The 56,293-nt window shown below is 38.6% G+C and overlaps 1 long non-coding RNA gene across 1 annotated transcript; it reads left to right on the forward strand.

Moving 5' to 3' along the window:
- Window positions 1-11,418: 11,418 nt before the first annotated feature.
- Window positions 11,419-31,429, forward strand: LOC124270517. Its single transcript, XR_006896814.1, has 3 exons — window positions 11,419-11,432; window positions 23,302-23,306; window positions 31,112-31,429. It is a non-coding gene; the product is annotated as an uncharacterized LOC124270517 (long non-coding RNA).
- Window positions 31,430-56,293: the final 24,864 nt, after the last annotated feature.

A 56,293-nucleotide genomic window follows, 5' to 3' on the forward strand; every position in this document is an offset into this window, starting at 1 on the left:
TGGTAAATGCAAACAGAGAGAAAACGGACAGCAGACTGTCAATTAGTGCCTAGGAATGATTGTCGGCAACAAATGTCAACAGCACGAAACGATCTGTCATATATTGCAGGTACAAATATAGGAAATACAGGTGGTTATACATTGTCCTCTATATCGTAAAAGCCAGGCATTTCTACCATAGAATGCAGGAAAATACCAGATAATGAATATGTGGCTTTGATATAAAACGGACATCGAATTTATAATTAGTCCACTCAGCCTAACGTAAATGTTGTTGACAGGTCACCGTAACCCGAGAAATGTCAAACAGATCAAATTCGTTATTCCGTTCATCATCAAGTGTAATTTTCATTAGTATCCATCATGGAATACACTTTAAAACACTTCTGAGCAAAGAAAGTTATCAGAAAATCGTCATTAACAAAGTGAAATAAGTCATTGTTTATCTGGGTCAAAAGTCACACTTACTTTCTATAAATAGCCACGAAGCAGGAGTGTACACAAGAAATAGTCCCTGACAAACATCGGTGTTAACACTCAAAAATACGCAATGATTCAAGCCCAGTGAATAAATATATCATTTGGAGACATGAAATACAAGTCTGTACAATAATAGTACACAATGACATCAGTAGTAGAATCCTTCATGGATGTAAATAGCGTAGTGACACACAGTGGTAATTAGGTCATGTCTGACAAGTGCTGCTACCGCGAACGTTCAGTGTGATAAAACAACTATCAACAGTGAATATGCCCCTTAAAGATGCCTCAGATCTTCGAACTTCAGAACCAGGTAACTGTCTATGATGTTGTTAGGTTGTTATTTACTTTAATGTTAAAAATATGGATGGACATTTGCAGATGAATCGTGATATAACGAAAATATAGGTGACACTTGTGATTGACAAAGTTTATATGATGTTTTTAATACTTATACTTTAGGATTCTATTACACTTCCCCTTCCACTAAAATCCGAAATACTCCTGTATTTATAATGGCTGTCTATGCTTCCGAAGGCGCAGCGGCACATCGTCTAGTTGTTTGAGAACAGGATCCAGGTCGTGGTCCCTCATGGTGGCAAGACTTGCCATCATCTGGACTTTGTCTGGCAGCAGTTGGGGGCAGGTCGCTCTTTTCTGCTCGGGCCACCATCACCAAGAACTTATATTGGTACAGTCTCATCTTGTGCAGTTCGCTCAACTCAACTTCTTTGGCGTCTCCAGTGCCAGGAAGTCCTAGGAAATTATACTTGTCAAGAAGGTCCTGTCTACTGGATGTCGGCATGCAACCTCTGAGCTCTTCCTCAAACTTCATAGCTGCGAACTCCCAGCTCAACAGCTTCTTGTCTGCTGTCATGGCCGTCCATCCCTTGGGTGGCCAGGAGGATGGAGGTCCCACCACCAAGGCGAAGAGGACTTCCCCGCCTGGTCCATTCCCTCCGGGCTGGGGAAACTGGGGCATCGCTCCTGTTTTTAAAAGGTTATTGTGCTTGCTTCATGGTACTTCGATGCGCTGAGGTCAGGTCTGTGAGGCACTGTTTCTTGGAGCTTGTAGCAGGCTTCTCTCCTTGTGAGCTACGCTTTGGCGGATGGATGGTCGATGGCCAAGAGAATGCGTTTCACCTCGGACATTGGGACTTCAAAGCCTAGTTGTCGGTTACAACCTTCGAGAATCCTAGGCAGGTGGGCAAGATCCACTGGTGTTGACGAGTTTGATGGCCGCTCAGGAGTTTCTCTTCCCACTAATGGAAAAAGGTTTCTTGCAAGGACTTCTCCAATGATTGTGTTCTTTAAGATGTTGGGAGATAGATCGAGCTGAACCCAGCTGAAAAGACCACCTGTAATCTTGAAATCGAGAGTTATATCCCTTTTCCTACCTTGACAGCATTCAGATGATAATTTGGGTCTTGAATCCTTGGTGTTTCCGGATCATATGCCTCTAAAGGATTGGAGCTGGTGAGGTCATCATCAAGAGTTTGTTCTGCTGGTGGAATGTCCAATGATAATACCTCTTCAGGAGAAGTCAAGCTCCACCCAGCCTCCCATTCCTTCCTGGTTCTGTGTATGAGTGAGTCGGTATTGCCATCTTCCAACCACTGGAGCACAAGCTCCCTCGGCTTCTGATGGCTGGTTCATTCGATGCCGGTGTGTAGTCAAGAGCCCGAGCATAGTCCTTAGGGCGCAGCGAAAACCAGAAACCGTTTGCTTCAGTTAGCAAAGACCCATCAATAGCCTCGTCTTGGTGCTCAGCTTGTACGTGCATCTTTAAGTCACGCTAGCTCGACGAAATGTTCTCCCTTCATCGCACCACGCAGAGGACCTGTAGCTACCGCACCATGATCATCACGTGCTACATGGTTTTCAACTCCCTCTTGGAGGCACAGACAGCAGGACACATCCAGCAGGTGAATTTCCCCATTGCTGAAATAATATTGTAAATATTAGCACTGATACGACCATCATATATGGTATTAATGGAGACGAGAGCCCTGTCAAGTATGTTCAGTTTGTTTTTTCTTCACTCATTAGTTCCTAATGCTATCCCTGACAAAAAAAAAGGATGTACCATGCAGAAGCTCCAAGATATAAAACCGGTATCCATTCTTATTTCCAAATAAGTATAACCCTGGTAGGTGCCCTCTCACATATTTGGGTATAAAAGTACAAGTGTATATGTGTCCCAGTGAGTTGCACTCGCCATTTTGCCATAATGTCCAAAAGTTAGACAACAGAAAAGTTGCTTCTCCAATTCAGTCAAGGATAACATCATCATCTCGGACAGGAACATGTGAACATTAGATATTCAGCACATAATAGGGCTGACAAACATCTTCCAGATATGTTAACAACCAGATCATCCAGGGAGCATCGGGTAAGGGACTTGAGAATTTCATCAGGCGGAAGTAATGTTTAGTGTTAATTATCATGTTTATTGTTGAACAAATATTTACAGCGAACAGTCATCAGGAAAATCATGGGCCTAGTCTCTTGTTTTGCATCTGCTGATCCATCTGGGCACATTCCGTCCCAAGTATGGAAGTAGTCTGTCAATGTGGATTGCCTTAGCCATCTGATGTTTGCGACTTCTTCACCAAGTAAGTGAGATCATCTAATTTTCTCAGTATGACATATGGACCTTCCAGGGCGAGGTAAGTTTGCTGCAGACGCCAACCTTCCTGGACTGGATTTAGAAGCCAAACAGGTTGCCCGGTGGTGAGAACACGCTTCTTTGCTCTAAGGTCATAGTGACGCTTCTGGTAAGTTGTTCTCTTCTTCAGACATTGTCTGCTTATGTTGTGGATGTTGACCAGCTTTTTCCTTCAGATGACTGATGTACGTGTCAGGAGTTATATTTTCCTGGTCCTTATCTTTAGGACGTATTATCAGAGCTTGCACTGGGAGGGTAATCTCTGCCTAGGACCATCATGTTTGATTGGTTTTACCTGTGGTTGCATGCTCTGAAGCTCGATATGCCATCATGATCTGAGGTAGGAATTCATCCCAAGACCGTTGGTCTGATTCTGCATACATGGTCAGCATCTGTTTTAAGGTGCGGTTAAACCGCTCAACACAACCATTAGACTGTGGATGCAGACTTGTTGTCCTTTTGTTTTATCAATGTGGAACAGGTCACACATTTCCTTGAATACAGCAGACTCGAAGTTTGAGCCTTGATCAGAGTGAAGCTGCAGTGGTACACCAAAACGACAAATAAAAGATGTCAATGAAAGCCTTAGCAACTGTCTTTGCCTCCTGATCAGGTAATGCAACACCTTCTACCCACTTGGTAAACTGGTCTACCATCACCAGAATGTATCTGTTACCATTCTTAGACTTGGGAGGGGCCCAACAATGTCAATAGCTACCCGTTCCATTGGTTCACCAACCTGATAGGATCCCAGTGGAGACCTCTGGAGGGTAGGAGACTTTCTAGCAGAGCATCGATCACACAGAGAACAGTATGTCGATATGTCATCTTTCATGGCTGGCCAATAAAAGATTGTCTGACTTTTGCCTAAAGTCTTTTTCAGAACCCAAGTGACCAGAGGAAGGAACATCATGACAGTATCTCAAGACGTCATCCTTCTTTAGTCTCAGGTACTATGAGCTGCAGAACTTCCTGGTCCTCGTCTTCACTTATCCATCTACGATACAGTAGCCCCATGTGAGCCTCAAGTCTTTCCCACTGTCTCCACAGAGTTTTCAGGGAAGAGGTAAGATGGGAAATGGTATCCCACTTGGGTCTTGACAAGCCGTCTTCTTTTAGCGGTAAGAAGAATGCCAATGTTTTTGTCCTCTAGCTGCTCTTGTCTTAGTTGTGTGCTATTTCCCATCCATCGAGCAGACGAAGTCCAGATTTGGTGAGGCAACCATTCTCAGAAGATTTTGTCTTGTGATAGCTCGTGAAGCTAAAACATTACTGCTTAATTCTGGAGAACCATTTTCATCAACAAATTTGATGCTACCTTGTGCAGACTCTGCTTCATCGTCACTGAGACTCGGATTAGAACTCTGCCTTACACATGTGGCACATGGAGATCTCGAGAGTGCATCAGCATTCCCATGTTGTCTGCCTGGGCATGAGTGACCAACAGGTTATAATTCCCCAGCTCTTGAAGCCATCTTGCTACCTGTCCAGTTGGATTCTTGAGGTTCTTCATCCATGAAACTGCAGCATTGTTGTCAGTCCTCAGCAGCACTTCTTGTCCATACAGGTAAGTGTGAAAGTGTTTTAGTGCTGTAACAACTGCAAAGAAGTTCTTTTCCGCGTGATGCAGTAAGACCCTCCTCATGGCTGTTCATTGCTTTGCTCATATAGGCAATCACTTTTTCTGACCCATCTTGTTCCTGAGATAGTACTGCCCCCATTGCATTGTCACTGGCATCTGTGTCCAGTATGAACTTCTTGCCTAGAATGGGATATGACAGAATGGGAGATGAAATCAAAGCAAGCTTCAGGGTTTCAAAAGCTCTTTGACACTCATCAGTCCACTTGAACTGTGCTTTCTTGTCAGTCAACCTGTGAAGTGGTCTGGCAATGTCAGCAAATCAACTTTGACAAAACCTCCGATAATAGGAAGACAGTCCCAGGAAGCTCCTCACCTCTTTGACACACGTGTTGGTGCAGGCCAGTCTTTTACTGCTTCAGTCTTTTTTGGATCAGTTTCCACTCCCTGAGCTGACACAATATGGCCCAGAAACTTTATTCTTTTCTGGAAGAAAGAACACTTAGAGGGTTTTAGTTTCAACCCTGCTTGTAACAGCCTCTGGAATACATGTTCTAACTTCTGAAGGCACTGGAATACACCATTTCCAGGAACAATTACATCATCCATGTAAATTAAGCATTCAACCCACTGCATGCCAACAAAGACATTTTCCATCAATCTTTGAAATGTTGATGGAGCATTTACGAGACCAAAAAGGCATAACTGTAAACTGGTACAGACCAATGCTGGTGGCAAATGCAGTTTTGTGTTTGTCACTTTCCTCAACACCCAGCTGCCAGAAGCCAGAGTTAAGATCCATGCAATTGAACCATGATGAGCCAGCGAGAGCATCAAGACATTCATCTATCCTCGGTAAAGGATATGCATCCTTCAACGTGACTTCATTCAAACGCCTGTAGTCAATGCAAAATCTCCAGCTATCGTCAGACTTCTTCACTAAGACTATAGGGCTTGCCCAAGGACTGTTTGAAGGTTCGATGACTCCACGGTCCAACATCTTGTAGATTTCAACTTTTTCAGCTTCCCGTTTGCCAAATGGCAGACGCCTCTCGGAGGCTGTTTGATAGGCCTTGCATTGCCTGTGTCAATATGGTGTTCAACTAGATTGGTCCGTCCCAGGTCCTCAGGTGACTTTGAAAAGACATCTTGGTACTTGGTAAGTAACCCTGATAAGGCATCTGATTCATTGGGGATAGGTGTATAGTACTTCTTCCCACAATTCCTTTTAAGTGCTCAGGAAGGGTAGGTGAATGCTGTTGTTGAATTTCATCAACAGATGGGGTAACAGAATTATCTAAGCTAGATTCCCTTGTCTCAGGCAGCACAGCTTCACATATTCCTAAGTTCATTTTAGGGTGTAAGATGACCTCCTTCTCTCCCATGTTAACTACATTAACAGCAATAGTGGAAGCCTTTGTATCAATAATTCCTCTGGTTAAACATATCCCTTGTTTTTCATATATAGGTCCTCAGAGGCTTCGATGATACCATTTTAGCCATGCCAAGACCATGAGGAAGAACAACAGGGAACCAATGACCCGGAGTGAGGTGGAAGCGTGACTGCCTCTTTAACTTGTACTCTACAAGACAGTATAGCCTCCCCTCCAGCACTACAGACCAATAGTGAACCTTGGTTTGTCTTAAGCATCATGTTTTTGTAGTCAATGCTACTAATGTATTTGGTAAGAAAATCTTGACCAATGAGCCCTTCGGGAGTTATGTCACACACCACAACCTCATGAAGATAGGTAACATCCCCGAAGTCAAGAGGAACAAGGGCTGTCCCAGAAACATTCAGTGTAGAGCCATTGACACCTTGGATATCTGATGTCCATGGTACAAGTTCTGGCTTACATGTAAAGGGTATCATACTTTCCTTTAGACAGAAGAGTCACTGTGGAACCAGAATCAACCAGAAATCTCACCTCCATGGTGTCTACTATTCCAGTGACATAGAAACCATTGTCACATTTGTGGATAGATTCGCCAACCTGTCCTATTCTAGGAATGTCTCTGTTACTGAGCCTTTGTTCCTCTGTCAAGATTCGGCCCTCTACCTTGACAGATTGAAGTTTCCCTGTCCCTTAGAGTTTTCCTGCCTGTGACTCTGTTGTGGCATCTGAGTCCCACAATTAGAGTTTGGGGGCATCTGAGGCATCGTTTGCGTCCTCGGCATTTGGGCATACGTTAGCTGAGATTGCTTGAAGCTCTGGCACATCTGATTATAGATGGGACAGTTCCTGAGGAGATGCCCATTTTCGTTGCAGACAAGGCAACGTCGTGCAGGCCTCTGAGACTGAGCAGTGTAATATCTACCCTCAGGTATAGGCACAGTGCGCCGTTCTCTATTGGACACATACCCTTTGTTTTCAAGCCTAGATATGCTCGAGGCAATGTCCTTGAGGTACTTCTCAAGACCTTTATCATCTGGTAATTCAGCAGATGGTGGACCAACATAACGTACAGATGGCCTCTTTCTGTCCTTAGAATCATCCATTATTGCCTCATAGCGTTCAATAACATCAACAGCTTCAGAGACAGAGCGACAGTCACGATCCATGCATCTACATTTCATTTCTAGAGGTATTGCTTTATACAGCTGGTTTAGGGCTAGGGCTTCCTGAGCTCTAGCATCAAGGTTAGAATAGGCTCGCTGTGCCATCTGCCTCAGATCATCACCTAAAGTAGCAATTGTTTCATTGGGTCGTCTTTGCCTCATCTCTAACCGTGAGAGCCAACGACTTTGCTGACGTGAACTGCCAAATCTATCACCAATTTTCCTGACAAGGTAAGTGTAGTTACGCCTCTCATCTGGAGACAGACCTATATAGAAGGTACGTGCTGAACCTCTTAAACTAGCTGCAGGGCCAAAACCTTGTCCTGGTCATCCCATCTGCCAAGCTCAGCACATGCCTCAAAGTGACACAGGTATTCTTCCCAATCACCATGACCATCATATGAGTCAGGATGGAAATTAAGACCAGCCTTGGGTTTAAAATGTGTGTTTGCCTTAGTAATAGGCCTTAGCCGTGTTTGGTTGGGTCTCGGGAAGGGTAAGTAATCATCAGTACCCTCAGCATGGGGTAACTCAGATGAGCCTGGCATGAGTCCCTCTACCGGAGGAGCAAACATTCGCCCATGGCTGTGAACATAGGTAGCAGCACCATCAGCTATTGCACAATTATTCCTAGGACCTCTCCTCGGAGAAGAATTGGGACACCCATAAAGTACATCACCCTCGGAGCGACTATGTTGTACCAATGGATGTGGAGTTCCCGGCCTCATTGGTAGCCTATCATCAGAAACAGATCTAATACTTGAGCCACAACTGACCCTGGAGATTTGAGACATCTGATCATCATCTGGTTCATCATCAGGAGAATTCCTTGCAACATCAATAGTTTTGAATAAGACATCTGGGTCTGGTGACTCTGCCATCGTCTCCAGAATCTACCAACCCTAATGGATTCGGACCACTGGATACTAATTATGAAAATCAGTATCCACTTCTGACACCAAAATTGTAACACCCTTTGGGGTGCACGTTGGAAAACAAATAACACAAGGAGACGATGAAGTAGAGAGCAAAGTTTGCCGTGATATATGCAAACTTTGTTTTAATTTTGTTTCAATGGCAAGAATGTAGATGGGATTTTGTTAGCAATGCACTAAAATAAATGATGCCAATAAATATCACACACTACTCGGCCTGTATATATATATATATCTAATGACAAGGCTCTGTCTCCAAAGGAAATAGTTATTTTGTTATTTCAACTCAAATATCTTGCAGAAATGTTACTGAGTATGTAATATAGTTATTAAATTGATTGTAATTTGACTTAAAATATATACCTAGAAGCAGTTATGGTGATAAATCTAAGTCAGTAGAGGTGCCAGGTAAAAATATGAGCAGGAGCCTTTAATCAGACTGAAAGTCTTATTGTATCTAAATCGAGTGACCCGAGTGAATCGAATCCGAATCGAGTCCGAGTCGAGTGTGTGAATCGAGTGTCAGGCCTTGACCAGTGATCGTATTTATAGGCATCATCAGGAGGTCATGTGACCTTTCTCAACCAATCAGAACACAGGTTTGATGGCTTGCATACAAGAAACGCTGCCTAGGCAGTTTCATTTCTAACACAAGTAAGTGACTACTAATTGTCCTTATGTTGTCCTTCTTGTCCGAATACAATTAGGACACAGTAGAAATAATCAGGACATCGAGACAGTTTGTTATAATAAAACGGACAATATCTTTCCGTCAACGTAGCGTCAGTGGCCGCCATCTTGGTTTGTGGTCGGCTCTATGACAAGTGAAATTTACAAAGCATCAGTTTCCTTTATCATATGGTATTGTCCTTATGTTAAATAAAGTGTCGAAAAGATCAACCATGATGGACAAGTGAGATTTGTGTAAACATGTTGTATAACAAGAATAAGGACAACGATTATATTCAGGCCAAGCGGCGGGACGACATTTTGACAGACGTCAAATGTATACTAAGACCATTGACAACTTTGGCCCAGTGTAGCATCAATATGCCCTGTATCCAGGAATTTATGTTGTCCTATGTGTCCTTTAACAATTCGGACACTAACAAGATTGCTAAAATATTTGGTAAATGCAAACAGAAAACGGACAGCAGACTGTCAATTAGTGCCTAGAATGATTGTCGGCAACAAATGTCAACACACGAAACGACTGTCATATTGCAGGTACAAATGTAGGAAATACAGGTGGTTATACATTGTCCTCTATATCGTAAAGCAAGGCATTTCTACCATAGAATGCAGGAAAATACCAGATAATGAATATGTGGCTTTGATATAAAAACGGACATCGAATTTATAATTAGTCACTCGGCCTAACGTAAATGTTGTTGACAGGTCACCGTAACCCGAGAAATGTCAAACAGATCAAATTCGTTATTCCGTTCAATCAAGTGTAATTTTCATTAGTATCCATCATGGAATACACTTTAAAACACTTCTGAGCAAGAAAGTTATCAGAAAATCGTCATTAACAAGTGAAATAAGTCATTGTTTATCTGGGTCAAAAGTCACACTTACTTTCTATAAATAGCCACGAAGCAGGAGTGTACACAAGAAATAGTCCCTGACAAACATCGGTGTTAACACTCAAAATACACAATGATTCAAGACAGTGAATAAATATATCATTTGGAGACATGGAATACATAAGTCTGTACAATAATAGTACACAATGACATCAGTAGTAGAATCCTTCATGGATGTAAATAGCGTAGTGACACACAGTGGTAATTAGGTCATGTCTGACAAGTGCTGCTACCGCGAACGTTCAGTGCTTGATAAAACAACTATCAACAGTGAATATGCCCCCTTAAAGATGCCTCAGATCTGTGAACTTCAGAACCAGGTAACTGTCTATGATGTTGTTAGGTTGTTATTTACTTTAATGTTAAAAATATGGATGGACATTTGCAGATAGATCGTGATATAACGAAAATAGGTGACACTTGTGATTGACAAAGTTTATATGATGTTTTTAATACTTATACTTTAGATTCTATTACAATATCATAATTTAATTTGTTTCGAATTAGATATGGTGAACTATCAAAATACTTAACTAATTTCACTAACCCTCTGTGATACCTTAATATGTTAATTAATATTGATTTGATATGGTTATTGTTTCAAACTGGGTTAACATGTAATTGGAAATTTTTATTTTAATAATTATTGTTTCAAATTTTCAGGGTACTGATGCTCAAAAAAGCATCCAACTGTTCCGGGATTTTGAGAAGCTTGTTTCCAAGCAAAAGGGCAAGGGTTTGAAGTCAAAGACCTGCATTACCATAGTCAATGTAAGATTGTTTGAAAATGATGTACTACTGTAAGTATTGTTACACTTGAAAACTGGTTTACTTCATTCCTGAAGTAAGTGCTTGTGATCAGCTTTGTGACAAATGGAAATGCAGTAGACTGCAAGGACAGGTGATACCTTTATGATAAAGATATATTTAAAATATTTTATATTTACAAATAGCAGTATAGTTATGAATAGATGTTTCATTTACTTAATACTGTTGTGAGATCAACTTGTAAACTGACAATATTCAGCCCTAACAAAAATGTTATTTTATGTTAACAGGATGTGAAGAGTGTGGAAACAGTTCCTCGGAAACATCTGCACAGCCAAGTGGAAGAGGCTCCTCATCTTGTGGTCTTCCTTGACAGCTCAAAACACATCCTATGCCAATTCATTGTAGGAGACAATGTAAAGATTATTCTTCAAACACAGTCATTGTTTGATGCAGTGATCAGTCTCCTTGGGAGTTACTATGTTTTTGATTTTGAGTACCCCCCTGCATATTGCCAGGTTCTTGGTCTGCTACAGCACTGGGTTGTATCTGACATATTTACTGGATCAAGGACATCCAATTGGGTAAAGTTCAGTGATGAACTGACAAGATCCAAAGATAAACACTGAGATTTTAGAATGTTTCCCAATCAAGCTTTGAACTTTCAAAAAAATCTTGTCAGTAGTAATCTTTTGACAATGTATACCATTTCTTTATCCAGTCGCATGATATTTCTCTAATAATATGTTAAAACAAAAGGTAAAAATATCAGTTATACCATGGAACATCCCAAGAAGACCTTTGTAAAAGGAAACAGACTGATTCTTCCTTTAGTTTTCATTACAATGATATTGTCAATTTCAAATTTATTCAAACTGCTGATATTCTAAAGAGAAGATTATTATACGAATTATGAAAGCCAAAAATGTTCAAAGACCATTCATAGTACCTATTGTTCATTCTGTTAAGCCAAACAGAAATGTTCTTCCTGTTCAAAGAATTGAATTTCATTTATTGTGCCAAATTGAACTAAATTTCGACCACCTCGTCTGTTCTCAATAAACATTATCTTGAACATTGTGCCATTGTGACATGGTGTTCAAATATGTAATGATCTTATATATACCCCATAGGAGTTGTTTTAAGTTTAATCCATTATATTACCCTGCAATCAAAAAGTAAACTTTGGTTCTCTCAAGACAAGATTACAATTGTCCGATTTGAACTCTCGCTCACTTTAGGAATTTCTGAATTTCGCTCACCTAAGATTAGGAGATGTCACCCATAATCCCTCATTGTCTAAGGAATAGCACGCTTCATTGCTTTGCCTACCTTAGACCATACCTGATAATTCTCAGGGAAGTACCTTGCCTATGACAAAGTACTGATTATCCTATTGTTGTGCCAACAAATATGTTTGGTACTCATTTTTTATTTCTTCACCAAGGTGATTTTGATAACCATTATTAGTGGACCATTAATTTAGTGATATTATTTGAATGTAGAGGTATGTTGCTTCTATTGTTTACTTTTATACCTGTTTAATGCATAAGATGTTCTGTTAAAATTCTGTCAAACGTTCACCATTCTGTGTCTTAAGACTCAAGTACCGGGATTAACAGTATTACCGAGTTATTTTGCATGTTCCCTAAATAAATATGCAGTATTGTGAAGGATTCTGTGGACTCCTCATATCTGCCAATGTGCATTGAATGTAACAGTTTGCTCAATTTTGATGAGGATTTGATTTTTTATCTGATGAATAAATTCAATTGAAATTGTCTTTGCTGCTCTAATTTATTTGGTTGATTACTATTAGTTGTATTATATCGAACCCTGAAACTGTACTAAGTCCTTTTGCTTTCATATTGATTACACCATAATGAATGTGAAGATAAATCTTTGTCACCATGTCTTTTTATTTGGGAAATTATCACATTCAGTGTAATATCAAAGGAGATTAATCAAGTTCAGAGTTAACCATTGATGAAAGTTAATACTTGGATATACATTTCAGCCCAACTTTCTCATCGAAGTAATTTGTGGATCACATTTCTTTGTTACTTTACAAATGTGTTAAATTATTAACACTTACATCCTTATAAACATGTTAATGTGTGAAAAAAGTGTTACCAGCAAGCGTTATCAAATAAACATGTTAATGTGTTAATCTTGTAAACACTTTAACATGTTATTAAATTAACACTAGTGTTAAACAGTATTAACACTTTAACATGTTAATTTACTGTTACCAAGATAGTGTTAATAATAGTGTTAATTCAATAACACTTGTTTTTACAGTGAAGACTTTATCCAATAAAATCGATTCTTATAACTGCTACAATACTCCTGGCAAGTGGTGATATCATTGATGTTCAGAGCTTTCGAGCGAAACAACATCAAACGAATCTTCTCGCGTGTTATTCATACAAAGCTTCGAAAGGGAGCTATTATCCCGGTGTTGTGTAATGTTACCGAGCGGAAAGCCACTGTTATTGGGAAATAGGCGACAATATGTATCATTAAAACAAAGACGTTTCATGATAACTGTCCGATTACGTAAAATTTGATTGTAACTAAGATTGCTCTGTGCAATTGGGCCCAGAGGTTTTGAGATGATAGATGAAACCTACTTTTATCAAGGAAAATAACAGCGTGTAAAACGGTATTGCCACTACATGTCACACATCATTGGTCTAATCTTACTTCTGACAAATATGAAAGTTGTTTCATCATATTATTCAAATCTAATACAACTACAACTTAAATATATAAGCATAGCTGTTACGAAAATGCAAGCTTACAAATTTCTGTCCCGATAAACCACGGAACGAAGCGAAAACTGCGGCGTTTATTCATTTTCATTTGTAAGATGTCGTAATATCCTCTACCTCTTTCTTTTATATTTTACAATCTTAGACCCCTACAATCAACTTTACAATCGCCATACAATTGCCCTAATCCACTTGCACAAAGCCGATCTTAGAGCGATTGTAAGACGTCATGTATTTAAGATCGCGATCTTAGCTAAGATCGAACTCTTCAACGGTGGAGGTACGGACTTCTTAAACTCGACTACCGTCTACAGTTGTCTGAAAGTGAGCATAGCATGCTGCGCAAATAAAAAGTGATACTGGTCCCAGCACACAATACATGTACATACCTCCCTCAATCGCACCTTGCAGAATTTTCATGAAAAAGTCCCAGAAATCTTAGAAGAAACCGATTACGTGGACGATAGTATATATTTTTCTACATTCTAACTGTCTTGAGGGGTGGGGTGAAATCCTAAAAATAACCTACATTAAAATTCAATAAAACAATGGCTACAGAAGTGTTGTAAAGAATGCATGGCAGGGAAATACGTGCATTAAATAATATTTCAAGAGAGTAGTTATTAAATACGTATTCACAGTATATTAATTATTTAACCCTATTGCGTTGATAAATATTTTTCTTAAAGTGAAATTCTTTTGAAACATATTTTTAATGCCTCATCATGTGTATATCCCTATTTGATGACTACTTGTATATATTTAAATTGCATAATCAAATTTAGATTTATGGATGAGAAAGAAACTTGATTTTGCACGTTAACTTGTATCTAATTGTAGATTACTTTAATGATTAACTAAGACAAAATCACTCCATCACCGAAAAGAGATATCAGTATGTTGAGCTCTGCAATTTGGGCATGACAGACTGTACGGCAACGGCATATGCCAAGGGAAACCACTCCTATCTTGCGTATAAAGTAAAATTATTTGCTCTTGAGTTAATGAAAAGGTCACGGCCATTGTTAATCGCACGCGGACACCATTCGCTATTATCCTTTCCTTGATTATCAAGAAGGTATGTTGTTTCACACTTAGTCCAACATTGAATCGGGTGGGAATAGTACTTTGTGATATCGACTCGATAGTTATGTGTTTCACTACAGTAAATAACAATGTATCCGACGTTAAATCGGTTGTGCATTCTCCGTGTTGAAGTGTCGAGGCGAATCATACAGTACAGTTATGCAATATAAAAGCAATCTCCAAACGTAAAGCTGATTATTTGCGTGAAACTGACACTAACTTGAACACCATTTTGTCACAGACTACAATGATCTTAGCTCCTTACAATTGGTCCGGACCAATTGTAAGTTTCGATTGTAACTTACAACGATCTTAGCCTACAATCGCTTTGTGCAAGTCGATGGCGATTGTAGCCGAAGCCTAAGATCGCGATCTTATGGATTTACAATAATTGTAGCGCTAAGATGGTTCTGTGCAAGTGGGCCCTGGCTAGCTATTCTCGAAACTTCTTAAGTCCTACGAACTTCTTAAGCCCATTCTTAACACATTGGCTACGTTCAAAGTTAAGAATTCTTAGGGCTACGAACGTTTCGAGAATAAGGCCTCAGGTCACTTGGCGTCATTGCACTAAAAACTTTTATCATCCAAAACTGTGTTAAACAGGAGATATCGCTTGTGTGAGATCAGACGATATCTCCCAGGAGATATCATTTTGACAGTAGATTTTGTACAATGCCTTGACAATGCTATGATGTCATGAACTTGATGACATCACAATGCTATAACATCGCTGCACTGCAAATCTGCAGTACTGTGTTCAGAGATGTACATTTTTCATTGAAAACTAATGAAGAGTGATTTTGGATGATAAACAGAATCTCACCCTCGTGTCTTCTGATATCAAATATATCAACACTTGTTGATAAAAGTGAAAATATCCTCGGCAAGCCTCGGATATGTGTTACTTTATCAACTCGTGGTGATATATTTGATATCAAAAGACACTCGGGTGAGATTCTCTATCTGTTTGACTGGTGTCGAAAGAATTTCAGTATTATGATGGCACAAAGACGTCAAATAAACATGCGCACAACATAAAATTGCTGTCCAGATGTAATCTCGACTCGTCCGTGAATAAAACACCATCCCAATCCTGTCTCTTATACAGTGTGCAAAATAGCCACTGGTCCGCTGGCCCGTGGCTAGTAACATTCAGTCGGTCCAGTAAATCACTGGCCCGACTGGCTAGTGAATTTTCATGGGGTCATTTTGTAAATATATCACGCTTTTAAATCATGCAAGATTATAGACTGATAAAAATGTTCATCATATTAGCAGCTTATGATGAAACCAGTGTCATGCCGACAATTTCTTCTCATCTATTTTTGTGATCTTTTGCTTAGTTTCTGCATTCAAATTTCCGGCTAATGAATTATTTTGTGGGCTAGTAACTTTCAGGCATAGCTAGCCCGTTTGGCTAGCAAAATTTGGAAACTATTTCGCACACTGCTCTTGTACCGAAGATGTTGTCTGCAAAATTGTTGGAGCAAAATTGGGTATTGCATGCCGTCGGGGCCTGATGATGTGCTCCCTCAGTCGGTTCCGTACAGTCCTGGAACTGATTGGACGTAAGATAGGAATGGTCCGAGCAGCCAAACTGGCAGTCTCGAATCGATTCCTTAGATTGGTCACCCGAATTGGGTTGTCTTGTTGATGTGACGTCACGCGTGGACGGCAAATCTGGTGTGTTCCCATTATGCTGAAAACGTCAACATAGAGATGAGATCATGTTTCAATGGACTTCAAAATGACTGGCCACTTCATTTTGGGCCATTCCAGTCTCCAGCATACCCACGGCGCGGAGACGCTGATTTTCTGTAAGCCGTGGCACAGCGTACGCATAATTTAAGTTGAAATTAATGTGTTTTCCACAACATTCAGGGGCTAAATGAAACATATAACTTAATGGATGACAACTCCTTGTTTACTGCATGGAGCGACGTTTCGATGTAGATTATTACACCCTTATCAAGCTAAAAGTGACTACAACCAAATGATGAAAAGTATATATACATATGTTATATTGGGGATTACACTTTCTTAGTAAAGTACAGATTCTAGTACTTTTGGGTTCAGTCCCATCCGGGATTCGAACTCTCACCATCAGAGTCAGGCACCTAATCGCCAGCACACAAAGTTTGACGCCTAGACCGCAAAAATGGAAGTCGGACAACTCTTAGTCTAGACTGCGGACTTTGTGTACCCCCTCTGATAAGTGTTATATATACATAGTATCATCATCATCATATTTATTTCCTCCCTGCATTGGAGATTAGATGTTGATTACATCAAGGGGCAGTGGGAGTATGTACAAATAAGGTAAGAGGTTTTAATTTACTGAAAGTTTGATGTTAGTAAAATGGAATGAGTGTTCATTGGGAGTGACTTCACTGCCAGTTGCTGGTCACACTTCGTATAGCGATGAGGCGCTGGTATGCAGACATTGCAGACATGAGGAAAACAGCTGAGAGGTTGTGGAATTGGAGGAGCAACTGGTGATGACGCCAGCAAACAAGGGGGCATTAAGTTGTAACAACAATTAAGCTGATAGGGTGCTTTGATAGAGTCTATAGTTTGATTATTGATTAGTTCTACATAGGCCGATGGCATTGGCGGATCCAAAGAGGGGTGGGGTGGGGGTGGTTCAGGGTTCGACACACTCCCTTTTAAAAATGACTTAAGACCACATTGAAGATTTTTGGCGTTGGCGGAGCCAATGGGGATTCAGGGGATTCGAAAGCGCCCTTTAAAAATTCCTGGATGAGCCCATGGGTGGTATGAATAGTATCCTTGGTCTCGGTTGAGCAAAGGTTTGTGGCAGCTGATTTTGCTTGTATGTTTCATTTTTGACTCAACAACCTCTAGAATGCCGATCAAACAATTATTACAATTATTCAGAGGCTTGAGAATAATCAACCGTTCTTTAATTTTCAATATCAGGTGCTTAAACCTCAGGGGTAAAAAAGCATGGTAAGTGAGTAAGTTCATAGTGCACAAGTGCGCGTGCCACGCGCGATACGTGACATAAAATTTCATAAATTTTATTCATATGTTTTTACGGTTATTTATATAACGTTTTATAATTTATATTTGAAGCAAGTTTATGTCATGCACCGTTTTTTCTCTCGTTAGGTATAGCTTAACCGTTTGGCAAGGTTAACGCAAGTGCTTTGGGCACGTTCGATTAGACAACACGAATAACACGTGTTGCACACTTGCCCAAACGAATGTCTCGTGTGCAAAGCACCGATGTCCAACGCGGCTTACAAATTTTTACACCCACTTAGACGAGAAGTAAGCAAGGGTTAAAATGGTGTCCAACGATCAAGAACGGTGAGTTTGCAAACTAAAAATGTGACATTTTGCTTGTTTTTATAATATTGAAGTAACTGATATTTTGCAACGGCCCGTAATGGAGTGGTCATTGGAATTTGGATCAATTCATGTGATGCACGCAGGGAAATGGGATAGTTGTCATCATTTTGGCTCAAGTTAAAGTTAATTTGTTCTTCATGGATTTTCTGAAACAATGTCAAATAGATTCACAAGTTTTAGATTTGAGGTAAATATCTGGGTGATATAGAAATTAATTTCCTTATCTCTTTACAGATTCCAAATAGCAAAGCCATTTCCCTCGTGCTACACGTATTTGACAAATACCAAAGACAAATGATTGACCTTTTTTTCAGGTTTAATTGGTGGGTGGGTTTCCTAAATATCTTTCAGTTTTAGAATTATCCACTTTCTGCAAAATTCCGTTAAAGTGCATTTTGTCAGTCGAAGATGATGCTCGAAATCTTTCTCTGGACAAAGTGGCGCTGTGTCCTGCCAAAAACTGTTTATACCATGTCTTTCATACACAGCGTTTCATTTTCTGAAACAAGATTCATAAATACAGCATCTTCCTCCCCCCTCTTCACTAACGTCATTCTCTAACAATGTATTGACAACAGCTCCAACTGCCATTTCTTTTGCCATCTTGTCACTATGTAAACAACACTTCACATTCAATTTACGAGACTCGAGCAGTAATTTGTCGGGGATAGATATTAAGAAGGGGAAAGCCAAATTGGACAAAATATGACCAAACTTGTGAAAGAATACATTCATGTGTTGGAGGGGAGGGTTCTCCGGGTGTGACATCGCGGAAGCCTTAAGAGGCGTGGCAGGGAATTGAAAACATTAGGCCTGATTGCCAAGCAGGAGTCAATGGGGAAGGCTGCCAGTAAAGGGACCATGTGGTCGGGATTGAGATAAGGACCGATTTGATATTTTCCCCACAAAATAAAAAAAATTAACCCAATATATTTTAAAATGACAGTGTAGTGCCTAGTTAAAGGGTGGTGAGGTTAGAATTTGATAGAAATGTTTAAGTGAGAAAACACGGGTCAAAGGTGATGCATGCATTCTCTCAGGCATAAATAATAAGTATGAAGGTATCATGTGCTCATTTGAATGTGTCTTGTTAACAGATAAGGTGTGATAGTGCAACAACATGTTATGTTTTTATCTGCTCAAATAATTTGCGCATGCTTAATGGTCGAGGTGATCTCTTTTCACCTTAAGGAAGAAGTTTATGATTATGCAAGAATTATTTACCAAAGACACCAGTAGATAACAAGTCATAAATATGTGGTAATTTTAGCTGAACAACTGAATGCCAAGACATACAAAACAAAGTCATATTAATTTGATTTCTTTTATTCCATGCATTCTGAGGTTACAATGATTTTGGGAGAGACAGGGGTCGTATTCTGATCAAAGGTTTTGGTTTGGAACACAACTGGGATCTAGATATCTTCTCATGTAGTGAAATTATTGTGCAATGCATGGTATGAAGACTAATACTTCCATCACACCAAACTTGTTCTCAGTACGTTCTTGAAAAATGTTCTGTGTCGGACTCAAACTGTGTGAGAATGGAATGGACATAGTGCTACCGATTTAGTCTATTTAAGAACTATATGGACAGGCTTGGTTGGACTAGGGACGGAAGGGTGCTCCAGAAGGTTGAACATGTCCAGCGTTCTACCCGGTATAAAATGGGACAGTGACAATGTACTTAAAACAAGATTGCCAGAATTGCCGAACAGAATTGCCTTACTTCAATCTTACTGGGGACGTGTGCGGACGTACTGCCGTCTGGCATCAATACGTTGTACACAATACGTTTGTATGAAATACGTTTGTACCCAGTTTCCACCATGTCCATCCCGTTCACACACAGACCTAACTTAGTAGTCGGACAACTGGTAGTCTAGACTGCGGACTTTGTGTACCCTTCTGGGAAGTGTAAATTGGCACTTATCAGAGGGGTACACAAAGTCCGCAGTCTAGACTACCAGTTGTCCGACTTCCATTTTTTGTGAAAGTCACGGTGGCTGAGCGGGTTAAGCGGCTGACTTTGTGTGCTGGTAATTAGGTGCCAGACTCTGAGGGTGCAGGTTCGATTCCCAGATGGGACTCAACCCAAAAAGTACTAGAATTTGTACTTTACTAAGAAAGTGTAATTCCAAATATAAAATGTTAGAGATAGAAGTACTGAGAACTGTTTATGATTGAGCTGGCATCGTAATTTTTACAAATGTTACACATCATATCCCGTTCAAGCCCGTTTTGCAATAATTATTTGGAAGGGGCAGGATGTACTGAGAACTGCCTCGGGATGACTGTCTTAAAGTTGCAACAGCAAGTTCCACAGTTAACCACTGTGTAGTTGCAAGCCTTCCCATTTAATTAATACAAGTTCCATCGAGATACCGTTAAAACGCTGTAAAAGCAACTCTCACGTTTTTTTATAACAACTTAATCGTGTTTGAATTTGAGATACTTTTAAGAACTAAGAACCGGAATGCCATCTATGCCTTCTTTAACTGTTCAACACATATTACAAATAATCCATTTCCATTGATCTGCAGCAGTTAGTTTACCAAACTTCCTTAAACAGTCTGGGAAAGTATAACACCCTACGAGCAATCAGTTTCCACAGGATCTGCAGTTGGTTGGTTTACTGTTGTCTTCACGTCTTTTATTTGCACTGTGCTTGTTTCTCTGTTATCGTTGTTGGTTGGTCCAACCGTATCATTCTTCTGCGCATTATCAATCATTGATGTCGTGGGTTCCTCAGTTGGCTTTCCTAACGATTCTGGTTCGTCCATCTGTGGTACATCTGCAATAACTGGATCCAGAAGAGGACAAAGTGTCTTTTGAGTCGTCAGGAAAATGTGGAAGCCGTGGTGGCTGAGTGGGTTAGGCGGCTGACTTTGTGTGCTGGGGATTAGGTGCCTGACTCTGAGTATGTGGGTTCGAATCCCAAATGGGACTTACATGAGTCACATGATGGGACGTGATCAAATATCCCGAATAGAATGTTTGGCATCACGTTTGGTCACTCAGCAGCTTGGATAGAAATTGATTATTGGCTATATCACTGATCAGTCAATATTCTGGTCTTCTGGCTGTATCAACTCAAGCTAACAGTTTGTGTATTGTAAACATGCATAATCATAACAATGTATGAAATATGCACATAAGACAAATAGGAGAAGATAGACTCTTTGCCAAGTTTATTTGTTCTCAGAGATTGAAGACACATTTGTTAATGTTTTTTTGATAAGTATAACAATAAAGATTGAATCCAACTATTGCGTAGAGATAGTATTTATGAAGTATATTTTGCTAGTACATAAAACATAAGGATTTGCTGTACATGTATACATGTAAATATAATCTGCATCTTGATATGAATGAATATCCAACTTAAAGTACATGTATTATAGAATTCAAAAAGTGGCACGATACTAAAGTAATACATCCTCATACCTGCAGTTGACCCCTTTCCCCCCCCAAAAAAAAGAAAGAAAGGTTAAAATAAAAAAGTTTTATGAAGATGGGCGTGGCTATATATAAATGCAAACAAGGTTCATGAGATCAGATGTGCATATGTGCATAAACATTACAGTACAGAGAGGGGCTTGACTCCTCAAGTCAGGTTGTCCAATGATATAACAGAGCATATATTTATTTAATACTTGTCTCGGTACAAACCTTTCAACAGGGGTGTAGCTACATGTTCTACCGGAGGTTGTTATTCCAAGGTCAAAAGAGGTGTTCAATTATCTCATTACTATAGTCTGATTGAATGATTATACGTATGTGTATCAATACCATAACTGATATACTATCCCGCTTTTATTGGATCAACAGAGACTGAGTTCATTCATACATGTGATAATTACAACCGATCAGATAATTGCAGAAATCAAATTCCAAAGTTCATTACACAATGCTCATGTAAATTGCATAGACATATGGCAATTCAAATCATTGAAACTTTCAAGAGCTTGCACAGAAATGCTTGAAATACTTTGCTATGTTTTACATGTAATGACTTATGACATTACTTCTATCTGTGTCTAAGAATGTTGTATTACCTACTGTGTTTTGTAACAAACGTAGTAAAAGATTTCAGTATTTGTAATAATAATGACATGTACATGTATTATGTGTCAATGCAAAGGCACGAGTTATCACTTTATATTCGATTAGGTAACATTATCAGCTTACGATTATGAAAAATATATAGTTACAATTCAGTAAGCTTTAACTTAGTAACTTAATTTATAATAATAATAATAATAATAGTCCATTTATATTGCACGTTTATCCATGCACATTGCATGCTCAAGCGCTGACATATTACCCCTGGTCAAAGAGTACAGAACGCTCCATGTGGAGAATACAACTGGTTAAGCCTGTCAAATCAAGGTTCAAATTCAGACTACCATTGTATCATCTATAAGAGCTTGGATGTATAATTATTTGTGTTTACAATTCATTATGTGAAACGTGACAATGTAATAATACCTCAAAAGTAAATTCAAAGTATTCTAGTTTGTTTGAATTCATTCTATGTCCTTTAAATTTCGTATCTTGTTTCATATTTATTAGGTTGTTGAATATATAGTCCTCAGTAACCTCTAAAACATTACATCTAATTCAATCAATGTGCATAAAAAGGATTTTAGTATCCACTCCCAATAAAGAGTACCAAACACCAAACACTTGCCTCTGTAAAAACATCTCATAATCCCCTTTCTCACCGACATGTGTTCATTTACCAAACATTGTATAAGCCTATGATAATGATAAGTAATTGTTATCAAAACACTCCAAATATTTCTTGTGATCAACACTAAAGGTAGCATCTCAGTACTACTAAATTGGTTGAAATAATAGGTACTAGTATATTGCAATTTAAAAAAATACAGACATACATGTGTGTCACTCGCTGAATAAGAGGTGCTTTCTATTGACGCACATATACAGCTCTCGCTGAGAGAAACTGCTAATTACAGTGCACCTTGGTTATAGTCCCATCCAGATATAATGCCATTTTTTTGCCAGAATTGATTTTCTGCCTATATAATACCCTGGTTATAAAGCCGAACTGGATATATTGCCATATGCCAATGGGTTTTGGAATGGAAATTCATTTTACCCTGGCTGCATGTAGTATACATACCTTAATTGGTTAATTGACATGACTCAAATTAATTGACCAAACTCATTAACACTTTAAGTAGTCATGTTATCCCAGATAACACATGTTGTAGGTGGCAGGAAGTGTATTGTCACAAGTCACCTGCAGCCCATAGATGGGATTATACAGTCATTTAAATTCTCATTACCGGAGACATCACCTCAATCACCTTGTTGATTGTATAGGGGCATTGTCCTACCTGGTTATAATACCACCCTGGATATAATGCCATATTTTCTCCTGGACAAACAACCTGTGAAGGTCCAGGTTAGACTATTGATCTACAGTAACCCATGCTTGTTGTAAGGGCGACTAACGAGATCAGGTGGTCAGGCTCACTGACTTGGTTGACACATGTCATCGGTTCCCAATTGCGCTGATTGATGCTTATGCTGTTGATCACTGGATTGTCTGGTCCAGACTTGATTATTTACAGACTGCTACCATATAGCTGTAATATTGCTGAGTGCAGCTTCAAACTAAACTCACTCACTCACTCCTGGACAAACAGTGGCATTATAACTAGTGCTGTAACGATGCATCAAACTGTTGATGGATTGCAATTGTTGAGTCTCCGATAGCAATTAATCGATGGTTGCAACGTAAAACTATAGTATGTGTGACTGTCGATAGTGTGGTATTTGACTTCCATTGATAAATGCGCAACGCAAAATACAGAATGTACCAGATTTTTTCACTTTGATTTATCCGTCCCTGTTACCTCTTAAACAAATATGGCGACAAACACGACTTGCGAGTCGGGTTTGAAATTGTGAAGAGCAGTTAGTTGTTTTTATTTCATATAAACTATACATTCATTTTGGAAATGACTTCAAATGAGCCAATTCAAAGAGAAAACAACTATTGCTGTGACAATAGTATGTTGCAATAGACTATCGCTATCGCAATAATTGTTTCGATCTCAATAGTCACCCCTATTTCTAACCACATGTGAGTCTCTCGGCCTTACTGAGGTAAACAGGGGTCTTCTCGTTCACCCAGCAGCTTAGGGGGATTAACAGTTATGCTTGCGTGATTGTGCAAATACTGTTCATCACTGTGAGATATGTCCGGCAAGCTGGAGGATTAGCTCACCTAAGTAGCCATGTACAGTTCACCATGACACCGACAGACATTAATTTTAATTTTACTCTAGGTGAACTATGTTAACTGAATACATGTGTAAAACGTTGCACTGTGGTCTAGTGCATTCATTCACCATGGCAAGCTTCATTTCATTCCAAAGGTCAGTACTTGATATTTAGGGGCAGCAAACAAGGAGAGCAACTTCTATCCACTGGATAGATGCGTTCATTACCATCTTTCCTGACACATAAATGAAGGGCTGCATGTTCCACTATACACAAACAGTTTGGAAGAAGGTGCAGAAAGTTGGTTTGACTTGTGCATGCAAGGACAGTCCAGACGTCAGGCTGTTGGTCCGGAGAGCCATGGCCCTTCCCCTGGTTCCTGTTTTGTTTTTGGTTTTTATTTTGTTTTTTACATTTTTATTTCCACTTCATGTTTTACATGTTTTATATATGATGCTTATATGTATACATATATATATATATATATATATATATATATATATAATATTTTCCATACATTGTCAAAAGTACAAACTTCAATTTCATTACATATTATAACATCTTATCCATGTTATGTGTTCAACGTTATCCCACATTGTCAAAAAACATAAGCATCGATTTCCACTTCCTGCTAAACATGTTGTTCATATAACATTCTCCATATATTGTCAAGAGGATAAATATCAATGGCTATTGATACAGGAATATACGCCATAATTAGAAGTAATATGCTTCCTTGTATTAATTGTAGCTTGATATCCACAGATCTTACCCAGATTGTATAACTTGCAGCACTGAAAGGGATTGTTGACATAGATGCCATGATTACATGTGACATTACTTAATAAACATCAGAAGATATTATAACCAATTGTATTGCTTGTATCAATGAATACTAATATTGACATTTATCCAGCCTCATGTAAGAATGTTTTGATTGGTTCACGTGACTCTGATAAAATACCATGTACACCCGCCACGATCCGCGGCCAGGGAGTACAAAAGTCATATTATCCCGCCTCGGTGACCACGTGAAGTGAGAAAAGCCTGCATTGCCAAGCCTTAGTAACGTGCGCTGCATTGAGTACAATCGATCAGCTGTTGTCAACATGGCAGCAAGGAAACGTTTTGCCACAACAACTGAGAATGAAATTGAAGCAAAACGTTCGGCTAAATAAATGCGTTATCACATCGTGTCGAGGGAAATACGGGGTTTTATCAGTCCCTCAACACGATGTGATAACTTATAATATGACATGATTTACATATTCAATTCTCTTAACTTTATGGGTTCAGAAGATAATATACTATTGTATAACATGGAATACTTTAGACATTTTTGGGGGGCGAGTCAGAATGCAGCACATCCTAAATATAAGTTAAAAAATATTAGGTTCTCTTAGTAGATTATGGAATGATGACCAGAATGCATAAAACTTGTCAAGTGTACATGTTAAAAGGGCACTATATTTTGTTGCTTTATAGTATCTGCTTATCTCCCTTTGTACGGGCTTCAAATTTGGGATTGCTTCTTTTACCTTTTGGGAGTATATTATTCCTTCCTTAAAATCAAAGTAAGATATTTTCAGAGTTAAATTCAATATTTCCTTCTGCTACAGTTTTATGCCATCTGGTTAGATCACTCCATATTTGTTTTACATAGCTACATTCACTGAAAGGTGAACAATTGTTTCTGGTTCCTTTGAACAAAAGGTGCACAAGGCAAATTCTTTAATACCAATTCTATGTAGATACTTATTTGTAGGTATAATATTATATAGTATTTTCATCTGTAACCATTTTAGGTTACTACTTCTAGTACATCTGTTTCCCATCATATATATATTTTTTATCATTTCACTATCATTATGCTGTCCTAGCATTCACCCACTTCCAAAAACAACAGTCAAGTTTCAAGGATACAGTTTATCGTTTGTTGGTAATCTTCATTTGTAGACATGGAAGATATAGGGTAAGACTGAAATTTACAAAACACAGTAATAAGTACAAAGTTCACACACACTCAAAATTTTCCCTTATACAATAAATTTCCCAAAAATATGCATAAGTCACAATAATTGCTGAATAAATGCATAAACAGCCAAAACCTGAATTTGTTACACTTTTACATGTAAATGAGAATAATATAACTTCAGTAGATGCACAAAAGGTAACTCTGCAATGACCATATTAATAGGTTAACCAGTCCACAGGTAAGGATATTTTACGAATGCTTCAAATACTGCATTTTGACAGCATAGCATTTCTAGCCCAAAGAAACTTACATCCTAAACTAACAAAGCTGCAAAATATGTTTCCTAAATTCAATATTCTATACAACATTCCAAAATACTATGCAAAAATAGCAATAAAAAAGCGTTTGAAAACAGTTCAGTGTTTTCCCTGCCCGAAATTGAACGCCACATCCAAAATATTAAATACAGCAAATTATTTACACACAAATTGCCTAAATAATGAAATTGAACACATATTACAATATGCAAAGAGCAGCAAATATGAAAATATATACACTTTGTGGATTTGTAGCCCCAAAAAGGGAGAGAGTCCTGGCCATGCGGCTTTCCATATCGAAAGTTCAAAAACAAGAGGCACGAAAAAGGTGCTTCCACAAAAAAGTACCCGTGACAAACGGTGCAAGTGAAAAAGTTCCTGTGAAATACAGCACAATCATATTTTCTTTCAAAAAAGACTCTCCCACTTTTTGTGTACATATGATTTTTCATAGGTTGGTTCTAGAAGACAGATAAAATATGTAGTACCCTTGCCGTTGTTGATAAGTTTTAATATATTGAAAGGCATTATTGGAGAAGTAGGTAAGGGGTCTAAGTGTACAATATGATATTTCTTCATACATGTTTTAATGGTTGATTTCATGCTTTGATATCTAAAGATATTTATCTTGATGTTAAAAACTTCCTGCAGTTCATCATGTGTATAGAATTCACCTGTATTTGGGTTAATCAAATCATAAACAAAGTGTATCCCTGCATTGTACCAATTTTTAAATAAAACCGTTTCGTTACCCACTTTGAATTGGGTATTATAGCAAAGAGATTGCTTTAGGAAATCTGTTGCCTTTAGTGTCTTGTATTGTTTGTTTAAATGTGTGCTATATGCGATAGCTACATCTTTCCAAAAAGTATTTCTTACATTAGGGATAATATTATTTGTTATGCAGGGCTCCTTATTTTTTCAATATAGGAGTACTGGATAAACTTAAGAGTACATTTTGAGTACTGAATGAAATTTAATGGCGTATCAGTAATCTTGTGTTTCGTTTCATATATGCACCACAACATTGCTAGTCTTGTGTAAACAGGTCAATAAACAATAAAACAACACTCTTTCAGATAAATATACGTCTGTAAATGATTCCAAGACCGTACAGCATTGCTGTGGTGCGTAAGTGCTACGTTTTCTAAATTATTTCCTACCGTATCATGCATATTTTTTATCCATACATACGCCGAAACGGCCCTTATCTGGAGCCCTGTATTCAGGGTTGGCTAGCCATAGTCTGTTGTGATTTAGTATGCAGTTATCAACTTGTGTCTTCCATTTACAATTACTGGTATAGAACCTTTTTACCCATGAGATTTTCTGAGCTTTAATCATATCCTTCACAATTGGAGCACTTATTCCACCATATTCAGTTGGCATAGATAATGTTTCCCTCTTAATCTTATCCGGTTTAGATTTCCATATAAAACTGAAGCACTTCTTTGGGAATGACTTAATCAAATCGTCCGGGGGTGATGGAATAGAAGAAAATAGATGATTAAGTTCGAAAGTTACAAAGATTTCAGTACTACATTTCTTCCTATTGGAGTGAGTGTTTGAACTGACCATAGATTCATTTCATTTCCTATTTTCTTAAAGGTCACATGCAACGTAAAACACAACTTTGCAGATTCTGATACCTTTCGGTATGGACTTACCGAAACAAATCATCAAAAATGCAAATTCAACTTATAAGTTGAAAAATAACGCGATGAAAAAAAACGCACAAAATCGTAGTTCAAACGATTCACCAACTTTCCCCCAGCGTTTGGGGGGAATTGAAGTGGTTTCAACAGCTGGGCTGCACTCGTAGCACGTGCGCAGTGAAACAGGTTCGCGCAACTTGGAAGCGGGTTGTCTGGTGAATACTCGGTGAAGGCTTTGGTGTGAGCCATTTTTCTAATGTTTTGTTGATATCTCACAGGCGCGAGCTTTTTATATGTTATGACAGTAAATTAACTGTTTATATAATTTCCTTTGTCTATTTCACACACGTTCTTCTTACCGAGTCACTTTCTCAGTTCGATACTTAAAAGCAATGTCATTATTTAGCGTTGACAGAATTTCTAACTGTGATATAGATATGTCGTTGTCACAGACAAAACTCAATGTCTTGTTTTATTGACACCTGTGTGTCTGCCTGCCTGTCTGCTAATGACAATATTCAATACACAATTTCAATCACTGACCACATGCAGTTTGAACTTAACACCAATCAGGCTATACACCATAAACAAAATGCATTGATTTATGGCCCGAGTTCGGTCTCTGTCACATTATGTAATTACACAGACAGGCAGGTGTGATACTTGAACACATGACATGTTATGATGTCTGTTGATTGCAAAATGTTATACACAAAAGATGAGCATGTATTTACAAAACCGAACATCTCTATATATACACACACAATGAGCCGTGAGGGCATCTGCAAATGAACCAGCCGTTACACTTGAGTGCACACCCACCCGCTCTGACTGGTTTCGGTATCCCGGCTGCTTTGTTTCTTGGGAAGTGAACCCAAGTACAAAATATTGCACTTTTGATTTGCGATTGTACGCTTATAATTTTGTTTTTATGTTTTTTCATAACCTGCAATGTATATTATATGTCATGAATAAGTGATAATTGTGTTTTAATTGTGTTTGATTTTTTGGTTGCATGTGACCTTTAAGTTTATCTTCATAGTTTAGTTTAACGTCAAACATAATCCCTAAAAGTTTAAAATTACCTTGTGTCCAATTTAAGTTCCAGTCTTTACAAAGCTTAAATCTGCATCTCTTTTTTTGAGCCAATCCAAATCAGTCTTGTCTTGTCTGCATTAACTTTCAGACCCGAGAATCTTGCAAAAAATGATAGGGTATTCAGCAATGCATATAGACTACTTTCACTGCCATCTAAAGAAAGGGTGGTATCGTCTGCAAATTGGGCTAAGATGAATTCTATATTTCCCTTTTTAATCCCCTGTATATTTTTATTATTTCTTATAAGTATACCTAGAATTTCAGCACATAAAATGAAAATATATGGTGAAATGGGATCTCCCTGACGACAGCCCCTGCTTATTGGGAAGAATGGACAAGTACAAGTACACTTGAAGACATATCATTAAAGAAAGTCTTTATCCACCTTTGAATACTTGGTCCAAATTTGATAAATTTAAGTACATTTAATATAAAGTTTCTGTCTACAGAGTCAAATGCTTTTTCAAAATCAATAAGAACTAAGAGGCCTGGTATTTGGTAAGATTAAGTATATTCCATAAGGTCATATATTAATCTAGAGACTTCACCCATATATCAACCTGGTACAAATCCTTTTTGGTCTTCATTTAGTATTAACGGTAATATCCTTTTTAATCTATTAGCAATAGTTGCAGAAGCTAATTTGTAGGAAGTGTTCAGAAGTGAAATTGGTCTCCAATTTTTCCAATACATTTTTGGTTTATTATCTTTAGGTATACATGTAATCAATCCCTGTTTCTGTGTTACAAATAAAGTTTCATTATTATAAGCAAAGTTTAGTGAGTTTATCAAGAGTCTGCTTAGATCATTCCAAAAGAATTTTAGGAATTCAGATGTAAATCCGTCTGGCCCTGGGCTCTTATCATTTTTCATTTTTTTTTTACAGCTTCAAAAATTTCTTCATAGGTTAGTTAACTTGAGGCAATGTCATCATTTAATTTTGGTATTTCATATTTTCCAAGCAATGAATCTAGATCGAGTTGGGTGCAAGTTTCACTTGTATATAGTTTTCTATAAAAGTTTTGAGTTTCCTCTTGCTTTTTAACTGTTCCATCATTTCTTTTTATTTCTGATATAGATTTATTTAGAAAGTTTCTAAATTCTAAATTTAAAAAGTATCTGCTTGGTTTTTCACCTTGCTCAATCCATTTGGCTTTTGATCTAATAAATGCTCCTTTAGGTTTGTTTTCTTCAAAATCATTAAGTTTTCTTTTTATATCATCTATTTCTTTGAGAATTTCTTGTTTATCTTGCGAATTATCCTTTGTGTCTAGTTTTACTTCCATTTCATACAATATATTCTCTAAGTTATTTATAGTATTAGTGTCTTTTTTCTTTTTAGTGGAGGTATAATATATTGTTAGTCCTCTTGTTTCCAGAAGAATAGGGGCGGTGGGGTAGCCTAATGGTTAAAGCGTTGGCTCGTCACACCGAAGACCCGGGTTCGAATCCCCACATGGGTACAATGTGTGAAGCCCATTTCTGGTGTCTCCCGCTGTGATGTTGCTGGAATATTGCTAACAGTGGCATAAAACCAAACTCAGTAAGTCTAGAAGAATCATTTCCCATAAGAGTTGGTCATTAATAATATATTTTGAACCTTGTTCCTCTTCATCTGTTTCATAACTTTTTAAAGTACTTTTTATTTTTTATTTAACTAGTTGTACATATTCTGAATCATGTAACAAAGAATTATTAAATTTCCAAAATCCTTTACTTCTTTTTACCTCAGATAGGGATGTTGAGATTGACATAACTGAGTGGTCTGAGTCAATACTTGGGCTTATATCTGTATGTATAACTTGTTGAAGTAAGTTATGAGAGATAAAGAACTAGTCCAAATGTGCTTGTTTTAGGGGCGTAGGCTGTCGCCAGGTAATCTTTTTTCAAAGGGGTAGGTTTCTCTCCAAGGGTCTTTCAGATCAAGATAGTTCATCATATCTAATACTGTTTCTCTTGAGTTCGGGTTGTTTATGTTTTTATAATTGAAGCAGTGTTTCCGTTCTCCGGTATATACCTGAGAATCGCCGGTAAAATTTGTTGGGGACCGGTAAATTAAAAGCCAGCAGGACACCATGTCCAGTAAATAATCATGTATTAAAATAAAATCATCATGGGTAAACGAAATGACAGTCTTAGCTGTGCTTCCATGGTCACAAAAACAGTTATGCTTTGGAAATACCCAGGCTAAAAATAACTTTAAAATGAGTAAGTTTACAGTATGGTAATAGGATATGACCGGCAAATTTAATTCATGACCGGTAAAATTTTAGGTCACCAGACACAGTGTCCGATAAACAATGAAGTCAGCGGAAACACTGATTGAAGGTATCTTTCAGCTGGTCTAATACTAGGTTCCAGTCTCCACATATTATAATTCTTTCTCCTAATAACTGCTGAATATGTTCTTTAATTGTATTAACCCATTCAACACCGCAGGCCGCTAAAGCGGCCACAACGTTATGAGTCCCCAGACACCGGAGGCCGATTAAGCGGCCAGGCAGTAGTCACGTCAAAATGAGACATAATTTTAGGAACCTACCTGACTTATGATTCATATATTAAATCTATCACATTTCACAATGTCTGAAAACACTTATTAAATTTCAATTTATCATATATTATCAGCAGAATTAAAATTATAAACTATTTTTCGCAATATTATTGAAAACAATGATTCTCGGACACATGCTTCGGCAGCGGGTCCACAATAACATTGTCAAAGAGCAAAGTAACGATGTTTCGAGGAATTCATTAAATAAATTGAATAAACTAATGCATAAAATCAACAACAACATTCATAAGAGTTGTCAAGCGTACATATAAAATTACTATTTCCATCTTTTTGTGCGATCATGTAATGTAAGTCAAGTCACTGACAAGTGACATCTCGGCTCTCGCCGCCTCAATCTTCAGCTTTCGGACCACGATGTTTAATGCGAAAATATATACATGAAGCATTTTTGTCATAGGTCATAACCTATACGATCACGTCCAATAAGTTCCATAATTTCACATTATAGGTAGCGATTTCTTGCTTAATATGTTCAGAATAGCATTATTTTACCCAAAACTTTTGTCTAAATCTAAAAGTTTTCGTTTTGACGAGGACGGTATCCATTGCCGTAATATGATTGGCTGCCTTAGGTCGCGTGTCTGATTTTGACCAATCCGACCCTTATAGCAGACTGTGGCGAAAAAGCGTCATTAGAAACCAATCTTTATCAATAAAATCGCTTCTTACAACTGTGAAAATACTCTTGGCAAGGGTACAGTGATATTGTTGATGTTCAGAGCTTTGAGCGATGCCCGACATCAAGCGATTAAGCCTCGCATGTTATTCATCTGAAGCCGAAAGCGGAGGTATTTTCGTTGTTATGTCATGTTACCGAGCGGAAAGCCACAGATATCGGGGAAATAGGCTGACCATACATATTATTTAAGAAATCTTTTTATAATAATTTTCTGATGACGTAAAAATGAAAATATAAAATAAAAAGGCACGGGCATGTTATGACATGTCACAAATGGAAAAAAATCGCCATAGTTTTTGCTTCTATCGTGGTTTATCTGGACGTTATAAATGTAAGCTTGCATTTTCTTTCAAAAATACATTTATTTAAGTTGTAGTTGTATTATTTGAATAATATTATAAAAATAAACTTCATATTTATCAACAGTAGGATTAGATCTTTTAAATGGTGTATGGGATGTAGTAGCAATAACTCGTTTTACAAATGCCTTATAATTTCCTTCATAAACATAGGCTTCATCTATGACCTCAGGGTCTCTGGGAACTTCGGTGTCATGGCAGTAAATGAACCCTCTGGTTGACTGGTGTTGAAAGAGTTAAATAGCCCTGTGCGAGGATTCTTAATTTAGGTCACCGACACCGCCGTTTGTTTTCTGCATTAAATTAATTATTCTTAGAAAGTATTAAATTTGGCATCTTATAAAAGAAATACAGTTCGCTCTACCACCATGTATAGTGTAATAAAGCACACTTTCGCCCTGAACTATTATAACGATAAAGCACTCGGACGCAAGCCTCCTCGTACTTTAACTATAATAGTTCAGGGCGAAAGTGTGTTTTATTACACTATACATGGTGGTAGAGCGAACTGTATTTCTTAAATATAGCTGTACCTCTAGCATTGCTTTTGTATGAAGTCATGTAGCATTGGTTATACCCCCATTCTTGTTTGATAATCTGCTCTTGTTCTCTCGTGAAGCGGGTATCTTGCAGACATTATATCTGGGCTTTTTTCTTGCGTAAAAATCGAAATACTTTTTTCCTCTTAAAGGCGTTATTTAGGCCCCTACAATTCAGGGAGATAATTTGCACTTTTTCCCTTTCAGACATTTTCTAACATGTTAATGGCATTATTCATTTTATGGACATAAGGCAGATTGACAGTGGAAAATATTATGGCAAGAACAACAGCAAAACATTGAGTGAATTTTTCAATAATTTCAACGTGGAAGCAAAATTGGAAGTAAAACAAAATTACAGAAATAAAAATGACCTCCGTGATACAATGGTTTCTGTTACCTCCACTTTTGACATAGAAGAAAGTAAATCAAAACAAACCTCATTATTCTAGAAACAGTTAAATTCCGTGACTATTATTTAGACAACTTTTAGATAGTGAATGTCTGTAGAATACAGCAATAATTGAACAAGATTCATTTCATTTCCTATTTTCTTAAAGGTCACATGCAACGTAAAACACAACTTTGCAGATTCTGATACCTTTCGGTATGGACTTACCGAAACAAATCATCAAAAATGCAAATTCAACTTATAAGTTGAAAAATAACGTGATGAAAAAACCCGCGCAAAATCATAGTTCAAACGATTCACCAACTTTCCCCCAGCGTTTGGGGGGAATTGAAGTGGTTTCAACAGCTGGGCTGCGCTCATAGCACATGCGCAGTGAAATAGGTTCGCGGAGCTTGGAAGCGGGTTGTCTGGTGAATATTCGGTGAAGGCTTTGGTGTGAGCTATTTTTCTAATGTTTTGTTGATATTTCACAGGCGCGAGCTTTTTATATGTTATTACAGTAGATTACCGATTTAACTGTTTATATAATTTCATTTGTCTATTTCACCACACGTTCTTCTTACCGAGTCACTTTCTCACTTCGATACTTAAAAGCAATGTCATTATTTAGCGTCGACAGAATTTCTAACTGTGATATAAATATGTAGTTGTCACAGACAACTCAATGTCTGTTTTATTGGCACCTATGTGTTTTATCTGCCTGCCCGTCTGCTAATGACAATATTCAATACACAATTTCAATCACTGACCACATGCAATTTGAACTTAACACCTATCAGGCTATACACCATAAACAAAACTCATTGATTTATGGCCCGAGTTCGGTCTCTGTCACATTATGTAATTACACAGACAGGCAGGTGTGATACTTGTACACATGACATGTTATGATGTCTGTTGATTGCAAAACCCAACATCTCTATATAAACACACACAATGAGCCTTGACATCTGCAAATGAACCAGCCGTTACACTTGAGTGCACACCCACCCGCTCTGACTGGTTTCGGTATCCCGGCTGCTTCGTTTCTTGGGAAGTAAACCCAAGTACAAAATATTGCACTTTTTGATTTGCGATTGTGTTTTAATTATGTTTGATTGTTTGGTTGCATGTGACCTTTAAATTAAAATGTTTCTAACTTTACAGGATCATACAACACTGACTAAATATCGCAGGTGACCAAATATCACAGGGAACCAAATAAAATGCGCACCTTTTGTTGTAGGTGATTATCTCACACCAGTGAACTGGGCCCCTTAAACACTGACTGACTGAGTTTGGTTTTACGCCGCTTTTAGCAATATTCCAGCAACATCAGGGGGACACCAGAAATGTGGGGATTCCAACCCGGGTCTTCAGCGTGACAAGCCAACGCTTTAACCATTAGGCTACCCCACCACCCCCACATACTATGAGTACATACATCAAACATAATATAAGCAAGTTACACTACATTATGAGCACATCAGAACTAGCATAAACTGGCTACATGACAATTTGAGCGCGCTAATTTGCCTCTCAACACAGCCTGATATGTCCCACACCGATTACATTGATATAATTTTTGTAGCTTAACTTGACTCCACTCTTATTATTCTTCAATATCTCCATGCTGGAATGCTACTGCCTGCTTAGTTTAGCCTGCTAGGGCATATATTGGGCATATATGGGTTTTTGTCCTACAATCCATTTCCCCATAATTCGATATATTGATAAGAATGATTTTCAGTTGATTTGCCACACATTTTAAAAATAGACCATATTATTTAACAAGAATACTATTTGTCAGCAAAATGTGATACAGTTCCAACCAGCAAACCCACCACTATAAATATACTAAGCAGCAAAAAACCATCAGTGCGAATTTAAAATTAGATAGGCACTGTAATCAAATCATTACAGAAATGGACATAATAAGCAGATGAAAAACATTTTTTGTGTACAATATCTTGACACATCAATAAATAACTCGGCACAATTTCAAGACATTACGTGAACGTTTGCAGTCCATTCAGACACTTGACCTCGGTATCTAGTGTGACCACCATGAGCGGCAATAACTGCAGCACAGCGTCTATGCATGGAGTGCACCAATCGATTGATGAAGGCCATTGGCACCTTGAACTACACTCTGAGAAAGGCCTGGCGCAATAAATCAGCTGTGTTCGGCCTTGGTATGACATTCAGTCTCCTCTGAATTTCATTCCAAAGATGTTCAATTGGGTTTAAATCCTGCATAATGTTGATACCATTCTGCTGTAGGAAGTCCCGTGTAGCTCTGGCAGTATGGGCCCGGGCGTTATCATGCTGGAAAATGTTGTTCCGGTGACATGTGAAATGTGGTATGACGTGGGGCCTAAGAGCTTGGTCGATGAAGTGCACCGCACCGCTGTGATGCTGCCTCCTCTCCCTAGACCAAGGTTCTGGAACACCACAGGCCCCACTCTCTGGCTCAGGCCTATTCCACCCCATACCATGACCGCCTCCATGGTGTAGTGGTTAGAGCGTCCACCCGGAGAGCAGAAGGTCGCGGGTTAGATCCCCGGCCGCGTCATACCAAAAGACGTTAAAATATGGTACTTGTTGGTCCCTGCCTGGCGTTCGGCATTAATGGGTACAACAAGGACTGGTCGGCTCGGAGTCAGTATAATGTGTCTGAGTGGGGTATTCATGCTTCACTGCGGCATGGTATCTCAGTGGGCTAGCACTATAAAACCAGCTCAAGTCTTGGCTAGTACAAGCAGCCGCACATACACATACACACACATGCACGTCGTCATATGAGCGAAATATTCTCAAGCACGACGTCAAACCCAATTTCACCTCACCTACCTCACCTCCATCCCATACCATGATGCTTGCACCTCCCCATGAGTCTCTTTCCATAACACATTGGTCTGAGTAACACTGGTCACGTTGTTGCCATATTCTTGTTCTGCCATCTGCAGTTGATACGCAGTACCGACTCTCATTTGTGAACAGAACAATTATCCATTGCCTGTATCGCCAGTTTTGGTGTTGTAGGGCAAACTGTAGACGTTCACGCCGATGACGAGGGGTGAGGATAGGTCCACGGCTAGGTCCACGGCAATGGAGGTTCCCGCTGTTGAGACGTCGATGTACTGTATCAGTACTGATTGGTCTTCCGTGTGTTCCCACTGTCTGGCATGCTGTTTTGGATGCCTGCATGAAGGGATTCTGTACATGCTGTCACACAACATGGCGGTATTGTCGTCTTGTGGTCACCCTTGGTCTGCCAGTATGGGGACGATCATTTGTGGTGTTGGTGGCCCGGAAATGTTGCTGCAGCCTGTAGATGATCCGAACGTTGACCTGGAAGTGATTAGCAACGGCTTTTGCAGTGTGGCCAGCTTCAAGTCTTCCAAGCGCCTGGTTCCTCTGAGCTGTCGTGAGTCGTGGCATCCTGCTGAAGTTGTAATGTGAATGTTTCAACCAGGTTGGGGGTAGCATTTTACAGGGCTGGTCCTTGTGACCAGCACGTGTAGCATGAGTTGCATGAAAAACATGGAGAACACTGTACCATCTCTGAGATCAGGTTGTGTTTTTGAGACCATTTCCTGGGTTCCATTCTGAGTTTGGGAAGGAATGTCTTTGCTCAGGTAAAGTTGGGGATGTCAAAAATATACAATCAAAACATATGAGTTTACAGTTATCCGTTTCTGCGAAGGAAAATTCCAAACTGACGTTTCTTTTGTTGCTTAGTATATATGACCAGTCCCTAAGTTGGTTTTTTTAAATGTGATTACAGTTCCTTCTGTGTCAAATGGGTGACTGTAGAGTGTCTTGGATTTAAAAACGAAATAATTATGCTTCAGATAGGGGAAAGTTATCTGCTACAAAAAATTATACTGGAATTATTGTTTTGAAAATAATTAGGATCCTAGTTCTCATAATATCGTATCAAGTCTCCATACAAGATCCCAGCCTGGTCAAGTAGAGATAATATGTGCCACGCAGATAAGTTATTCCCCCGAAAACTTTGAATGACATCTTGTCAGCCAATGAGAATGCAGAACAACTTTCACGGCACACACTAATGACAAATAGCGAGTATGATGCCAACATGCGTAATTGGACAAAATGGAAAACAATGAAAGTTACAAGTACTTCATGATTTGCTGTTGTATTCAGCAATGTTTTGGGTAGACTGCAGCATTTAGGGCTCCAGACCGAAAAGAATGTTATAGCAAAACATTTTCAAGCTCATATGAAATCTCTTACTGATTTTGATAATATATATCTCATGGGTACCAGTCGAACTGCCCCAGCTACAAAATGCCCCAGAACATTTGGTCATTCATATTAAATTTGGTCAAATGTGTTTAAAATGATTAGAAATATGAAGTAAATGCATAGTTTCTGTCAACTTTGATATTATGTTCTTTGTATAAAAATTATTGGGAAGCAATATTTGATAAATGTTCCATTATTAAACTCACAATTATGTGTATATACTTATATATGAAGAACATAATATCAAAGTTGACAAAACTGTGCATATATGGCCTATATTTAATCATTTTAAATAAATTGGGGCATTTTGACTACCCCCCTGCATAATTCTGTCTCCTTACTTGGAATTCGGAAGAAATGGTGGCTCTTTCCATTGTTCGATGATTCCGTGTATCCCAGGCAATGAAATACACCATTTACAAAAACGACAGAAACAACATGATTTGTGTTACTGTAGCGCTTGTTCTTTGGCAATATGGCAGATGCTAGTCACATGTGACGTCACAAGCAGAAAGGTCACGTGAGTTCCAGCAGAGTATGCATAATTCTGCTGCGCCACCCTCATGCGCAATTAATAGTATAAGTATAGACTGATCAACAAAGATAAAATCTTTTTTACTCAATAATATTTCCGATTATAGGGAAAAAAGTCCTCGGTAAAATAGTACCGGACAAAAAGTCCTATTATTATGAAAACAGATTAAATTGATGTTGACATTAAACTTATTGTAGAGAAAAATAAAGTGATTGTGTACTAAATACTGAGTTGGACTAAATACTGAGTTAACCAAGAACAATGATATTTTAAATGGGCAGATCTAATCCAGGATTTAGCTTGAGTTCTGTTTGTCAAAATGTGATTTTAGCTGCTTGAATCAAAGAATAACTAGTGTTCACAACAAGATTGTTTTAACAAACTGGCTTGTGGAGTACTGTTTGAGTTCTGTTTGTTCAAGAAAATGTGATTTTAGCTGCTTGAATCAAAGAATAACTAGTGTTCACAACAAGATTGTTTTAACAAACTGGCTTGTGGAGTACTGTTTGAGTTCTGTTTGTTAAAGAAAATGTGATTTTAGCTGATTGAATCAAAGAACCTCTCGGGGGTATATAGATGTATTCCTGAAAAACATTAGTAACCATTTCATCATGGAAGTCATTGAGACCAACAAGGGTGGCTTGAAGCTGGTGTTGGATGGTCACATGTACACTAAACGTGCAATTCACAAATCAAAGATTGTTTGGAAGTCAAGCATTAACTGCCAGGGCCAAGTTTGGACTAACTTGCAAAATGAAAACACGGAAGTCACTCTGATTTTGATGTAAAATTTTGATTTCATAGTTATGTTGACTTTATGAAAATGTTAATGTAAATGGATATAGAATCTGATTTAAGAAATAGTTTGACTGTGAATTTGGTGAGAAGACTGATATAATAGGTTTGTTTTGAAAGTAAGGCTAACAAAGTAGGGGTCTTCCCACTTACCCAACTCCTATTGTTTCAGACTGACTGACTGACTGAGTTTGGTTTTACGCCGCTTTCAGCAATATTCCAGCAACATCACGGCGGGGGACACCAGAAATGGGCTTCACACATTGTACCCATGTGGGGATTCGAACCCGGGTCTTCGGCGTGACGAGCCAACGCTTTAACCACTAGGCTACCCCACCGCCCCTATTGTTTCAGAAGAAGAAATCACTGGGGTGTGATAATCCCCTATAATCCCTTATTTTGTTACCTGTGAAAAAGTATCCGGGACCAAATAGGATAAAATACTACTAATACTAATACTCAATGTTTGTCTATATTTATTACTATATATATACACACTTAATATAATACTACTAATACTCAATGTTTGTCTATATCTATTACTATATATATACACATTTAATATAATATATAAATATAACATAATATATTTTTAGGGCACACTTTAATATCCAATCAAATGGGATACAACATAATATATTTTTACGGCACACTTAATATCCAATCAAATGGGATACAGCATAATATATTTTTACGGCACACTTATTATACAGTCAAATGGGATACAACATAATATACTTAGTCATTTATCCATATATGATAGAACATATCCAGTCCAATGGGATGCTTAATATCCAGTCAAATGGGATACAGAGTCAATGTACGACGTGACTGTTCTGGCACCAGTTGTCATCTCTCTTTTGTGAGGCATGGTTCAGTGCCACGTATCCGCTTTTCCTTGGAGGAGGTCTGGCACCATTTTTTTAACTGCAGAACACATGCCTCCACCCAGGCTTGGTCAATGACCTTATAAATGTTGGGGTGGCCTTCTGCAAACACATTGCTCACTTATGATGCCACCCCTCTACATGGTTTGTTGTCCTGGGACATTCCGTCCTGAAATGATTCCACATTTCCAAGTTCATGCTTTTGTATGTTCTTCCATATAGCCTGGCTATAATGAAAAAACAGCCCTTAAGCTGGGTTGCCTGGAATGTCACCTGGATAGCGTTCTGGGCTGCTATCTCAATGTCGGTGAAGACTTGGTCTGGCTGAAGATTGGCGTTGATGGCTGCTGCAGAATCTCGTACACAGGTGAAGTATGTTCGTATGTTTGCTGTTTCTTGTTGGGGAGGAGACCATACACAAGGGGACACATTTTGTTCTCAACAAAAGCATGTATTGTGTATATCTGGGTGAAGATTGATGGACACTTGTCGAAGGATGTCTTTGGCCCTGCTGCGGTAAGGACGGACTTCACACTGTTGAAGGCTGGTACTCTGGCAATAGTGACTGGGTCAGTGGCACTGGATACAAGATCTGCGAGATAAATAAGCAACATTGTTCATTCTAAAGGTAGGTAAGGATGTTTTGATCACAAAAAATCTATTACCTGAAACCTCTTCCTGGTAAATAGCTGAAATCGGTTTTGACTTCTCACGGACCATGTCTTGGAGGGATGCAAGGAAGGTCTCAACTTGTCTCTGGGTCTCGTCTGGCTGACGGTGGTGTATGTCCTTGTAAGATGTCACAATGCCATCTTTTGTGTTGATTGTTGACCGACAGTCTTTCTCACTGCACTTCCAATAGGTATTTCGTCTGGTCTTGATACTGAACTTACAGCCCCTGTACACCAAGTACTGGCTGCCGCGTCCATTAGGAATGAAGCGAGTGCTTACTTGAACGTTTGCCATAGTGCAATGGAGAAACAAGGAAATGTCCATACTTTATAGTGCTTGTCGTTGACATAGTTCACTCAATTATTATTCAATTTGTTGCAAATGATATGAATATAGTTTATTTTGGGAAATAGGGTGAAATATGTTCACCGGTGGTCATGAGATTGCTCTGCTTGGCCCTGATTAGAGTGTTGGGTGAGCTTATGTCACAGCCAAACCAGGGGTAACAAATTCACCCTGCACAATCACTGAACCGTTACTCTTAATCTGTTTTAATCCCCTGAGCAAGTTGGGTAAGTGGGAATGAGCCACAGAGTACATGGGGACTCTTGGGGAGAGAAGTGAGCTTGGGTTCACTACTAAAGTACTGTCGGAAATGCTAGAAAAATGGGTGGAGTCTACTAATGCCTACAGGAAATAACGCCTACAGTCTTAAATAAACAATTTTACGCACCAGTGGTTACAAATTGTACTGCCTATACCCTTTCACTAAAGTGGTAGGCCCCACTTCATTGTGCACTAATGCCTACAGGGAAAACAAAACACAGACTTTTAAATGACATTTTATAAGACATCTTATAAGATTTAATCATATCATTTTCATTTCTTCACACAAAAGAACATTACATTACTTATTATTGAGATGACATGATATATTACATCATTAATCAACATGAATTATTTACATATGTAAAAATATACAAACATACAAATATACAAATATACATTTCTGATGACAACTGAAGTCCTTCAAGCTGTTTGAGAGACTCTTGAGTTACACCAACTTAATCAGATGTCCAGAAGCTGAGAGGAACTCCATGGGGGTCGGGATTCCAGTTGTCAGTTGGTCCTTCAGTCGTGTTAGTCTCTGGTCGATCTCAGTGTAGATCCTCTTACAGGAAGGGGGCTGGCCGTCGCGACATCTGCACCACCTTGTTCCTTTCAATTTTCTCCAACTTCTGTAGCACTTTCACCAAAGCGAAAATGTTAGGATGAGCTCTCTGAACAGTCTCGTGAGGTGGGAATGCCAACCCTCGAGATGATTGTTTGTCCTCAGGCCTCGGGTCTTGGTGGTTCCATAATCCGACCCGGACCTTGGCATGGTCATCCACCCAGGTGCTGGTGACGTAGTCATGGAAGGCATCCTTCCCTCCGACTAGTCCATGGATGATGTACAGCTGATTCCAGAGAGGTGGACAGGAGTAGAAGGTGCCGTCCATGTAGAGGGTGTCGACTTCTTTGTTTTATCCCTCAATATGTTTTCTATCCTTCAACCGTGTGAGATGGAGCATAGCCTCTGCTAATTGCTCTTTGCCCTCTACTCCCCTAATCCCATTGTAGGCATTAGTGCACACTAACTAGTACAGTCCATTTGTGTGCAGGTATGCGTATCGCTGTCACAACAAACGTTGTAGCTATTATTCCCTGTAGCTATTTTTCCCTGTAGGCATTAGTAGACCTAACCGAAAAATGCTTTTTGACTTATATTTAAAATTCAGAGGTATTACAGTTACTTAAATAACAAATATCACTTCAAGAAACATCTACCTAATGTAGACCGAGGGAATAAATTTTGAGACATGCTCTAAAATGTGTTTTTACTGATGAAAATACCAAAAACTTAGAAAAATAAGGGGTAGTGGGACGTTATTTGATACAAACATTAACTGCCTGTGTTACATCATGAGCATGCACGGTATCGACAGGTGAAATTGACACCTGAGCACACGCTCGGGTGAGGGGGTCATCTCAATAGATGTTTTGTTCCAAATGTTGAATATGTGTACGTATAGTATGCGTATCAGTTATGTAAGGGATCATTTGTGTATGTGTGTTTGTTTTGAAATAAACATACGAATTACTGTACATTGGAAAGAATCCTATCACTTGTGTTATCTTATCGATTGATTGTAGAAATGTGCAACATTTTAATAAATGTTTTGCATGTCAACAGTATATTTCATTGAAAAAATATGGATGTAATTCAGTCAGTTTAAACTAGTGAACATTGGCCAAAGATTTAACGAAGTCACTGGTGTAGCTTCTTTAGAATATATATATTTTTCTTCTCATTAAGTTTGTAGACCGCCCGTCTAAGCATTCCCTTGTCAAAGTTGTCAAGGATGGTTTTACGTCCCGGTTTTGCATTTGAGACGGTCCCTGTCTTGTCTGATTTGTTTACAATATTGTAAACTTGTTGGTAAGACATGCCAACAGCTCTACAAGTTCTGTAATAAACCCTTTCTAAACTAATGACAGTTTTACCTCTGTCTTTTTTAAGCAGAAAAACCTATAAACCTTTGCAACAATCGACTGCAAATCGTTGGCCATAGTGGACGCTGTGATAAAGATGTGCATGCATGACGGGAAACTTATTTATTAAGACTTAACATTTATATTAATATTTCTTCAATAAAAGCGATAATTAAGTAAAGTAACATGAACATTCAACATTTATTTGTGTAGGAAAAATGTAAATTTATATTTTTACACCACCTGTATTATTAGCATAAATGTAAAGACTATTTCAGATTTCTGTTGTTTAACTCTGAAAAAATCTTAAGTTGCTGTTTTGGTACCAAATTCTCTCCTGTAAACTGCCCTTTAAATGCATGGGAATGTTAAATCGATTGAAATAAAAATTAGGTAGACAATAGGCGAGTTGATATATTGACAACATAGTACATTTATCCCCTTTATAAAGATATTAAGGCTAAAAAGCATTTTTCTAGCATTTCCGACAGTACTTTAGTCAATCTGAATGTTGTATCAAATGCTATTATTTTGATAACAAATAAAAAAAACATTTTAAGTTTAACCATCTGCCAGTAGTAAAAAATGTTAGACTGAAATAATGAAGTCTTTATATTTTGTCTTGTAATCCTAATTAGTTTATTATCATATTTGTATGCATTTTGAAACTTAATAAAATGCAAATGATTTGCTTATACATAGCTGGTTAATTTATAATATGATTGTAATATCTGTACATCTTATAGATTGCCAACGTGAATCATATTTCACACACGCCCTAAGTGCGACCTAGTGTATGTCGTCTCTCATTACACTTCACAGCAGAAAAAAAAACCTATTCTGTTGAATGCCATCACAAATAAATAAAAACAAAATGCAAATATTAAAATTAAGACAGACTAAAGTTATAGCAACAGTATCAGGCTATTACCTTGTTCGGGGAATATATCCACATAAAGGAATGAGATGCCATTCATATGCAGCTGATAAAGAATCCTGCTCCATGTCATGTGTCTTTTAACAGTCTAATATGCGAAAAAACTGATACATGGTGTCAGGTTTTTCACATTGGTGTATAGTCCCATTGGTCACCCAAAATAGCACACCTGGCAACTAAGTGCATGATGTCCGCCATTCTATAAAGTAATTTAGTTAGCCAATAATGAGCAATCAATCAATGTATTGGTGGTTAATCCTTTGAAGGAAGGACGTTGTTTTTACAAAGAGACTTTACGACAGGGTGTATTCAGTATAGATTAGTAAATCTACATACATACACACTACCTTTTGACAAATCCGTTGTGCAGGATAAAAGCAATAACTCAATCAGCGTGTTATCAGTGTAGGAAAGATAGCCCATCCCAACGTCCGAAACGGGTGAATTTTGTGGAGGACGGGTTAAAAAAACAATCTGGTCCGTCCTCATGTCGGGTCAGTTTTAGCAAACCAATGACATAATCATTATTATATTATAACCTTTTTGAATATTTACTGCCAAAGGATACTAGAATAATCAGATGATTCCACTAGGAGAGATTTAACAGTCCAAGCTCTGTGTGTGCATATTAAATTATAGCTTAAAATAAAACAAACCAGTTTTAAGTCTTGAAATGGTGTTTTATTTATATTTGGAGGACAAGCTAGATTTTGGCAGGACTGGTAAAAAAATTTGACCAGCCAGTCCTTTGGACAGGCTAGATTTTCTACATCTTTCCTACACTGGTGTTATCTGTTAATCATTTGATCAATGTTTGTATTGTAACTCAGCTGATAATTCCTCTTGTAGTCTGTCTCACAGTCCCTGAACCACATTATTTTCCCTACTGCCAAGCCCTCTCTGCAGTGCTAAAGCCCTAAATGAAGCAAGTCTAGATTTCCTCAGGTTCTGAATCTCTGGTCTTTCTAGGGCTCCTTTTCAACATAAATGGGCTTGTTTGTTACTATCAAAATTATATATATTCAGAGACTAAGCATTAGTCTATTCCTCTTGCTGCACTTCCATGCGCCTATTGCATAAGATGTAATACATTTGCCACATCAGACCTCAATTTATAATGACGAGTATTTACTCCAGACACAAGAAATGCCAAATGGGAACCTTTGTTGGTTAATCTGAGTGGTGTTACCACTAATTATACCTGTTATAAATTCATTAACTGTGATGTTAAGCCCATTTCTGGTGTGTGTGGCTGTGTCATATTTCACATTTTATTTTATTTATTTGTGTTAATACGGTATTCCAGGGGTTAAAAAAATCACAAGTCAGTTTTCATTTCGGGCAATCAAATAATGGTATCTTACTTGTCTGTGGGCTACTAGATAATTTCCACTTATGGTTTCAAACTGCAAATAAACTTGGATTTAATTTCATATCTGCTCAAAATGTAGCTATTAAATTTCTCAATAATAATAAAGTAGAGTTATCTTTCTTTGCTATTTATCACTTTTCAATAAATAGTCCAGTAAACATTAACATCAAATACCATGTTGATTTATTCTTTCATGGCCCATTTCTGGTGTCCCCTGCCGTGATGTTGCTGGAATATTGCTCAAAGCGGCGTAAAACCAAACTCAGTCAGTCAGTATTCTTTCATAATTACATCATGATTATTTCATAAAATCAGGGCAAGTGGAAAATTAGTCAGGACAAGTTACTTTCTTAAAGTCACTTGCCCTGTGACAAGTGACTTTTTATAAAAATTTGAACCCCTGTATTATCTTTAAACAGTTTGGTTGTGGTAGTTTTATTGGATTAGGTTTTTATTAGAGTATATTTGGTATTTGTCCCCAGCTTGATTACCCCAAGCTGGACCTGGGCTCCTATTGTATTATTGTGGGAGAGCAGGGTGTTCTTTTGTTCTCAGAGGGAGTAGTATATACAATGATAGTCCGAGATCAAGTCCAACAAAAGCCTCTGTAAAGCTTTATTTCATTAATAAAGCTTTTGTCAGGCCCTTAGATCTCGCCGCCATTGTATATACTACTTTTGAATCCCCAGTTAACTTCCCGGCCACACGTGACACAATAGTGTCACTATGACCGCGAACCTGATCACGTGACACTATGTCGTGTTGACCTCGAGGAAACAGTTTAATGTGAATCGCCTATGATCTCTTTGGTGTTCGTAATGAAGGCTTGCTGGGCTTTTCATACCCCCTGTTCTATGTACTTTTTTTTCTCGTCTTCGCTGATAGCAGACTTACGAGACTTGGACCGGATATCTTGTTTCATCTTACGGTACTTGTCGAGTTCAGAGAGGATTGAACGAAATTCCTCCTCTGAGATCTTACTGTCAGTGAGTGCTGTGGAAATACGCTCACTTACCGTGTTTAGCTTTGCTTCAGCCAGAACCCTGATCTCATCGTGTTTCAACGCCTTACAATTCAGTCTGCGTGATGCAAACTTAAACACCAACCCTGCCAACCCTACAACCCCAGCTGTTATTTCAATGCCTAGCACTATAGGTGCGGCCACGATGGTGGCTAACAACCCAACACCTGCCGCCCCAAGTCCCATGCTGGTTGTCGTAAGGACAGTATCAGCCTGGTCCACGATATTGAAAGCTCTATGGTACTTCTTACATAGTGCTTTCCGCGTGTCGCGGTCTTGTTCTAGTTGGCGTTGTACATCACATAACTGTCTCAAGCGGAACCCGTCTACGGTTTCCAGGGTCTTCGCGACTTCCTCTACGACTGGGTACAGGCCCATACTGTGCATATAATATATTCTAATGAGCAATTTCTTTAGTACTATTTGTGCATATTTCATACACTATGACATTCATGTCAAGGTCAAAGTCAGCCTTGAAAACATGTGTTTGAACAACAAAAAAGCAAGATGTCAAGAGAGATTGACTGGTCATGTTTTTGTTGACAATTAACTTCATCTTAAACTTTCATTACTTTAAAAGTTTGATTTGATCATTTGCGGCAGGGGATTATCTCACCTTAGTGACAATGCTTGTTCACATTTAGATCCACAATTTATGTAGTCAATATGTGAAAGTGTGAAATATCTGTTAAACTAAGTTCGGCCTAACTACAGTCTCAGTGGTAGGGACCGCCTCCGTGGTGTAGTGGTTAGAGCGTCCGCCCGGAGAGCGGAAGGTCGCGCGTTCGATCCCCGACCGCGTCATACCAAAAGACGTTAAAATATGGTACTTGTTGGTCCCTGCCTGGCGTTCGGCATTAATGGGTACAACAAGGACTGGTCTGCTCGGAGTCAGTATAATGTGTCTGAGTGGGGTATTCATGCTTCACTGCGGCGTGGTATCTCAGTGGGCTAGCACTATAAAAAAAACCAGCTTCAGTCTGGGCTAGTACAAGCAGCTGCACCTACACATACACATGCATGCACACGTCGTCATATGAGCGAAATATTCTCAAGCCTGACGTTAAACCCAATTTCACCTCACCTCACCTCAGTGGTAGGGAGATAGGAATTGTTAAAAATGGACTTTACTTAGGAGAGATTAGTGCAGAAATGAGCAATGTGGGGTTTTTCTAAGTCCAAGTCAACTTATTTGGAACAGACCTTGGCTTTATGCAAATTAGTGTGTGATGATATTGTATTACAAAGGACACTTTTTAAATGCCCATTTTGAAATTAGACTTAGCTTCATTAGAAACAATAGCAAGGATGTAGCTCTTTTAAGGATGAGTCTCACTACCACTATAAAAACAGACAGACATGGAGGGTCTTCTCAAAAGGAAAACCAGGTCCGGTGGGGCAGACGATGGTTGGGGTCAGGCTGGGGGCTAGAGATATCAGCTAAGATAAAATAGTCCTTTAGGGGAATTAAACTGGGCAAGTAACTTACAAATGATAATGAGTCCTGTCTATCTTCGGGTGGCCATGCTATGTATGTATTTAATACGATGGCTGATTTAAGCCTTTCTATGGGTATCATGCTGTTTTACATATCTCAACATAAACTTTATGAAAAAAGACATGTTAGATGTCAATCAATATTTGAGACATATTCAAAACACAAGAAAACGCATAGCATATCTTTGAGATGACCTCTTGTGCCTGTAGGCAGCACGTGCATTTCATGCACAGTGTGTCGACGGTCCTACGTCATACCTGGCCGAGTGATCTAATTACCATCTATAGTCTTATCTATTGTTTTAAGCAGCTATTCATATTTTTTTCTAAGTTTTGCCCGATTTTACGAGTAAATATGCTTTTCTGGATATCCTATTACGCATCCCACTGAAACCCCAGTTAGGCCGATGTGGGTTATTTTGACATATGCTATTTGCAATTGTGTAAATTTTAGGGATGCAGAGTAACAGCCAAAAAAGTGGGGTTTTTCTATTTCCGACAGCATTTTAGCACCAAGCTTATCTGGTCATGTGCAGTTTACAACTCCAACATTATCAAATACAGATGCTAAAGTACTGTCGGAAATAGAACAAATAATGTTTTTTTAACATTTAGATCTACAATTTATGTAGTTAATGTGAAAATGTAAAATATCTGTTAAAGTAAGTTCTGCCTACCTACAGTCTCAATGGTAGGGAGATAGGAAACGTAAAAAAAGGACTTTACTGAGGAGAGATTAGTGCAGAAATGAGCAATGTCATGTCACTATCACTATAAAAATAAACTGGTAGGAGGGGTCGTCTCAAAAGAAAAACCAGGACGAGTGTTGCAGACGGTGGTTGGGGTCGCCCTGGGGAACAGATATCAGCTAGGGTAAGATAATCCTTTAGGTGAATTAAACTGGGGAAGTAAATGGCATGTCGTAACAATTTGCAAATAATATCCAGTCCTGTCGATCTTCGGGTGGTTGGGCCACCTATATATTTTGAGACATTTAATATGATGGCTGATTCAAGCTTTTATGTGGGTATCATAGTCTCTTACATATCTCAACACAAACTGTATGAAAGAATGACACGCTAGATCTATGTTTATCAATCGAGACTTATTCAACACACACAAAAAAAGCATGAAATATCTTTGAGATGACCCCTTGTGCCTGTAGGCAGCACATGCATTTCATGCCAGGTGAGTCGGCAGTCCGTCATACCTGGCTGAGCTACCTAATTGCCATCTATAGTCTGATCTATTGTTTTCAGCAGCTATTCATATTTTATCTAAGTTTTGCCTGATTTTACAAGTAAACATGTTTTTCTAGATATCCTATTACACATCCCACTGAAAGCCCAGTTAGGCATAGGTGTATTATTTGACATATGCTGTTTGCAATTGTGTACATTTTAGGGATACAGAGTAACAGCCTAAAAACAGTTTTTTTCTCTTTCTGACAGTATTTTAGAGCAGTAGATAGCGGTGTACCCCCCACAAGCAGTGTCTAACAGCCCCCCAAATGTTAAACCCAGGTATTATCAATATTGTCAAGGGGATAAACCCATTGAACTCATTCCAGGACAGGAGACAAATCTTGTGACTCTGCATGGAATATCTCCTTCTGATCAATTGGCACAAACTCTTATAAATACATGTTGACAGTGAGCATGACCTACCAAAGGTAGATTTGTCTGTGTTCAACGGTGCAGCATTGGTATGGCCTTGCTTTGTTGAACAACTCTATTCATAAGTACATTGCAGACCTTGCATTTCTGATACAAGGAGGATGGATTTTTGTTACAATCTCATTTGAGGGGTGAAGCATCTCATCATGTGCAGGGTCTCGGTTACAGTGGTAAGAACTATGCCTTAGTGTTGCAGAGTTGAAGAATGCTTTTGGTCACAGAGTGAGAATTGCTTGTGCTTTCTTGGACAAGTGGTAACAGGACCTATAATTTCAGCTTGTTATTCTGCTGCCCTTTGACATTTTTATGTATGCATCAGAGATTGTATTACAACTCTACAGCAACTCAAGTACATGTCTGGCTTAGGAAGTTGTGATATTCCGCTTAAAGGCTGCAAGAAGACTTCCAGCAGACAAGGTGACATTGTGGAATGAACTTGTGAAATAAGTTATGAAAACAAGGGAACAAAATTGATGGATCTTCAGCAGTGAGAGATCGTCTAGATGCTGACTTTAACCCTAATGCTGTGTCTCATGGTAGCAAAAGACTGGTCATTCCTAATGGCATTAATACCATATCTGGCCTTTCACATACAAAACAGGAGAAAACAAGTGGAAGGAAGAGGACACTGTATGCAGCAGTAAGTCGACAAACATCACAAAAACAGTCAAGTCCCATATATGGAAATGAAAATCAAGCACAGGCAGGAAACAAACTCAAACCAAGGTGAAGCAGGAGTTTCCAACTCATAATCAGCCATTGATTCAAACAGACTGAAACACAAATGAAAATGCCATGTGCACTGTTTAGCAATGCACACTATTTGTATAGATGTCTACTCTATGCAAACAAGACTGTTGATGATTAGTAAGGGATAAGAAATTGTGTTACAACTGCCTCAAACCCAAGCATATTGCATCGAAATGTTTTTCATCTGTACGCTGTAGAGAAACAGGATGTGGTCAGCGACACCACACATCTCTTCATGTGAACTCGGAAAACACACATGGGACAAATCACAACATACAGTCATCACCTGATGTTTATTTCCAGTTGGTTCCAATCTTTGTCTTTGGTTTGAATGGAAGCTTAGTTGACAGTTGCACTGCATGACTGCAAGTGACATCTCACTCATTAGTGACAATTTTGCCAAGGATCTTCAAGTAAACATTCACTGACTGTAAAATCTCTCAATTCCTTGGCGGAACAAACTGTACTCAAGGTTTCTGTGAATATCAAGGCTGTTGATGACTGTGCTGCAACATGTCTTCATGTCAAAGAAGCATAGACAGTAACTTCAGATGCAATATGCTGTCTACCACAGCATGTGCAATCTGAATGGGAACAAACAAGAGATTTGAACATCACAAATATCGAATCATCTGAAGTGCAGTTGTTAATAGGACTTGATGTTCGAAGCACATATACAAACTGATATTGTTTCAGGCCCTGATAAACAGCTGTATGCAGTACGGACATCACTCGTTTGGTCACTCATGGGTGTTTCTAGAGATGAAAGTGAAAGACAAAATACTGCGTGCCCAAGTTCGTTTCACTGTCACTCAAGACAAGTGTTTACATAATCAGATTGAAAATTTCTGGTTGACAGTCATTTGAAATAACATGAGACCGTAAGCGTCCATCATCTACTGGAGACAGATGAGCACAGTCTATTCTTGATTCAACCAAGTGTCTCATTGATGGACACTACAAAGTTAGAATGTTGTGGAAGCATGATGAGTTAACTTATGTAAATAATGACACAATTGTTTATAGAAGATTTAAGTCATTAGCGAAGTGCCTTGTACATGACAGTGACTTTGCTATTCTATATAGTGACACCTTGAATGGTTACATTGATAAAGGACATGCACACAAGTTGACTCTCCACTGAATTGGTACATTACTCATCATGGGTGACAAATATCAACAAACCAGGGAAAGTTAGGGTGGTATTCGATGCTGCAACAACACACTTGGACTCATCGCTGAATGATGACTTGATGACAGGACCAGACCTGTTGAATAATTTGTTTGGAGTGCTGGTTCGATTCAGGCAGTTTGCATGTGACTCATGGCTGATATAGGTGAAAGTGCCAACTAGTGATTCGGATGCATTAAGATTCTTGTGGAAAGAGGATTTGAGAAAGCCAGGTCCTCCGAAAGTATTCAAAATGACTGTCCACATTTTATGCTCTGAAGCGCACCATTATGGACAACGCTGAACGGTTCCGTGACAAGACAGTTCAAACCGTACTTCAAGACTTCCATGTCGATGATCTAGTGAAGTCTGTGGAAACACCATCTGAAAGGATAAACTTATCAACTAAATTAACCCAACTAAAGTACTGTCGTAAATAGGCAAAAACTGTTTTTGGGCTGCCTAACTGGGCGTTCAGTGGGTTGCGTAATAGGATATCCAGAAAAGCATGTTTACTGATAAAACCGGGCAAAAGTTAAAACAAATAGGAAAAGCTGCTTAAAACAATAGATCAAACTATAGATGGCAATCTACTCTCATCAGATCTGTCTTGTAAAGATAGTTTTCGCTAACTGTCAAAAGGCCAGGCAAACCGAAAATTCTTTGTGCTCATTGGGTCTTAACAGTACTGACTTACATCCAGTTACATGTGTTAACATATGGAAAAGAATGGTTTTACCTACAAGTTTCTATGGTTGTGAAACCATGCCTACGCTATATGGCAAAAACATTGATTTGATGGAAAATACCCAACGATATTTCGCTAAATGTATTCAAGGGTTCAACAGACGTATGCCAACAGATTCTGTATGTGCCAACCTAGGTCTCTGGACAATGGTTGAGTACATTGACAAGTGTAGATTATTATTCCTTGGAAGATTATGTAATAACGCTTGTAATTCATCAACGAAAACGCTGTTCGGTGGTTTCTTATCACTCACTGTTCATTTAAATATTAACTGGTGCAGTATTTGCAACACTCTGTTATGTACGGCACGGAAGTAAAATCTACTGGACTATGTATCAACTTACGTGCAAACTGGTATTTTTCCGTCAAACACAGTTTGGCGCAGAATAGTTATAAGTTCTGTCTTCTCTTATGAAGAAGCTCAATGGAAATTGAGACTCTCCATAAGAGAGGATATGTCCAGATATGCTGTAATCCATCAAACACTGAGTCTACATAGACTTTACACTCTAATGTATCTGTACCCAGAATATAAAGACCATATACAACTTGCTTTACTAGTCGGTTCTAAAGCCAAATTCGTTTATTTCTAAGTCCAAAGCGACTTATTTGGAACAGACCAAGGCTTTATGCTAGATAGTGTTTGATGATATTTTATTACAAAGGGCACTTTTTAAATGCCCATTTTGGAATTTTACTTAGCTTCATTATAAACGATAGCTGATGTAACAAATGATCATTTTAAAACTGAAACTATTAAGGATGTAGCTACCATAGAATCTCACTATCACTATAAAAATAAACTGGTAGAAGGGGTCGTCTCAAAAGCAAAACCAGGACGGGTGTTGCAGACGGTGGTTGGGGTCGCCCTGGGGGACAGATATCAGCTAAGGTAAGATAATCCTTTAGGTGAATTGAACTGGGGAAGTAAATGGCATGTCGTAACAATTTGCAAATAATATCCAGTCCTGTCGATCTTCGGGTGGTTGGGCCACCTATATATTTTGAGACATTTAATATGATGGCTGATTCAAGCTTTTATGTGGGTATCATAGTCTCTTACATATCTCAACACAAACTGTATGAAAGAATGACACGCTAGATCTATGTTTATCAATCGAGACTTATTCAACACACACGAAAAAGCATGAAATATCTTTGAGATGACCCCTTGTGCCTGTAGGCAGCACATGCATTTCATGCCAGGTGAGTCGGCAGTCCGTCATACCTGGCTGAGCTACCTAATTGCCATCTATAGCCTGATCTAATGTTTTCAGCAGCTATTCATATTTTATCTAAGTTTTGCCTGATTTTACAAGTAAACATGTTTTTCTAGATATCCTATTACACATCCCACTGAAAGCCCAGTTAGGCATAGGTGTATTATTTGACATATGCTGTTTGCAGTTGTGTACATTTAGGGATACAGAGTAACAGCCTAAAAACAGTTTTTCTCTTTCTGACAGTATTTTAGAGCAGTAGATAGCGGTGTACCCCACAAGCAGTGTCTAACAGCCCCCAAATGTTAAACCCAGGTATTATCAATATTGTCAAGGGGATAAACCTATGGAACTCATTCCAGGACAGGAGACAAATCTTGTGACTCAGCATGGAATATCTCCTTCTGATCAATTGGCACAAACTCTTATAAATACATGTTGACAGTGAGCATGACCTACCAAAGGTAGATTTGTCTGTGTTCAACGGTGCAGCATTGGTATGGCCTTGCTTTGTTGAACAACTCTATTCTTAAGTACATTGCAGACCTTGCATTTCTGATACAAGGAGGATGGATTTTTGTTACAATCTCTTTTGAGGGGTGAAGCATCTCATCATGTGCAGGGTCTCGGTTACAGTGGTAAGAACTATGCCTTAGTGTTGCAGAGTTGAAGAATGCTTTTGGTCACAGAGTGAGAATTGCTTGTGCTTTCTTGGACAAGTGGTAACAGGACCTGTAATTTCAGCTTGTTATTCTGCTGCCCTTTGACATTTTTATGTATGCATCAGAGATTGTATTACAACTCTACAGCAACTCAAGTACATGTCTGGCTTAGGAATATTGTGATATTGCTAAAAGCCGCGTAAAACCAAATTCAGTCAAAGGCTGCAAGGCTGCAAGAAGACTTCCAGCAGACAAGGTGACATTGAGGAATGAACTTGTGAAATCAGTTATGAAAACAAGGGAACAAAATTGATGGATCTTCAGCAGTGAGAGATCGTCTAGATGCTGACTTTAACCCTAATGCTGTGTCTCATGGTAGCAAAAGACTGGTCATTCCTATTGGCATTAATACCATATCTGGCCTTTCACATACAAAACAGGAGAAAACAAGTGGAAGGAAGAGGACACTGTATGCAGCAGTAAGTCGACAAACATCACAAAACAGTCAAGTCCCATATATGGAAATGAAAATCAAGCACAGGCAGGTAAACAAACTCAAACCAAGGTGAAGCAGGAGTTTCCAACTCATAATCAGCCATTGATTCAAACAGACTGAAACACAAATGAAAATGCCATGTGCACTGTTTAGCAATGATTTGTATAGATGTCTACTCTATGCAAACAAGACTGTTGATGATTAGTAAGGGATAAGAAATTGTGTTACAACTGCCTCAAACCCAAGCAAATTGCATCGAAATGTTTTTCATCTGTACGCTGTAGAGAAACAGGATGTGGTCAGCGACACCACACATCTCTTCATGTGAACTCGGAAAAACACACATGGGACAAATCACAACATACAGTCATCACCTGATGTTTATTTCCAGTTGGTTCCAATCTTTGTCTTTGGTTTGAATGGAAGCATTATTCGGACAGTTGCACTGCATGACTGCAAGTGACATCTCACTCATCAGTGACGATTTTGCCAAGGATCTTCAAGTAAACATTCACTGACTGTAAAATCTCTCAATTCCTTGGCGGAACAAACTGTACTCAAGGTTTCTGTGAATATCAAGGCTGTTGATGACTGTGCTGCAACATGTCTTCATGTCAAAGAAGCATAGACAGTAACTTCAGATGCAATATGCAGTCTACCACAGCATGTGCAATCTGAATGGGAACAAACAAGAGATCTGAACATCACAAATATCGAATCATCTGTAGTGCAGTTGTTAATAGGACTTGATGTTCCGGAAGCACATATACAAACTGATATTGTTTCAAACCCTGATAAACAGCTGTATGCAGTACGGACGTCACTCGTTTGGTCACTCATGGGTGTTTCTAGAGATGAAAGTGAAAGACAAAATACTCGTGCCCAAGTTCGTTTCACTGTCACTCAAGACAAGTGTTTACATAATCAGATTGAAAATTTCTGGTTGACAGTCATTTGAAATAACATGAGACCGTAAGCGTCCATCATCTACTGGAGACAGATGAGCACAGTCTATTCTTGATTCAACCAAGTGTCTCATTGATGGACACTACAAAGTTAGAATGTTGTGGAAGCATGATGAGTTAACCTTGCGAAATAATGACACAATTGTTTATAGAAGATTTAAGTCATTAGCGAAGTGCCTTGTACATGACAGTGACTTTGCTATTCTATATAGTGACACCTTGAATGGTTACATTGATAAAGGACATGCACACAAGTTGACTCTCCACTGAATTGGTACATTACTCATCATGGGTGACGAATATCAACAAACCAGGGAAAGTTAGGGTGGTATTCGATGCTGCAACAACACACTTGGACTCATCGCTGAATGATGACTTGATGACAGGACCAGACCTGTTGAATAATTTGTTTGGAGTGCTGG

The sequence above is a fragment of the Haliotis rubra genome, unplaced genomic scaffold (genome assembly GCF_003918875.1).
Source record: "Haliotis rubra isolate DU_JTF1 unplaced genomic scaffold, ASM391887v1 Scf1521, whole genome shotgun sequence".
Lineage (NCBI taxonomy): Eukaryota > Metazoa > Mollusca > Gastropoda > Lepetellida > Haliotidae > Haliotis > Haliotis rubra.